Below are 57,499 nucleotides of genomic sequence, written 5' to 3' on the forward strand. Positions count from 1 at the left end.
ATTACAAGAAGTTAAAAAAAACCTATAAGACAAATGTAGTGAAAACAAAACTTAAAGAAGGACTATTTATTGGGAGTAGTGTGAAGGGAACAATGATATGCAGTTGTCAGAGCCTGGAATCCCAGCAACTTACTTCCAGGAGTGTACAATGCTTTGTACAAGCCAGTACTACCAATGAGAGAAGAACGAAGAACTGAAACCGCTTCTTACACCAATTGCAATAAAATTAAAGTATTTCTATTTTATTCATTGCATGATACGGTGCACAAAATGTCTACAACGAGGTTGGCATGGAGTTCAAGAATTGGTATAGATACCACAGCCATTTTTATAATAGTTAAGATCCAGCAGTGGCATTCGTGAGTTTGGATTTCATTTTTTAATCAAAACTAATCTATTCAGACCAAGTGAATACTTAAAAACAGGAAATAATATTAAAGAATGAATTAGTTCTGACTTGAGTCTATAGCCCCTCCCCCACCATGGCACTACAGCCCTGAAGGGCTTTGGCCTACAAAGCGACCGCTGCTCAGCCCGAAACCCTGCAGATTACGAGGTGTCGTGTGGTCACCACGACGAATTTTCTCGGCCTTTATTCTTGGCTTTCTAGACCGGGGCCGCTATCTCACCGTCAGGTAGCTCCTCAATTCTAATCACGTAGGTAGAGTGGACCACGAGCCACCAACTCAGATCCAGGTAAAAATCCATAACCTGGCCGGGAAACGAACCCGGGGCCTCCGGGTAATAAGCAGGCACGTTACCCCTATACCACGGGGCCGGCTGGAGTCTATAAGGGTATAAAATTGAATACACTTTTAACGAGCTATGAAATATTTGTTAAATGTCCTTCACATTCCTTAACATACTTCCAAAGCCCTCGCGGGCCGCATGCGACCTGAACAGTTTCAGTTTTATGGGTAAAGGTTGATGCCACCCCTGGCCGACTTAACTAAACAAGCTTCTTTATAAATCGACCAGGAAGTGATTGATCATTCAAACTCTAACTGATATAAACTACCAATTCATTGTAATCATTATGGTTGTCATAACTCTTGTAACGTTGTTTTACTACCTTCGATTAACATTCCTTGCATTCCTTTTCTCCTGGAAACCAATGATATAGATTATTCCAGTAAAGAAAACATTCTTCGAGTTATCATCTTGCATAATATGCCAACCAATTGCCTCAGTACGGACACTAAGGTGAGTATAGTGGCCGACTCTGTTCTCAGGATTTTATTTCACCACCCGAATGCTCATTCACAACAACTTGCCATTGACCTATTTCTTATATACAGAATGTTCCAAAAGTTCCATCACAATTTCCTCCCCCCACCCCCACCCCGGCCGCACTTTAGAGACATTTGTGCGAAATATTATTTCAACAGCATGTATGTGTTGAGAGGAGTGTGTACAGGTAAATATCTGTGTGCACATCATCATTTTCATCCAGGAGCGATGTGAAATTCTCCGGAGGATTGCTGGCGAGATGGAAGCAAATTTATTCCGAACAGCATCTTTGAGGTTCTCGGTTGTCCGCTAAATATTGTGGGGGATCTTCTGTTTGATGTGTCCCCATAACGCATTATCATAGGATGTCAGTCAGATCGGGACCTCGGGGAGGCCATTTCAGAGGTGCCGGTAACGTTCCAATTGCGATACAAACCAGTCACGTAGCATGGCGATGTAAGTTACCTGATTCACTGGCACGGTGTCATGAGTCTCGGGGTCTTCAAAAAGGAACTTGGGACTTCTTGGTCGAATCTGGTTCTATCAAGATGGGGGTGCCAGAGCATTTCGTAACACAGGTAATGGAATACCTTGCCGATGTGTTCAGAGACTATCGCCAAAGTTACCGGCCATACAAATATTGTTATATTTTGCCAGTGTTAACTTGCTGTTACTTACTAATGGGTTAAATGTGACAGAATGTTGGGTTTATCCATCAAGGATTTCGTTTACAGGCCTACAATATAAAAGACCTTAAATATCCGCAGAGTGAGCCGATACCGAAATCTCATCTAGAAATCTTAGGGGTAGTCCTGGTGATGGTCCCACACACTGGAGCCATACTCTAACTGCGGTCTTACCAGAGACTTATACGCCCTCTTCTTTACATCCTTATTACAACCCATAAATAAACTCATAACCATGTGAAGAGATCTGTAACCACCGAACTCGATAGCTGCAGTCGCTTAAGTGCGGCCAGTATCCAGTAATCGGGAGATAGTGGGTTCGAGCCCCACTGTCGGCAGCCCTGAAAATGGTTTTCCGTGGTTTCCCATTTTCACACCAGACAAATGCAGTGGATGTACCTTAATTAAGGCCACGGCCGCTTCCTTCCAATTCCTAGGCCTTTCCTATCCCATCGTCGCCCTAAGACCTATCTGTGTCGGTGCGACGTAAAGCAAATAGAAAAAAAAAGTCTGTAACCTTTCTTAACGATATCGTTAATATGAGTACCTACCCCAATGAAAATAATTCCTTATATTAAGACACCATTGTTCCCCATGAGCTACTATCACCCCATCAACATAATAATTAAAACCGAGAGGACTTTTCCTCTTGGTAAAACTTACAACTTGACTTGTCTGCTGTTCATCTCACTACATTATTTAAGCCCCCCTGCAGTTCACGATACAAACTATGTCACTTTATCCAAAAATATCTACTTTGTGAAACTAAACTTCCTTGGTCTAGTTTTAATGATGTAATATTTCACAGTCCTTTTGTTTTATGTTCTTTTGAATGTCCGTTAAGGAACATGTTTACAGGTCGGAATATTGTTATGACTTTAACGAGTGACATTTTTATTGTCATTTGATGATACTCTTTTGAACAATTAGATAGCTACTTGTTTAGTAGCCCTTGACCCATTTGCATTAACACACACCTGACCTCACGCCCACGCAGACTTTATCGGTATATGCTGCAGTGACAAACTTCGTCCAACATTAGTCGTGTTCAAGACATACGACAATGAGGCTGGTCATCGCGCTACTAGGTTAGTCCACAGAGCCTTATCCTATTATTTCTAAGAATATTACATTTCGTAAGGAAAGTGATATATTAAGAAGTTTTAAGGGATATTTCATAATTATATTCAAGATTAATGTTATACCATAGGACATTCGTTATAAATAGGTCAGGTAACTCGTCTTGATATGCCTGTTGTAATCATATTGTTTTGCCTGCTATTTTCAATGGTTTTATGAACCTTTAATAAGAGGCGACTTATCGTATGCCGCAGCTCGCAGTCAAAATTCACCCATTCTGACATCATTATGCCGTCTGTTTGGTTAAAAAAATATATACATATGTTCGCTTTTTTATCCTGCAGTTCTAAGAGTAAAGCTTGATACTGTGTCGTAGAAGGCAACGGTACTTTTAATCGCAATTCTTCTATATAGAATGATTGTATTGTGAGTTCATAGGTTACTTTCAAAGGAGCGTTTTTGATAGGCAGAGAACTTTTTTTTAAGATACATGGCTTTGGTCTTTCTAGTGTATCTAGTTTATCCTTCGATAGATCTTCCCAGGTAATGATGGGGTCTGTTTGTACGTAGACTTTTAACTTATTAGGATCGCTCTGCCATCTGTTGAATATATTAGGAAGCTGGGGAAGATTAGAAAATCGAAGAGGATCTTGCAGGGAATAGTGTTCTTCCGTGATCAGAGGAAGTGTATGCTCTCTATCTTGACAGGTAGTAATGAAACATGGCTGTGTGCAATGGCATTACTAAATATGAAAATAATGCAGTATATATCAGAATATTAAGGAAAATCTTAATTACTTAGCAAAATGATAAGTACAGAATGTATTGCGGGTTAGGGTAAATCTTCGCCTGCAATTATTGGAATGATTATGTCTGTTTTTAGGATTAGTATTAAAAATCAAACCCCATGGCACTACAGCCCTTGAAGGGCCTTGGCCTACCAAGCGACCGCTGCTCAGCCCGAAGGCCTGCAGATTACGCGGTGCCGTATGGTCAGCACGACGAATCCTCTCGGCCGTTATTCTTGGCTTTCGAGACCGGGTAGGATTTGTATTACTTCTTAATTATGTGTCAAGGGAATTTATGTAGTATTTTTATTGTGACGTTGATTGATATTTTAAGAACTATTTTGCAGTTTAGAATAATTGCTGTGTGTTTTAATTATACGATTTAGATTATTTTGTTTTGCGTGGAGATTTGTCCTTGTACAGACCATATTATCTAGAAAGTAATTGATCCCATCATATAAATAATATAAATTATTGATAATTGTAAGTATTTACGCGTCGCCCTATAGATATGATGTACACGAATCCAACTGTCATTGTAACAGTTACCAATCAGCCTAGCGAAGCCGAAAACTGTACATTCATCAATAATATAGGTCTTTTTCGATTATTTTTACATTTCAATTCCACCCAGGGTTGTCAGATACCTGAAATCAAACTACGAGGCAGATGTGCGGTCGAGGAAATCAATGGGCTCGCATTCTACAAGTTATAAACTTAATTTCAAAATGATACGCTTGTTATTATGTTGACATCATAGTGCAGTTTCTTAATGCATGATTTAATGTTTATACACAGACTGAAACTTACCAGTACCGAGCAAGTTCGCCGCGCGGTTTGGGTCACGTAGCTATGAGCTTGTATTTGGGAGACGATGGATTCGAACACCACTGTTGGCAGCCCCAAAGTTGGTTTTCCGTGATTTCCCACTTTACACCAGTAAAATGCTGGGACTGCCTTAAGGCTACGGTCGATTCCAATCCTAGCCGTTTTCCATCCCATCGTTACCGTAAAACTTGCCTTCGTCGGTGCGACGTAAAACAAGTAGTAAACAGCTTACTTTATTTAATTATTCACACTAGTTCTTTCAGTTTCAGTATATTTTTTATTTCTCTGAAGTGCTGTTAACAGCTTTTTGTCATTCTTAGCAATTTCATAAAAATCTCTGCATGACATTGAAGAAAAATTTACAGAAATGAACAGCTCAGACCTAACCAAGTCAACAGGAAACCACATTTCTCAATTTCACACGAACATGCGGTGGGTTCTGACTACCACAGATAGTTGTCCACTATCACGCGTCTTATTCGCCACGATGGACAACCCGAGGACTGTTAACAATAAAATAAAAATATAAATATCTGCGAAACACCCAAAAACAAAGAAGTGAAGAAATCTATCCTCTTTGAAAGAAAGAGGATACGAGGTTCAAAATACGGGACAATTGCCGTCCCTGAGAGGAACTGCCCGGGACGCGGGACATTTAACACAAATACGGCACTGTCCCGTAAAATCTCTAGGGGTGCTAGATGTGTCTTAACCGGGCGAGTTGGCCGTGCGCGTAGAGGCGCGCGGCTGTGAGCTTGCATCCGGGAGATAGTAGGTTCGAATCCCACTATCAGCAGCCCTGAAAATGGTTTTCCGTGGTTTCCGATTTTCACACCAGGCAAATGCTGGGGCTGTACCTTAATTAAGGCCACGGCCGCTTCCTTCCAACTCCTAGGCCTTTCCTATCCCATCGTCGCCATAAGACCTATCTGTGTCGGTGCGACGTAAAGCCCCTAGCAAAAAAAAAAAAGATGTGTCTTACTCCCGCAGTATTTCTCTTCAGTTTGGTTGAACTGCAGGTTTACTTACAGTCGTCGTCATTTTTTAATCGTTCAGTTTTGCCGAAATTCCTTACGTAACGATATTGTTCCTTAACTGTTTGCAACCCGCTAAGTGCAGAATGTGTTGCGGGCTAGTGTGAGCCTTCACCTTCTATTATTACAGTGGGCATTTAGTTACTTGATTTTAGGATTACTCAATGTTGACTGGACTTAGAGACCTTTCAATGTCTGATGATTCACCGGCAGGTAATTCCGGAGGGAATAAAATAAAAACGAAACAAATTGGTCCATTAGAACGAACGGAAGGAGCGGACAAAGCTGTTTTAGTAAACTTTCTTAATACTCGTATATATGCCGGCCCCGCGGTGTAGGGATAGCGTGCCTGCCTCTCACCCGGAGGGCCGGGGTTCGATTCCCGGCCAGATCAGGGATTATTACCTGCATCTGAGATTTGGTTCGAGGTTCACTCAGCCTACGTGATTACAATTGAGGAGCTGTCAGACGGTGAGATGGCGGCCCCGGTCTAGAAAGCCAAGAATAACGGCCGAGAGGATCCGCGTGCTGACCACACGACACCTCGTAATCTCAAGGCCTTCGGGCTGAGCAGCGGTCGCTTGGTAGGCCATGACTCTTCAGGGCTGTTGCACCATGGTTTTTTTTTAAATATGTATAGATAGGTAGTGCTTTCGACCCATTTGAGAATGTTCAAATTTTACAACTCCCTATCATTGCTTCCGATCCATTAAATAACTCCTGGCTGACGTAAGACGAATAAGTCTGAGTGGTGTTTTTAAAAGTAAGAAAGACCACAATATGAAGTTAAAAGCTGAAATTCAAGAGGTCAAATTGGGGCAAATATTCCTTTATCGGAAGAGGAGTTTGGGATAGGCATAATTTACCAAGGGAGATGTTCGATAAATTCCCATACATACATACATACATACATACATACATACATACATACATACATACATACATACATACATACATACATCTTCATTATAGACGGTTATGCCTTTCGCGTTTCTGCAAACCTCTGTGAATTTATTAACACCGCCACAATCCTCTATTAATTATGTGGCTTCGTTTATTTCTATACCTCTTATCATTAAATCGGTAGAAACTGAGTCTAACCGTCGTCGCCTTGGTCTCGCTCTACTCCTCTTACCCTCCATAACAGAATCCATTATTCTCCTAGGTAACCTATCCTACTCCATTTGCCTAACGTGACGCCAGCGCCAAAGCCAGTTTATGCGTACAGCTTCATGCATTGAGTTCATTCCTAGCTTAGCTCTTTATTTCTTCATTCCCAGTACCCTCCTGCCATTGTTCCCCTCTGTTTGTACCAGCAATTATTCTCGCTACTTTCATGTATGTTACCTCTAACTTATGAATGAGATATCCTGAGTCCATCCAGCTTTCGCTTCCGTAAAGCAAAGTTGATCTGAAAACTGACCGATAATAATAATAATAATAATAATAATAATAATAATAATAATAATAATAATAATAATAATAATAATAATAATAATAGTAATAATAATAATAATAATAATAATAATAATAATCGTATGGCCTCAGCTACCGTGTGCAGACATTTCAATTTGACGCCATCTGGCTGTCTGCTCGTCAATTTCGACGTTCCGTTTTACTCTAGGCCCACTAGATGGCAGACCGAGTAAACCGGAACTCTCTTGGGCGTCTATGGCTGAGATTTAATTAATTTTGTCGGGTAAACACCAAATGTGTCACCAGAGATCTTTTACATGCCGACATCGTACGACATGGAGTGTCGAATAGACTTTTTTCCTCCCTTCAAAAATCTGACTACCTCTGCCGGGTTTGAACCCGCTATTTTGGGATCCGGAGGCCGACACTCTACCACTGATCCACAGAGCCAGCTAACTGACCGATGTAAAGATAGTTTCGTCCGGGAGCTGACTTTCTTCTTACCGAATCCTGTTGATCGCAATTGCGAGCTCACCGCATTAGCTTTACTGCACTCCCAAACTCCTTGAAATTGTTTAAGGAAAGACAAAGTAAAGAACTGATAGTGAATCTGCCATCTGGGCTACTGCCCTGCCCTAAATGTAGATCCGTCCTGAATGATACTGATCTATTCAAGCAATTCAAGGTGCTAAAATAAACTTTTTTATTCCTTACTGTCTGGGTGGTTTTAAGATAGAGATAGCTTACTAGAATATAGATTTTGAGACTGGTTGTGGGGTCTGTAAATGATTTACATTAACTGTGTGCCGATTGTGCACGGTTAGAGCCGTGTAGCTGGCGGCTTGCAAACGGGAGATGATGGGTTTGAACTCCACTGTCCGTGCTTTTCCATTCTCACCCTGTACCTTAATTAACGTCACAGGTACTGGCTCTTCAATCCAAGCCCTGTCCTATTCCATGGTCGCCATAAGACTTATCTGAGTCGGTGCTATGACAACTCAATAGCAAAAGAAAGGAGAATGTCACTTACAACGGAACACTAGGAAGTTTTATACTCCGATTAGATTTGTATGTTCGCCCCCTTAGTCCTGTTTCCTGATACAGAGTCAGGGATGAGGTGAGATGAAATTGTATGGCTTTTTTTATGCCCGGATGTCCGGCTCAATGACTAAATGGTTAGCGTGCTGACCTTCCGCCATAGGGGTCCCAGGTTCGATTCCTGGCAGGATCGGGAATTTTAACCATCATTGCTTAATTTCGCTGGCACCGGGATTGGTTGTATGTGTCGTCTTCATCATCTTTAATCCTAATCACGTCGCGCAGGTCGCGTACGGGTGTCAAATCAAAAGACCTGCACTTGGCGAGCCAAACATGTCCTCGGACTAGGGTTACCAACTGAAAATTTCCAAATGCAGGACATTGCTTAGCAAAAAGCAGGACATTTAAGAAAAATGACTGACAATTTCAATCGATAACAAAATGATACATATATTACACACAACTTTTTACAAAAGGAAATACCTTACTTAATGATCAATCCTTGCTGCAGTTCATTTCCTTAAAGCTGTATTTTTCAACAGAACCTAATTTTGGAAGAAGACGCGAGTTATTTTCTTGAAGTACATATTTGTAAAATTCTTCACACGACACATCTTTGAAATTGAACTTCACAAGTAACATTCCTTTCACTGATTCTACCAACAAACGGTTCCTTTCCTTTGTCCATTGAGCATTTATGAATGAAAACATACGTTCAGGCATTGCTGCCTGGTATGGCAAAGAAAAACTGGCAAATGTTCAAAAGTTCATAAAATACCTCAATGCTCTGGCACTTATTAAAAAAAACAGACCATTGTTGGTCTGTGTTGTATCTTTATCCATAGTTGAAGTTTTAGAATAAGCCCTTACAATGCAGAACTGGTCGAATAATTTTGAATCATCTATTTCTACACCTTTTGACTGTAGGTACTAAATACATAGTACAATATCGTCAAAGCTGAGGTCTTTAAAGCTTTGAAGTTTCAACCATTTGAAACACTTGAATTCCTCTATAGGATGCATCCATTTATCCAAGTACTCAGTGCAGGTTTCATAGAAACAAGATACATTCTCCATAAACACTTTGCATTCTTTATCCAAACCATCATCTGAAAATGTATTTAACATCTGTCTGACTTTAAGGGAAATGAATTGACCTTCAAGACTGCCTTTCAATGAAGATTGGGCAGATTCTAATAGTTCAAGCACTTCTACAACTGAATTATGTTCTTCCTCAAGTGACAACATTTTATAGTGAAAAATGTGCACGGTTGAGGAAAGAAGCAAAAGATAGAGCTCTGAAAAGTCATTTTCAAGGAAGTTTCTAATTGATGAAGGCACTGACTTCCTACCCTGAGAAAGAAAGTAGGATTTCAGAGCTGGGAACAATTGCGGGATTCTTTCAACTGCTGGATACAATGTTAACCACCTAGTCTTAGAATGATTTAAAAGCTGCAGATAATTTACATCAACAAATTCACAAAAGTCTTTCAGTTCCTGAGTGCGCACTGCATATATATGAAACAAATTGAAAATTTTCATCACCACAGACTCAATATCAACAGGAAGAGCATCAGCTCTATGTTGCAAACAGTCATGTAGAATGTGAGCAGGACATCCAACACCTACTATGTTTTCATACAAGTCTTTTTTGAGAGCAGAGAATACATTCTTCCCTTCCCTGCGTGCAAGGCCTCCAAAATTAACATTGGCATTGTCTCCAGAAAATGCAATGCATTCTCACCGCTCACCACCCTCTAGGACCCCGGTACCACCTAGGGGTGATGAGGTGAAAAACCTTATCCACCAGGGAGAGAGAAAAAGAGAGAGAGAAAAAAAGGACGGAGAGAGAGAGAGAGAGAGAGAGAGAGAGAGAGAGAGAGGGAGAGAGATAGAGACCCTGGTGAGAAGGTTGTTAGCGTGTCCGCCCCAAAGTGGGAGAAATAGCGAACACGAGGAAGAAGATGGGCACAAGAAGAAAAACACCGAAGTTCAAGCACAATTTAAAAACAAGAAATCATAGAAATAACTTACCGGGAGCAGCGAGGAAGACAACTAAAGGCCGTGGAAATTAATGCACAAGAAAATCAATGGCAGTGCTCCACCGAACGTGGCGAATGAAAACCAGCATTTACATGAAGTAAAAAAAAATTTAATGGAAGGGCAAATAGTAAGTAACAAACCAAGTTATTAAGATGATAAAGCCTAAGTTTATTTTTAAAACATAATGGCAAAATGTAAATAAAATCAACATAAGGTTGAAAAATGGAAAAGGAAATTAACAATAAGTAAAATAAATTAGAATATACCCAGGTGGGGTTTTAAAGAAAATTAATTCATTACTAAATAACAATTAATGAAAAATAAATACTCTTTAACAGATAATAAATGGGGAGCTTTATGAAAACAACAAAGAAGGAAAGGGGTGACCTCCGTACCAAATAAAATGTAATCAGAAAACAACGGAAAACCAATAGACTCTCTTACATAAGTACAACTTGAAATAAAATGTGATCGATCACGGATAGTTATTTAATAAAAAAAACTAAGTTAACAATTATTCAATAAACTGGATCTTCAACGCGGTCGCTTCTAATAATTACCAGATTTGAAAACGTTCAGTTTACACCAAGGACAGTTTCCAAGGCAAACAGAATTTTACGTAAAAATACCTCCTCACGCGGGGCAAGGAAATGGTAACACAACATTTAAGGAGGAGAAAATAAATAAATTAATTTAAACAGTAAACGATACACTCAACCCCGAAATATATATAATTCAAGATCCACACAGGCTCAACACGCCAGACAACTCTTAACCCGACAACAATCCACACACGAACCGTCGCCAAGGTAACCACCAAAAAACAAGCAAGGCCTCCTAATACACGGAGGAAAAACAGGCCAGAGAAAATAATTAAATTCACCCAAACCCCAGAAGGGGGGGGGGGAGAAGAAAACCTACCAAACGAATTAGAAAACAAAACACAGGAAAGCAAACAGAAAGCCGAAAGAGGTAAGGTTCGGTACCTTGGAGACTGTACCTTGGTTTACAAAGAAAGTTACAATTTAAAATGCCAAAGTAGATCAGTAAAATTTTAAATTAATAATTCCAATTTAGTTCATGGTGAACCTTCCACATTACTGTGATTAGTTGCCGAAACAGTTTTCCAGATTTTCGATACCACACACGCAAATAGGAATAAATTTAACGGCGAAGTCCAAATATTTATTATTATTATTATTATTATTATTATTATTATTTTTCCAGAAATCTTCGAAAATATCAAAATCCTCTTCAGGACGACGTTTAAAGTGTGTCAAACACTGGTACGTACCTTAGGTGATGAAGAAATGAGAAGAATTTTTAACCTGACATTGTTGACGAAGAAATACAGTCAAGCCACCGGGATCCAGACCTCGTTGTGAAGTATCCAGACGAAAAATAAATCCAAAAAACGCTCAGAAGAAAAGGCAGGAGGTCTTCAACTAGTTTACCTGGGGAAAATCCCCGTTAACATACAATTTACGGTGGTTTCTTGGTACTCCAACACTCCATGACGCCGGACACAAATACACACCAGCTCAACATGGCTGCCTCAAGCGAACTGAGTGTCGCGTCGGCCAGCTGGAAGCAGGCCAGTTTTGCCTGGTAGTCGACCGGCGGGCGCATGCGCAGTAATGCGCAACCAATCACAAGACCAGACAATGGCCCGCTGACTACAGTAACATTAAAAAAAGGTATACTGGCGTAAGCCGTTTGACACAAATTATTCTAGGCCGCAGGGCCAGTTCAAAATGGTTATAATGGGGAGGCTCACATTATTTAATATTGTCTCAGCCCTCCCGCCCCGAATCGACGACAAAATCACATGCATATGCCATCAATGATGTGGTGGTCACACATATACTAAATTTGGGCGAAGTTGTCCAACAGAAAACGACCACCAAGATTAACTAATTTTAGTTAGGAGTTCACATGACCAGGTTAATAGTCCAAGACACAGTTCCATATCACATAGTTTTTAGAAATAATTGGCGGGTACGATCAACATCAGTGTCCAGAAATGTTAACCGAGCACTCGGAAAATCACCAGAGTAATGTTTGTCATCAAATAGAGAGCACAATGACCAGAGTTCACCAAAGTTTCAGGTTCACCTAATACACATGTTTTCTATGCATCACACAATGATATAGTTTATGACACATGACGCAGTTCACCTTGAGGTTTGGCAACTCTCACACTAATCACAGATATACTGACCAAAATTAATCCAAAACCACATGTTTATAAGTCCACGCATTCAGGTTATTTTCTCAAGCACGGTGGTAAATTAATTTTTAATGCATGAATACCTTTACAAGTCTCCTTTGAAATTAAGGAAACGCATGATCTTGTGTTGCAAAGGGAGACTACAGGGGAAATGAAACGCACTGGAAGACCCGAATGGGGGCAAAACCACAAGAAGAGGGAGGAACAAAAAGCAAATCAGGAAATTAAAGTAGGTGAGTTTTCAGTTACAGGATCCACAGATCCGCCAATTAACTTTACATAGGCTAGTTACCAACAAACTAGCTGAAGCCCAGAGCTTTCCACTTGGTCCAATATAGTACCGAAGGAAGAGGAGGGCCCAGTCAACAACAATTAAGAAATCAAAGGGAAACTACATAAAATATACCATGTTACACTGCCACGAAGGACACTTAGCCATGACACGTAGAGAAACAATGAACAAGAACACATAGAAACATAGGGTACAATCCAACACATAATACCAACTAGGACAAAGACAGATATCCCTAAGGATCAAGAACATAACGGAAGGGAAATCAGTAATATTACTCAAGCACAAATCACCCACAAGAAAAATATATAAGTAAAGGTACAGGACCACTCCAAAGAATAGACGTCCTTGGAACATATGGTTTAGAATACCAGACGTTAAACTAAGAGGACACATGAATGACCTATCAAATTACACTTTTAGATATTGGAGTGACACACACACAACCACAGAGTGGCGAACTCGTCAATCGGTCCAAGGGTCAAGAACGAGGGGTAGAGCCAGAATACAAACCACACTGGGATCGGCAACTTATCCTAGTTCACCCACAAACACAGGTAAGGACTCAAGCATAGAAACCTAATTTTGAACAAACCAACGGAAAACCATCAAGGAGAAGGGACGCAGAACCTACACGAGTTACAGATAGGTAAGACAGGCAACAGTAGCCTCGATGGGCAATCAGGAGACTCCTATAGGTTACCAGATGGAAAAATCGCGATCAGTCAGTCATCCACAACGGCCACATCAAGGTACAACCACCGAAACTAAATGCACGAGGCAACGTGGCACAGAATAGTAACCACAAACCTAATTCAGCGTGAGGAAGAACAAGTCGAAAATCCCAGAGCCAAGAGATAACTAAGAATTGCCCACCCGAAGGTGTGCTTCTTCGGAGTAGTGGATACCAAACCAACAGCCAAATCTACCGTGACACAGAGGTAAATTAAAGGACAAATCACATCCCAACCAAGGTGTCTTGACAGCCAAACAACGTAATCCAAAACACAATTACCTAAATAATGACAAGCTAGCAGCACGGGTTATTAATAGAGAGGTAAAGGATAACTATCCTCAACGCGTGCTCACAGACTACAACCCAACAGCACAATACCAAGCAGAAATTACAACAGCAAACCAGGTACAGATTAAGGACTAGGTCCATCCCACAGAAGCACAAAAGGAGAAATATCCTCAGGAAGGAAGTCCGACAGTACCACCGAAAACTCCACACGCCAACCGGTAGATAAGGAAAATTACACAACGTTACTAACGGTCCACATTTCAAAAGGATCCAAACAACTCACAACAACATTACCAAGTTACAACACAGGAGATACAACCATAATGCTGGCAGGAGCGCACCAACCGAACGCCCACAGGAAAAATCGGAGACAGATTTTCTACATAACCCCAAAACCAAAAGGTTAGGAAGATAAATTCAGCCCAAAAACCCATTACAGGAAAAATAATATAGAGGGTTCACGCATAGAAAACCACCTTTAGAACAGCCGCGAAGAGTGCCCAAAGGTAGGAGTGTCAGATCTCTCAATCATGGATGAATACAAACATCAGTATCCGGAACAGAAACACCTTTAAGACACGCGGTCCATGCAGAAGGCAAGCAGGGAACCTTTCCGACACCAATAGATCGAAACACACCACAATCAGAAATCGTACAATACTAAAATGGCACAAATAGTAACCCAATCATGACTAAGCACCACACATCTTCAAACACCCGCACACAATGAAAGGATGACAAAATGGTAAACGCTCAGGCACCAGACACACTCCCTTACATTCCATCCCAAGCACACCATAGCTCAGCAATGATTAAGTCACAAGATGATCGAAGGGTTCGGCGGAAGGAATCCTATGCGGAGCTACAGAAGAAACAAGTCTTTGAAATTACATAAGCCTAGAGAAAACAGAGGGACAACAAAGCACAATTTAAGTTAGATGTCATCAGATTTCCCCAATGGAACTTCGGTAGCGCACCACATAAGCATAAGGTTAGATAACGAGGATATCAATTCCAATGGTATTAATTAATACCACCATCACAAGACAATTAAGGAAAGACAATTTCTAACTACAAGAATCCACACCTAGAAACAGTAATATACGAGAAGTACTAAATTAGAGTCACCAACACGAGGCACAGAAGGACCAGATTGACTCGCTCGCCATCCCACAGTATGTGTGCTAAATTCACTAACAATACAGGTCAGTTACCAAAGGTGCATCCATCCAGCGGAAGATGCGGTACAATTTACCAGATCAACCGGGTTTAATTTGAGAAACATGAACGCGCCTAATACGCTTTGCTACAGGGTCGCTTACTAAAATAGAAACGGGAGACAAGAACTCCAACACAGTGCACGGGCCTTGGTACCTAGGGGCAAGTTTTGCCGAAAACTTATTCACGGCCTTACTCATTGGGTAGCACTTAACATACACGAGATCACCAACATTGAATTTTGACGGTTTCCTACCTTTATCGTACTGCTTTTTGACCTTTTCGTATGACACAGCTAGATTCCTTTTTGCTTCGTTCCAGATCTTTTGAACATCATTAGGCCTAGATAGGTCTGGGAGAAGATCCTCAATACATAGCAGGTTAGACATAGGGGAGTACGGAGTATAGCCAAACATTAAAGACATAGGCGTCTTACCATGGGACTCATGAGTAGCGGAATTGAAAGCATGGGCCAACCAATGCAGACAGGAGTCCCATTTGGACTGGTTGTCATGATGATACGCTATCAACGCAGATTTTAAGTTCCGATTCAACCTCTCTGCATAAGAAGGATTTGGATAGTATGGAATAGTGGTGACATGTGAAATGCCCAACTCAAACAGATACCTTTTGAAGGAGTTACTGGTGAAAGAACTAGCGTTGTCAGACACTAAGAACTTAGGTGGGCCAAATGATGCAAAGATGGAATTTAGACAGGAGATAGAGGTACGTGAATTAGTGGACCTGGTGGGAAAGATCCAACAGAACCGGGAGAAGGCATCTATACAGACAAAAATGTGGGTGTTTCCCAAGGAAGATCGGGGGAGGGGTCCTACGAAATCTATGAACAGTCGTTCCATGGGGCGCGAAGCTTGTGATGAAGACAATAATCCCACTCGGTTATTCAAATTAGGTTTGCTGATGGCGCAAGATTTACAAGATTTGACCATGTTCCTGATATCACTATCCATTTTCTTCCAAACAAAGAATTGCCTGATTTTCAAACGAGTTTTGAAATTTCCTAGATGACCGCCAAGGGGTGAACAGTGGTAATACTTGAAAATGACCGGTACCAGAACCTTAGGAACGACAATTTTGGAATTATGGTCCTTGCGACCCTTACAACAGAGAACACCCTTAGATAAGGAGTAAGGTTTCACTTCGATCCCGCTACTGATTGTATCAATGATCCTTTTCAGATCCGGATCAGTTTTTTGATGATCTCCAATTTCTTGATATAGCAATGGGGAATCGGTGAGGATGGCACTAACTCCCACCGTATTGACAGCAAGCTCATCGACACATGGGTTGGCTTCCGCACAAGGGTGACCTTCAAACATCCTGCTCAAGCCATCGGCGATGACGTTCTCAGACCCACGAATGTGGCGAACATTGAAATTAAAGGATGAGATCCGTAATGCCCATCTAGTTATCCTACCGGTCCTTTTGGGTCGGTTCAACACCCAAGAAAGAGCCTGATTGTCGGTTTCCAGATCAAAGTTGACGTGTTCAATGAATGATCGAAATTTTTCCAGAGCAAACAGCACAGCTAGACACTCTAGTTCATAAATGGAGTACTTAGACTCCAGATCATTGAGGACCCTAGATACGTAGGCCACGGGCCTACGCCCATCTTCATGTTCTTGTAACAGAACGCCAGCAATAGCACGCCCAGAGGCATCAGTTTGGACAATGAAACGTTTCTCGAAATCGGGAATAGCTAACAAAGGTGCATTAATCAGTGCGACCTTCAATGAATTAAAAGCTTCCTCCTGGGCTTTACCCCAAGTAAATTTTACATTCTTTTTCCTAAGGTCGTTCAACGGGGCAGCCACTTCAGCAAAGTTAGGGATGAATTTTCTAAAGAAATTGACCATACCAATGAATCGAGCAACGCCCTTGACATCTTTGGGAGGTGGAAAATCCCTAATGGCTTGAGTTCTGGAATGATCTATGGAAACGCCTTCAGAAGAAACTACATGTCCCAAGAAAGACATGTTGGGTCTGGCGAAAGCTACCTTTGATAACTTCACTGTAAGGCCGGCTTTCCTTAACCGTAGCAATACTTCCCTAACGTGCACCATATGTTCCTCGAAGGTATTCGAATAAATTAATAAATCGTCCAGGTAATTAAAGACATAGCTGAACTTAATGTCAGAGAGAATGGAATTTAACAACCTTGACAACACAGCTGCTCCACAGCTGAGCCCGAACGGGAGTCTGAGGAACTCATACAAGTTCCAGTCGGTGATGAAGGCCGTGAGGGGAATTGATCTCTTCGATAAGGGCACTTGGTAATAAGCCTGGTTCAAATCCAGGACAGTGAAAAATTTTGCACCTGAGAACCATCCAAAACAAGTATGAAGGTCGGGTAGGGGAATAGATTGGAGTACAATCTTACTATTTAGAGACCTATAGTCAATCACAGCACGATAACCACCAGAAGGTTTGGGTACCAAGAACACAGGGGACGCATACGGGGAAGTCGAAGGTCTGATCACTCCGTCTCTTTCCATTTGCTCAATGATTTTCTTTAATTCCAACATACGAGGTGGGGAAAGGCGATAAGGAGGGGATCGAACAGGCTGCAGGTCCGACAACTCAATGTCATACTCGAGTACGTTGGTCAAGCCTAACTTGCTAGTGAACACATCGGGAAATTCCCTGCAAAGATCACGAACTTGCTGTGCTTCGGCATCTCCTAAATGATTCAGGTCAAGCCGATCGATGTCACTAGACTCATCTGACTCAGGGTAACCCACACACAAAACTTTAGGCAATTTCAAGGGAACGTTAATCAATTCAAATTTCAGGTCAGGAGAAAATTTAAAAAAGAAATTTCGACACTGAGGATCCAAAACGACACCAGCCCAAGATAGAAAATTGGTACCCAGAATAATGTTACATGATAAATTGGATGTCACCAAACACTTGATCTTCCAAGTGAAATTCCCAATCCTCAACTTGACCTTCACAGTCCCCAAAATATTTAAGAACTGACAATTAGCCGAAACGCATCTTAAGTTAGTGGGTTTTATTTCCGGAAGTTTACACGAGGATTTCTTTTGACAATACTAGGCATAATTCATCAAGCATACTGCGCTTCCAGTATCAAGAAGGGCATCTACGGGTTCATTGTTGACTTCGACAAATGTGCACGTGCCAGAGGAGGGGGCATGAGCAGAAATACTATTGCACCTAGGGGGACACACCGGTTTCTTACGAGATTCAGGGTTTACAAACTTAGAATTGGCAGACTTTGCCCTTTCCCTTTCTAGTCATTGAGTACCATTTCTGTCTACCAAGGGGCAATTTCTTTTAACATGCTGTCTAGAGCCACAGGAATAGCAAGCGCCTGGACCACGTCTAACGTCAGGGCAGGAATTTCTTAGATGATTTCGGGACCCACAGTTGTAACATTTACGGGCATTCACTACCTTAGGTGTTGACGGAAGGACGGGACAATTGGTAGTAGTAGGGGGAGGGAAATTCACAGGTCTGGAGGCATCCCCATGTTTGACATCTTCAGCAAAGGAACAGGCCTCTTCCAATTCTTGAAAGGTAGTAGGGCAACGGGTTAAGGAAAGATAGGAGCGGTACGCAGGAGATATTCCTTTTAAAATTCTAGAGACCATTTCACATTCTGGCACAGAAATTCTAAAAACCTTGCAAAAGAATCGCAGATCCAGCACATAAGTTAGCAAGTTCTCATGCAGGAACTGGGTCCGAAAACAGTGTTGGGGCACAAGACTTTGGAGAGCAAGAGAGGGAATAAATTTGGAAAGGACAAGTTCATGAAAGGTACTAATCGATAAATTTTTAGAGATAGCTTCAGAAATTTCTCTCTTTAGAATCCCTTCACAATGAGGGAAGAGGGCGCGGAAAATCCCCAAATCGTCAACTGAGTACACATTACCAGTCTCGGTTAACTCCACCAGAAACCGAAGGAATCGAATACACTCATCGATAGAATTTACAGAAAAGGACTTCACTCCCCGAAAGACTTCCTTTAAACAGTTAGGCGATGACGCCGAATTTAGCTTAGAGACTAAGGTTTCCAGTAAAGGAGCAGTCACACAGCACTGACCTTGGGCATGGGTCGAGGACGCAATTTGGTGGGAAGAGACACTCTGGGTAGGTACAGAAGGGTTAAGTGCAGTAGAAATAGAACAATTCTCCATATCTCTGTTAATCAACAGCAAGTCTAAATCAGAGGTGATGCCAGAAACAACCGTTAACAATCTAGCACATTCTGACACAAAAACAGAATCAGGCTTAATAGATAATAAATCCAGAATTCGGCCCGAGTAGTGGTCAGCTCTGGCCCTCAGCCGGTTTACGTGGGCTTTAGACGGAGGCAATTCAATAAACTCTTCGCGAATAATATTAATTTCGTTAAGATTGTCACAGATCAGGTTAAGGTACTCACCCACTCGACTCCTGTCAATAGAAAATACATTAATGGGGACCTGGGAGTTGGCTGATAGCAAGGCAGCGCACTCAGCAACAGTACGGGCAGGTTCAAGGCCACGAATGGATAACTCGTACTCCAATTCGGCACGACGCAGGAAGGAGGGGTTCGTAACGGCACGCGCCATGGTAGCAAACATGGAACAAAATAATCAAAAAATTACACAAGATCCTTGCACTCCCTTTTACAATAGTTATTGACAATAACACTTTTAGTTTTTCAATTTTTGGTTTCCATCCACCAACATTCGCCACAGCACTGCACCAAGCAAGGGTAGGAGGGGAGGAAAGTTAGGCTGCACAAGGCAGAAACAACAGAGATTAGGCAGCAGAGCAACAACAGTGGAACAACAAACAACCACGCTCTGCTACCACTCTCACCGCTCACCACCCTCTAGGACCCCGGTACCACCTAGGGGTGATGAGGTGAAAAACCTTATCCACCAGGGAGAGAGAAAAAGAGAGAGAGAAAAAAAGGACGGAGAGAGAGAGAGAGAGAGAGAGAGAGAGAGAGAGAGAGAGAGAGGGAGAGAGATAGAGACCCTGGTGAGAAGGTTGTTAGCGTGTCCGCCCCAAAGTGGGAGAAATAGCGAACACGAGGAAGAAGATGGGCACAAGAAGAAAAACACCGAAGTTCAAGCACAATTTAAAAACAAGAAATCATAGAAATAACTTACCGGGAGCAGCGAGGAAGACAACTAAAGGCCGTGGAAATTAATGCACAAGAAAATCAATGGCAGTGCTCCACCGAACGTGGCGAATGAAAACCAGCATTTACATGAAGTAAAAAAAATTTAATGGAAGGGCAAATAGTAAGTAACAAACCAAGTTATTAAGATGATAAAGCCTAAGTTTATTTTTAAAACATAATGGCAAAATGTAAATAAAATCAACATAAGGTTGAAAAATGGAAAAGGAAATTAACAATAAGTAAAATAAATTAGAATATACCCAGGTGGGGTTTTAAAGAAAATTAATTCATTACTAAATAACAATTAATGAAAAATAAATACTCTTTAACAGATAATAAATGGGGAGCTTTATGAAAACAACAAAGAAGGAAAGGGGTGACCTCCGTACCAAATAAAATGTAATCAGAAAACAACGGAAAACCAATAGACTCTCTTACATAAGTACAACTTGAAATAAAATGTGATCGATCACGGATAGTTATTTAATAAAAAAAACTAAGTTAACAATTATTCAATAAACTGGATCTTCAACGCGGTCGCTTCTAATAATTACCAGATTTGAAAACGTTCAGTTTACACCAAGGACAGTTTCCAAGGCAAACAGAATTTTACGTAAAAATACCTCCTCACGCGGGGCAAGGAAATGGTAACACAACATTTAAGGAGGAGAAAATAAATAAATTAATTTAAACAGTAAACGATACACTCAACCCCGAAATATATATAATTCAAGATCCACACAGGCTCAACACGCCAGACAACTCTTAACCCGACAACAATCCACACACGAACCGTCGCCAAGGTAACCACCAAAAAACAAGCAAGGCCTCCTAATACACGGAGGAAAAACAGGCCAGAGAAAATAATTAAATTCACCCAAACCCCAGAAGGGGGGGGGAGAAGAAAACCTACCAAACGAATTAGAAAACAAAACACAGGAAAGCAAACAGAAAGCCGAAAGAGGTAAGGTTCGGTACCTTGGAGACTGTACCTTGGTTTACAAAGAAAGTTACAATTTAAAATGCCAAAGTAGATCAGTAAAATTTTAAATTAATAATTCCAATTTAGTTCATGGTGAACCTTCCACATTACTGTGATTAGTTGCCGAAACAGTTTTCCAGATTTTCGATACCACACACGCAGATAGGAATAAATTTAACGGCGAAGTCCAAATATTTATTATTATTATTATTATTATTATTATTATTCCAGAAATCTTCGAAAATATCAAAATCCTCTTCAGGACGACTTTTAAAGTGTGTCAAACACTGGTACGTACCTTAGGTGATGAAGAAATGAGAAGAATTTTTAACCTGACATTGTTGACGAAGAAATACAGTCAAGCCACCGGGATCCAGACCTCGTTGTGAAGTATCCAGACGAAAAATAAATCCAAAAAACGCTCAGAAGAAAAGGCAGGAGGTCTTCAACTAGTTTACCTGGGGAAAATCCCCGTTAACATACAATTTACGGTGGTTTCTTGGTACTCCAACACTCCATGACGCCGGACACAAATACACACCAGCTCAACATGGCTGCCTCAAGCGAACTGAGTGTCGCGTCGGCCAGCTGGAAGCAGGCCAGTTTTGCCTGGTAGTCGACCGGCGGGCGCATGCGCAGTAATGCGCAACCAATCACAAGACCAGACAATGGCCCGCTGACTACAGTAACATTAAAAAAAGGTATACTGGCGTAAGCCGTTTGACACAAATTATTCTAGGCCGCAGGGCCAGTTCAAAATGGTTATAATGGGGAGGCTCACATTATTTAATATTGTCTCAGCATCTAGAAGTAATTTTATGCTTTTTGAGAGTATCTGAAATATAGGAGGAAATACATTCAGAACTTTCATTTGGACATGCTTATAAATCAAGAACTTTTATCTGAATGCCATTATTGTAATCAAAGAATTGGATGACAATTGGAAACAACTTTAGTGCACCATGATTGCTTGCATCTGTTCCTAGGCCAAAAAATGGAACTTTATTGTTAAGAGTTTCATTGTAAAACCTGTCGAGTGAGGAGCAATAACATTATTTATTGTGGCTTCTGTTTTAGTTCTTGCATAGGTCAGTTTCTGTGCTACTTCAGAACCTAAGAACATACTCTTATTCAATTTAGCTGTGCAGTCCATTGATTTGTACGACTGGTGATGGAAAACTGCATGAAATGATATTGTAGCTTCTGCGGCTTGAACTTTTTTATCATCTGGTGAATATTTGGGAGTGACAAATGATAACGTTGAACATGATATTGACCTAGTTCTCACCGTCTTTTTGTGTTTTTTACTGTTAACGTGTCTTTCCAAGTCACCAACACCTTTGTATCCGACATTAACATAACTATCACACACTGCACATTTCGCTTCACTTTCACTGCGTCCGTGGGCAGTGGGGTACTTAACTTCACTAGAGAAGAGTGCAGATGGTTCTGCTGTTGGGAGTACAGAACTTCTTACAGGGCAGTATGATGTGGTTCAAGCCGGCTATTTCTCCAGAGTATTCTGAGCAGTGAGGGTTGTCCAGTACCTTGACCCTGTGGAGATGACTCGGATAGAATCCACGACCTAGACTTGCGTTGATATGGTGCGCTGAATTCTAGCATAGTGCTTTCCTCTTACAAGCTGTGACATTTTCCACCACTCAGACCATTCCCTGTAACACTGTTGCTTGATTGTACCCTACTGATCACTCTGTAGATTTTTCATTGAATGTAACTGTGATGTATTCAAGACATTACTTTCATAATTGATGTAGCAGAGAGCGCGGAATCGTGCCAATGCATCTCGTTTCCAATAGTTTTTCTTTTGTTGACAGAACCTCCTTTAACATTTGCTGTTCATAACAGATCCGTGACCAGCCAATCTCGTATTAGTTTGAAGTAAATTTCGGCACAAAAACACTAATCTATGAACAAAGGTGTGTTTTTCGCATTATTATTATTATTATTATTATTATTATTATTATTATTATTATTATTATTATTATTATTATTATGTGCGTATGGACCCAATGGATCACGCAAAGCTCTAACAATTCTGTTTTCTGAGTTGTCAAACAGCTCTCATCCTTTCACCGTGGATCCTTTTTCGTTCTTCTGTCCATTTTGCTCCAGTCTTCTTTTTCACTTCGTTCTCTGGTTGCACTTTCCATCCATTATTTTTTTTTCCTATAGAGGTTTCTGTCCGCGGTGTCTTTTGAGTTCATCTGGGCTTCTTCCAGATCTTTCTTCACTTCCAGTACCCATGGAATATTTTTAGATGTTCTATGTAGCTGAGAACCTTGTGTGTCAGTCTACTTGCCGGCAGTTTGCGGACGTGCCCATAAAATTTCAGACGTCTTTTGCATATGTCTGCTGCAGTATTGGAAAGGTCTTCTGTCACTTTGCGTGACCTCAGTCTATAACCATCTTCTGTTTTTCGGGGGCCGAGTATTTTCCTCAGGATTCTTCTTTCTTTTCTTAAATGTTTTCTAGGTCACCTTTCCCGTTTAGCGTAAGGGTCTCGCTGGCATATAAGACTTCGGACTTGTTTACTGTATTATAGTGTCTGATCTCAGCATGGCGGGACAAGCACATTTTATTCTATGTGTTGTGAACCCTACCGGAGGCTTTCCGAAATTTTTTTAGGCGAATTTTCTGGGCAGTCTTCTCGCCTCCCATTGGTTCAAGTATTTCTGTCAAGTACTTGAAGTGTGGTACTCGTTTGATTTGCCCATACTGTATGTCGTGTTCAAATTTTGTATGTCAAGTTTTGAGCAGAAGAACTTGGTCTTTCCAAATGAAATTTGTAGGCCAACCTTTCCAGGATTATTATTATTATTATTATTATTATTATTATTATTATTATTATTATTATTATTATTATTATTATTATTATTATTATTATTACTGGCCTTAGGGCTCTTAAAATTAGTGTGTGAGTTGGTGACTACGAACCGTCAGCTGAGTCCTAGCATTGCTTCCACTTACATGTGCCCAGTATCTCTCTTTCATCTATCCTATGCAACCTCCCTTGGTCAACTCTTGTTCTTTTCCGACCCCGACGGTATTAGGTTGCGACGCCTAGGGAGTCTTTCATTTTCACACTCTTCGTGGTCCTTGTCTTTCTTTGGCCTATTTTTTCATTTTTCGAAGTGTCGGATCCCTTCCACTTTCTTTCTCTGATTAGTGTTAATAGAGGATTGTTGCCCCGTTGTATTTCCACTTAAAACAATAATCATCACTATTATTCTTCTTTACGATGAGGCATGATAGAGGCCACATGTCAATTAAAATTCAATCTTCCTTCTTGTTTTCTCTTCCGCTCTTTCCAGTACTCCTTGATCATTGCACTATGCTTTTCTCTTCTCACCTGAGACCACCTTGGACCGGGTTTTCTCTTCATTCTTAAAGACTTACTTTTATATTCTGTATCTCCCATAGCTTGTTATGTAATTTCCTTCTGAATTCTTCTTGACCTCTTGAATCCAGCATGCTGTTGACATTTTTCTCCCAAAGGGACTTGCATACTTGTTTTCAATCTGTTATCATTAATTCTAGAAATATATCAAAAAGAGCTCCACTTCCTCATTTTTCTTGTTATATCTTCTATGTTCTGGTATACTTCCTTATTACTTCTTAATTTCCATTCTTCATTGTTTCCATTGGACCTAGAATTTTCTCTTGATTCTTTTTTTCTAGTATTTCCAGTTGACTGAAACTATAGTTCAAAACTAGACATTCGCTTGCGTAGAAATTCCGGTCTCATTACTGTATTGTAGTGCCTTATTTTAAGATTTTTCGATAACTATTTCTTGTGGTAAAAGTTCTTAGTGTTTCCGTCTTACTTAACGCTTCTTCTACAACAGATTTTTCTAAACCATTTTCTTGAAATATTCTTTTTACTTTCTCTATTTGACCAATGTCAGTCGTCAAAAGTTTTAGAGAGCTTTTTATGTTTATTATTATTATTATTATTATTATTATTATTATTATTATTATTATTATTATTAAGGCCGGCCCCGTGGTGTAGCGCTTAGCGTGCCTGCCTCTTACCCGGTGGTCTCGGGTTCGATTCCCGGCCAGGTCAGGGACTTTTACCTGGACCCGAGGGCAGTTTCGAGGTCCAATCAGCCTACGTGATTAGAATTCAGGAGCTATCTGACGGTGAGATAGCGGCCGAGAGGATTCGTCGTGCTGATCACACCACACCTCGTAAACTGCAGGCCTTCGGGCTGAGCAGCGGTCGCTTGGTAGACCAAGGCCCTTCAAGGGCTGTAGTGCCATGGGGTTTGTTTATTATTATTAAGACGACATATAACTCGTTTCTCACCAAAGCGTCTGCAGATCTATGAAACGAAAAGTCAGATCCCTGTGATTCAGATTCATCTTTGAATGAAGTAACTCCAACCACAATTCCCTATTTGCAACTAAAACTGTGGTCTCGTCTGATTCTAAATCTCTAACCTCTAGCCATCGCCGTCTTGGTTTCCCTTTATTTCTATTGCTAAATGCTATACATCAAACAGACACAGATATGTCTTTTGGCGATGGAGGGATAGGACGGGACTAGGAGCGGGAAGTAAGCGACCATGGTCTTCATTTAGGTACAGAAACCACGGAAAACCATCTTCAAGGCTGCCGCCAGGAGGGTTCGAAACTAATATCTCCCAAACGCATGCTCTCAGCCACGTGACCAAAATCGCGTGGCCAGCTCACTCGGTCCTCTGTTTCTCTTACCGTCCATGATTGTTCAGTATTTTCCTTAGTAACCTATCCTACTCCATCCGCTCCCACCGACGTTGATTTATATGTAGAGTGTCGTCCATAGAGTCCATTGCTAACTTCGCGTTTATCCAAGGCCAACTAGATATACAGGCCATAAGGCTCCCCCTCCACTTCGGGCGCTACGTCACACTAGTCGCCAGCCGCTTCACTTCTCGCCAGAGACTTATAAGCTGATCTGAACTTCGCAGCAGTGAGGCTATCGATGGTGTTGAATGATTTAAACGTGTGTGAACATTGTGAATAATGGCCACGTCGTGTTGTATACCTGGTTGTAGAATAAAGTACAGTTCAAAACAGCCTAATATTTCAGTGTTTAAATTTCCTACTGGCGTGTTTCGGAAACAAAAGTGGATCATAGCTATCCATCGAACCGAATTCATCCCTTCAGCAAGCTCAGTTGTGTGCATAAAACACTTCGACGAAGTTTCGTAATTAGGGACGATTCCGTTAAAAGACCTGATGAGTCTCTTTTAACTGTAAAACCTAACCATTTAAAACTCTCAAACGATGCTATTCCTAAGTTTTAAAATGTGCCTGCCTATCTGTATAAAACATCTTCCAACAACGAGCAAAAATCCTATTCAAAGACAAGAAGAAATTGAAAAACGGGAAGAGGAAGGAAAGAAAGAAAGCTGAGGAAGAATATGACAGGATCAAGGACTTCGACGAAGTTCAGGGTAATTTCAGTATTAAACGCAAATTAGATTTGGACAAAGTTTCCGTCAACTTTAACAGCCAAAGTCTGTATTTTCAAAATGTATGTGACTGAGGAAAATATTCCGAAAATTGGTACTTCCTTAACATTAAACGAGGCTCTTGATTTTAAATCCATTAAACATGATATTTTCATGAGTTATAACCCTGATATACGTGCATTAGGTGATGGGGGCAAGATATTAAAATGGTCAAATTAGAAAAGTATTTATAACTTCCTGTTTAGACCTGCTCGTAACTCAAAAGTGACTGTCCACGATAAAATAGAATCTGTACACAAAATAATCGATGAAATTGAAAGTGAAGTTAATGAGTGTATCATTACTGATAAATTATATTTTTTTTAAGGAACAGTTAAATATAGCCTTTGCAAAGAAAGTATCTTACTCCTGTATTCTAATAACATGGTTCACTTCAATATTTTTCGCATTTCCTGGGGCGTAAAAGAAGATAAGACAGTCAACGTTTCTTACAATGCCCCACTTGGTTATTCACAGTCTTTTACTGATTCACATTGGAATTACTTGAAAAAAGAAACTAAAATTGTTAAAGGAGCATGACATATTTTGTAACTTGTTGAATGGAGTCTACATAAAACGTGAGCTGAACTATAAAGGAGGAAAGGTTTTATTTTTGTTTTTGCTAGTGGCTTTACGTCGCACCGACACAGATAGGTCTTATGGCGACGATGGGATAGGAGAGGCATAACAGCTGGAGGGAAGCGGCCGTGGCCTTAATTAAGGTACAGCCCCAGCATTTGCCTGGTGTGAAAATGGGGAAACTACGGAAAACCTTCTTCAGGGCTGCCGACAGTGGGATTCAAACCCACTATCTCCCGATGCACGTTCACAGCCGCACGGCCAGATCGCCCACTAGGAGGAAAGGTAGAGGGAGTTGCTTTTAGTAGTAAAAGCGGAGAAAATAACACTACATTAGCTACAACTGCACAAACTTTTATGTTGTCATCCAGTCTTTAAAAAAATAAAGACGTTGTTGATTTGTTTCCATGTAAGAACCTAATATGACATTTCTTAGAAGAACTAACTTTGCAAGTCTTTAAAGTATTAACAGATAGTCCTATAGCTTATAAGGTAGCATGCATAATTTCTAATAATAACAGGAAAATGTTTGAAAAGCTGTGCAAAAGCAGTTTACAAACCACTTTTCAAAATCCATTTGACGAAACACACACACACACACACACAAAATTGTTTGATACTGGTCATTTATTTAAAATCTTAATAAATAACTGGCTTAATCAAGCTGACAACTTATCCTGACTTTGACAACTCTGAGTCAGACAAAAAAAGTCTGAGTCTATCTAGTGCGGCCTTGGCTTGCTCCTGCCCTGTATAAAAAGGTGTCGTACCAGACTCTTTTAGAGCTACAAAATGTAAACCTGTATACTAATGTTTTTACATGAGGATTCTCAGAGAAAAATTCTGACTTCGCTTGTCAACAATGTTCTGGAAAACGAAAATGTTTAAACATGCTGTGATTAAATAAATAGTTTTAAACATTTCGTTGACAGATGTATATACATCTTTTGTAATATATTATTGAATAACAATAGAAAAGTTACCGTAGATAAACTCATCGCTGAGAAGAAGAAATCCTCAGGAAAATAAAAATGTACAAACTGAAACCTTAGGAATTCTTAGGTAAGTTTTAAGTTGCAGCTTAATTTCTAAGAAAGGTTTCAGACTTTTGTTGTGAATTGCCATCATGCATTTTCCTAGTAACATTAAAACTTTTTGTATACGTATTATGCGTTCTAATCTTTTAAAGATACCGTGTTGAGTTACAAGTGACAGATGTCATCATAATTTTACGTAAAGAAATGTACATGTACTGCCCTTCCAGTTTTCTCCCCGCATAAAACTCGTGTAGTATACAAGCCTAAGTAAAGCCACAATTGAAGGAGTGTTCAATTTTATCGTTAAGGTAAAATAAATGAACAGTATCATGGTGAAAGTGAGAGCGGGCCCTACATTGCCATGATGAACGCCAGCCACTAGCGTGACGTCACGGTCCGAGCCTTGTGGCCTGTCTATCTAGTGCGGCCTTGGTTTATCCCTTCCTGGCATTGTTCCCACCTGGTTGTACCTATAATAAATCTGGTTACCTTCTTACGTGTTACTTCTAATTTATCAATACAGTAAACAGAGAGCTCTCACTTTTTACTTCCCTACCTCAAAATACATTTTAAAATTTTTTTGTGCTAATGGTTTAACACCACAGTAACACATCGAAGATTTTCGGAGACTCAAGGATGGGAAAGGGTTAGGTTTGGGAAGGTAGCAGCCGTGGCATTCAATCAATCAATCAATCAATCAATCAATCAATCAATCAATCAATCAATCAATCAATCATCAATCAATCAATCAATCAATCAATCAATCAATCAATCAATCAATCAATCAATCAATCAATCAATCAATCAATCAATCAATCAATCAATCAATCAATCAATCAATCAATACTGATCTGCATTTAGGGCAGTCGCCCAAGTGGCAGATTCCCTATCTGTTGCTTTCCTAGCCTTTTCCTAAATGATTTCAAAGAAATTGGAAATTTATTGAACGTCTCCCTTGGTAAGTTATTCCAATCCCTAAGTCCCCTTCCTATAAATGAATATTTGCCCCAGTTTGTCCTCTTGAATTCCAACTTTATCTTCATATTGTGATCTTTCCTACTTTTATAAACGCCATTCAAACTTATTCGTCTACTAATGTCATTCCACGCCAACTCTCCGCTGACAGCTCGGAACATACCACTTAGTCGAGCAGCTCTTCTTTCTCTCAATTCTTCCCAACCCAAACACTGCAACATTTTTGTAACGCTACTCTTTTGTCGGAAATCACCCAGAACAAATCGAGCTGCTTTTCTTTGCAGTTTTTCCAGTTCTTGAATCAGGTAATCCTGGTGAGGGTCCCATACACTGGAACCATACTCTAGTTGGGGTCTTACCAGAGACTTATACGCCCTCTCCTTTACATCCTTACTACAACCCCTAAACACCCTCATAACCATGTGCAGAGATCTGTACCCTTTATTTACAATCCCATTTATGTGATTACCCCAATGAAGATCTTTCCTTACATTCACACCTAGATACTTACAATGATCCCCAAAAGGAACTTTCACCCCATCAACGCAGTAATTAAAACTGAGAGGACTTTTCCTATTTGTGAAACTCACAACCTGACTTTTAACCCCGTTTATCATCATACCATTGCCTGCTGTCCATCTCACAACATTTTCGAGGTCACGCTGCAGTTGCTCACAATCTTGTAACTTATTTATCACTCTATAGAGAATAACATCATCCGCAAAAAGCCTTACCTCCGATTCCACTCCTTTACTCATATCATTTATATATATAAGAAAACATAAAGGTCCGATAATACTGCCTTGAGGAATTCCCCTCTTAATTATTACAGGGTCAGATAAAGCTTCACCTACCCTAATTCTCTGAGATCTATTTTCTAGAAATATAGCAACCCATTCAGTCACTCTTTTGTCTAGTCCAATTGCACTCATTTTTGCCAGTAGTCTCCCATGATCCACCCTATCAAATGCTTTAGATAGGTCAATCGCGATACAGTCCATTTGATCTCCATAATCCAAGATATCTGCTATATCTTGCTGGAATCCTACAAGTTGAGCTACAGTGGAATAACCTTTCCTAAAACCGAATTGCCTTCTATCGAACCAGTTATTAATTTCGCAAACATGTCTAATATAATCAGAAAGAATGCCTTCCCAAAGCTTACATACAATGCACGTCAAACTTACTGGCCTGTAATTTTCAGCTTTATGCCTATCATCCTTTCCTTTATACACAGGGGCTACAATAGCAACTCTCCATTCATCTGGTATAGCTCCTCCGAACAAATAATAATCAAATAAGTACTTCAGATATGGTACTATATCCCAACCCATTGTCTTTAGTATATCCCCAGAAATCTGATCAATTCCAGCCGCTTTTCTAATTTTCAACTTTTGTATCTTATTGTAAATGTCATTGTTATCATACGTAAATTTTATTACTTCTTTGGCCTTAGTCTCCTCCTCTATCTCGACATTTTCCTTGTAACCAACAATCTTTACATACTGCTGACTGAATACTTCTGCCTTTTGAAGATCCTCACATACACACTCCCCTTGTTCATTAATTATTCCTGGAATGTCCTTCTTGGAACCTGTTTCTGCCTTAAAATACCTATACATACCCTTCCATTTTTCACTAAAATTCGTATGACTGCCAATTATGCTTACCATCATGTTATCCTTAGCTGCCTTCTTTGCTAGATTCAATTTTCTAGTAAGTTCCTTCAATTTCTCCTTACTTCCACAGCCATTTCTAACTCTATTTCTTTCCAGTCTGCACCTCCTCCTTAGTCTCTTTATTTCTCTATTATAATAAGGTTGGTCTTTACCATTCCCTACCACCCTTAATGGTACAAACCTGTTTTCGCATTCCTCAACAATTTCTTTAAACCCATCCCAGAGTCTGTTTACATTTTTATTTACCGTTTTCCACTGATCATAATTACATTTTAGGAACTGCCTCATACCTGCTTTATCAGCCATATGGTACTGCCTAACAGTCCTACTTTTAAGACCTTCCTTTCTATCACAATTATTTTTAACTACCACAAAAGCAGCTTCATGATCACTAATACCATCTATTACTTCAGTTTCCCTATAGAGCTCATCTGGTTTTATCAGCACCACATCCAGGATATTTTTCCCTCTGGTTGGTTCCATCACTTTCTGAATCAGCTGTCCTTCCCATATTAACTTATTTGCCATTTGTTGGTCATGCTTCCTGTCGTTCGCATGTCCTTCCCAATTGACATCTGGCAAATTCAGATATCCCGCTACAATCACATTTCTTTCCATGTCGTTTCCCACATAGCTGACTATCCTATCAAATAATTCCGAATCCGCGTTAGTGCTACCCTTTCCCGATCTGTACACTCCATATATATCAAGTTGCCTATTATCTTTACAAATGAGTCTTACACCTAGGATTTCATGTGTCTCATCTTTAACTTTTTCGTAGCTTACAAATTCTTCTTTCACCAGAATGAACACTCCCCCTCCCGCCCTTCCTATCCTGTCTCTACAATACACACTCCAGTGCCGTGAGAAAATTTCTGCATCCATTATATCATTTCTCAGCCATGATTCAACTCCTATTACAATATCTGGTAAATATATATCTATTAAATTACTTAATTCCATTCCTTTCCTTACAATACTTCTACAGTTCAACACTAACAATTTTATGTCATCCCTACTTGATTTCCAGTTCCCTGTTCCCTTATCACCGCTCCCTAGGCCATCCCATTTCCCTGAATGTACCTCCGTATTACCCTACCAAACAAATTTCCTAACTTATATGTACCACTGCGGTTTAAATGAAGGCCATCTGAGCGCAGATCTCTATCTCCTACCCACCCATTAGGATCTAGAAATTTCACTCCCAGTTTCCCACATAGCCACTCCATAGTCTCATTTAAATCCCCAATCACCCTCCAGTCAGTATCCCTTCTACACAGTATTCCACTAATAACAATCTCCGCTGTCTTAAACTTCACCCGTGCTGCATTTACCAGATCCCACACATCTCCAACTATGTTGGTACTTATATCAGCTTGCCTTACGTTGTTGGTACCAACGTGAAACACTACCACCTTCTCCTTCCCCTCCTCCCTCTCTTCTACTTTCCTCAACATCTGCCTGGACCTAATTCCTGGATAACACTCTACCCTGGTACCCTTTCCTCCACACACTTTCCCCACGTGTCTAACGATGGAATCCCCCATGACCAGAGCCTCAACCCTACCCAACTCATTTGATCCCCTCCCCTCCTGGTCAGCCCTATCTTTCCTGATAGCTGCAGAAGTTACTTCCTCCTCCCTTTTCTCCTTCCCATGACCCCGTTCCACCTGTCTTTTCCTATCCTCTACTCTACGTTTTCCTTTCCTACCTTTTCCCTTCCTCCTACTTCCACACATCTCACCAACAGTTCCCTGTCCCTCATCTTCCCTCTGTTGTTCTACCTGGAGTGACTCGTACCGATTTCGCACAGACACCTGTCCTGAATTCTGATCCTGAATAGAGCCCTTAGCCTGCAATCTCCTTCTCCTTAGAACATTAGACCACCTGTCTTCTACAACTCCTCCCTTTCCTTCCCCTCCCGCTTGTACACCTACTGTAACCTGTACATTGTTTGAGAGAGTCCTATCTTCCTTCCTGTCTTCTGTGAGAATCCTAATTATCTCCCTCAAACTTTCCAACTCCTCCCTCATACCCCTCAATGCCTCGCTACACCTACAGTAAGTACACTCGCGCTCCTTAGCCATTCTTTACGGGGAAAAAATGAAATTAAAAATAAAATAACTTATTTGCAAAAAATAAATGAACGGAGGGATATATTGTCTGGGATAGTACACAACAATAAGGTAATTAATATACGACTACACTACAATATTACTTAGTCGTGCTCTATTTTTTTTATCCTACAACCCCTGACAGGGTAAAAACTGCTGTTAATTACTGAATATCGAAAGTATTAGCCTACACAAGAACTACACAATTCCAAACTGCAATTAAGCCTATTCTAATTACAACAGTATTTTAGTAAGAGTTTCTACGGATACCTCTACTACACCAGTACTACACAAATATTTTACAATAATAAAATAATCACACTAAATTCTAATAGGATATTACTCGTATACTACTGTACAGTACACTACAGTAATTTTAAACTACTTTCAGACGTATCCTAATTACGATACCGGTACCGAACCGTATGTCACCAAACTAAGCACAACAGAAATGAAATGTGCAAGAACTACTGTACTCAAAGATTACCAACGAAGCTAAATGCTTAAACAAATTATTATTATTAGTATTGCGGTCTAATAGATACACACGAAAGATAACACATGAATATAGCAGGCAAGATACGGCACTATCTAAATGTACTGTATCTATACTACAATGTATCTACACTACACTACACTGCGTTTGGTTAAATGCTTAAGTATCGAAAGGATTTCCGTACACGAAGAAAAACACGAATATAACTGGAAAGATACTATCTAATATATTATACCATATCTTCACTACAATTCTACTGAAATGCCGTTATGTGATTATTACAGCTGATGGATTTCTATTATTTTCCCTACTCCACGGGACGGAGAATAAAAGTGTCCTTAATTAGGCCTACTGAAAAATACGAGGTTGTCTACAGTAATTTCTCAAATATTTTTATCAAAACTACTACTACTCCAGGGACTTGAACTGCAATTTACTGGGATATATGAACTTTATTTATTTTTAGCTAACCGCTCATAAATACTGAAAGATCGAGGGAGCGAAATATAAATTACGGATACTTTAACTATCTACTCAGAAGTACAAATGAATGGAATACAAGGTCAGCTGATTTTTATTTTGGGCCGATGACCTTCGATGTTAGGCCCCTTAAAACAACAAGCAACAAGCAGCGATTTTTATTTATATTTACTTGACTACACTACACCCTTTGTTCACGACTGTAGCCAACAATACAATATTTCAATATGAGGAGCGACAATAATCAATAACAATACAACGACTGTTAACTATACCGTTTTAATTGGAAGTTTACAGGCGTATCGTGTTTTTTAATGTAGTAAATTATTACCTTCGCGATAGTTTGAACGGATATCTATACGAAATACCGGAGAAGTTGCTGCAGAAGTTACGGTACTATTCCTTATGATAATCTGCCTTTGTAAGTATAACCAACGAACCTACAGATATTTACACATATTTTTAAAGTTAATATTATTACCTAAAGTATTTCCTAAACCTAAATTCGAAGCAAGGTACACCTAGCTAGCCTACTTAACCTAGAAAACGTAATTTACTGAAGACCAACTGAATTACTTGTTACAAAATTTAAATAAATATCACTACTCCCAATTTCTACCAACAAGCACTAAACACCACTATATTAACAGCACTAAATGAATCAGATATGCACAAAATTTAGCTATTTCAATCGGTTTTCACTACGTTATCACTACAATAATGCAAGAGCTCTCTCAACAGCCAACCGTTCTCAAGCGCATCCAACAATGCAATTAATTAAGGTATAGCCCCAGCATTTGCTTGGTGTGGAAATAGGAAACCATGAAACATTTTCAGGGCTACCGAGGGTGGAATTCGAACCCACTGTCCCCCAAATGCAAGCTCACTGCTATGCAACCCTAACCACACAGCCAAATCACTCTGTTTACTATTATTATTATTATTGTTGTTGTAAGGTGTAATTTTCCCTTATATCAGCCCCCGCCTCTTATTTTCAGTTCTTCGGAGGCCCTACTCGATCTTTACATACTAACTTCATTCATCAAGAGCTGATACGTAAGCTACCCAAACTAAAACAAACGCCACGACACAACAGCCTCAAAGGGCCATGGCCTGCCAAACGACCGCTGCTCAGCCCAAAGGCCTGCATATTACGAGGTGTCGTGTGGTTGAGACGACGAAACCTCTAGGCGCTTATTCATGGCTTTCTAGACCGGGACCGCTGTCTCGCCGTCAGATAGCTCCTCAATTGTAATCACTTAGACTGAGTGAACCTTGAACTCATATTTGGCCAGGAATCGAAACCGGGGCCTCCAGGTTAGAGCCAACTGACATGTGAGCTACAGTTACTACAAATTAAATGAGTAAATAAATAAAAAGTAATATTGCAGGCGTCAGCGGAGCCCGTTTGAGCGTGAACCCATCATTCACAGTCGTCCAGTAGGGTACCTAAATTTACTAGCCAACTTAGCCGCGAGAATGTTGTTGTGAAAGGAGCATTCATTTCTGCATCATTACTTGATGAGCACCCTATGACTTCTTCATGTTTCGTACCCACGAGACAAGAGCGTCGAAGTTAAATTGCAATCTCTTTGGGCAGGAAAGGAATCCAGATTTATAAGATACTACGGGAGAGTTTCAGATAGATTCGAGCATACTCGTGGCTAATTGCTAAAATACGATAATTATCCAGAGGTAAACTGAAACTTGGATTGGTACAGTGAAACGCCTAGTAAATTGTCATGTAATCAAATCTCTTTTAAGCAAAAATGGGAAGATTGTGTTAGACCTTGGGAAGATTCGAAGCTACACGTGTATGACTTCACGGAAGGGGACAAGTATTTAATCAACCCACGCTTCAGTATTTTAGAACACTTAAAGAAAAAATAAATTATAAAATCATGATATTCATATTCCTCGATTTTTTCTGAACAATATGGATACTAACACCAGAGATGAAACCCGTGGGATAATGAAATTGTCTAATGAAATGCAAACTTCCGCCCACTTTTCGCGCGCCAAAAGCCCGGATATACTGACAAGGGAGGCAAGAATCATTTCTTCTTCGGTGCTATGAGATGGACGGTATACAATGGTATGATGATAAACAGGGTTAAAAGTCAGGTTGCGAGTCTCACAAATAGGAAAATTCCTCTCAGTTTTAATTACTGCGTTGATGGGGGTGAAAGTTCCGTTTGGGGATCATTGTAAGTACCTAGGTGTTAATATAAGGAAAGATCTTCTTTAGGGTAATCACATAAATGTGACTGTAAATAAAGGGCACAGATCTCTGCACATGGTTATGAGGGTATTTAGGGGCTGTAAAAGAAGAGGGCATATAAGTCTCTGGTAAGACCCCAACTAGAGTATGGTTCCAGGGTATGGGACCCTCAAGAACTGGAAAAATCCAAAGAAAAGCAGCTCGATTTGTTCTGGGTGATTTCCGACAAAAGAGTAGTGTTACGAAAATGTTGCAAAGTTTGGGCTGGGAAGAATTTGGAGGAAGGAGACGAGCTGCTCGACTAAGTGGTATGTTCCGAGCTGTCAGTGGAGAGATGGCGTGGGAGGACATCAGTAGACGATTAAGTTTGAGTGGTGTCTTTAAAAGTAGGAAATATCACAATATGAAGATAAAGCTGAAATTCAAGAGGACAAATTGGGGCAAATATTCGTTTATAGGAAGGGGAGTTATAGGGATTGGAATAATTTGCCAAGGGAGATCTTCAATAAATTTCTAATTTCTTTGCAATCATTTAAGAAACGTCTAGGAAAACAACGGATATGGAATCTGTCACCTGGGCGACTGCCCTAAATGCAGGTCAGTAGTGATTGATTGACGTTACGCGAGTACAGGTCTCTGTCGCTGTGGGCCAGTTATTAATGTGCGGTTGATAAATTGAACACTCAAGGTTGGTCATTGGTAAGAGTGAAAAACCAGTTTACCGGTATGGTAAGATTGAAATAAAATAAATACTCATATTCGTGTGAATATTAAATTACACGTGTTTGGTGATGAAACTAAATTAACGGCATATCTCGGCACGGTGTTATTAATACTGTATTTTTTCTGTTAAATGTGTCAGATGGTGTAAATAATGAATTATGAATAAGAAGTGAATTGATAATAATTTCTATGTGTGATAAATGTACAGTGGTTCATATAAATATTATTTAATGGTAAATTAATTCAAGAAGAATCGTGTGTGATAAACTTGAAAATTCACATATATATTTGTTAAGTGTGTAGTATGTAAGAAAATATATTAAATAACGTTGTTAATTAAGTATCTCTGAGAAGAAATGTGTGAAGTGTGTATGGATTGTATGAACATGGTGTGTTAAGCCTTAATTGGGCGTCGGCGAATGGCGATATCTGAGAATATGCCATTGTTCAGCAGAAATCCAGGTGGGCGACATGATTTGTATTCTTTGAAATGTATTCTGCATCGTTATGTTCTGCGTAAATAAGGGGCCAAGTTTCAGGCCGATAATTATTTGTTTTTCTTTGCTTTGCTTTACATATTAAGTGTTGTGTGGCACAGAGATGTTACGAGAATTTTACGTACATTTTATGTTGAAATCCCAAAATTTCAGACGATTATGTTAAATGGGATTAAAGAAGGTATCGGGTAAAGACAAGTTTTACGTCAGTCTGTCGTTAAAGAATTTGTGTGTCAAGATTCCGTGTCAAAGCATAATGTAAAACTTAGTTGAGTGTTGGAAAATATTAGTTTGTGAGTATCGAGTGAAGATATCATAATTTCTAAGTTAAGTCAAGATCGGCGTGGTTTTCCTATCATTCAATGTTTGATATTTGCTAGAACTTTGTTTCAATAGTTACGTAATGTCAGTACGATGATGGATCCATGAAATTAAGCCACGATGTTTAGTTGGATGGAAATGTCCCGAGGGAGAATCGAACTCAGGATGTGTTGATGCCGGGGAAGATGTAATGCCCCGAGGGAATAGTTTGTTATAATTCCGGGATGGAAATACTCCGAAGAAGTAATGTGTGTTAGAATGTCGCGGGAGGCATGTGCAATGTCCAGAGTTCGAGAATTGTTATTTTTAGGAATTATGTAATCTCAGAAGGCCTGGTATTATGAGAAATAAATTCAATTGAAATGAGTACGGAATCCAAATTTCTCTTCGTTTAGGAGATTCTTATTTGTTATTATGACAATGAGTCTAGAAAAAAGGAGGGACTCAAAGAGCTTAGATATGATGGGAAGAAGTGATATCGGCCTAGAGTTTTGGGGGGAAAGTGGGGTCCGACAGAGGTTTGAGTACCTTGATTACTTTTGCCGTTTTCCATAAAGTGGGGAAGTAGGAGTAGCGAAAAATAGCATTGAATAATTTGGTAATGAAGGTTAGAGCTTTGCTAGGAGGTTTTTTGGAAGGAGGCCGAAACGTTTCGTAAACCAGGGGTTTCTCTAGGTTCCAGCTTCTTGATAGCGGCGAAGAATAGGGGAAATTAATTTGAAGTCAGGTGGAAGATTGACTTCAGGTAAGTTGTCTACTTCATCTTCAACTCTGTCGGTGAAATCGTCGTCGGACGATCTACATAAGGTGTGCAAGTTGACTCGAGTGTATCTGCTACGGCGTTTGCTTCATCATATCAATGTAGACCAATCCTCGCTGTCCATGAAGGGATGGTATGCCAGTCATTTTCCTAGCGATTTTGAAGTCACCCTTTGGGGTCAGTCTGGATTTCCATGCTCTAATCCTGTGATGCCGAATGAGTATTGCCAAATTACGACGTTGCTTGTTCCATTAAGCTTTGAGATAATGATCTCTAGTGTGCTGTCATAACTTGCGGGTGCGTTTCTTAATTTTAATTTGGGTTAGTATTTCAGAGGGCAGTGTGTCCTTCCTGGACTGTTCAACTGCTGTTCCCACGGCGGCAGATTGAGCGTCCGAGATGATTGCGTTGGAAATTTCGGCCGCAAGGGCATCTACATCTTCTGGTTCCTTAACGCTGGGATTGCCATTGATGTGAGAGGAGATGCAATCACGGTAGAATTGCCAGTTAATTTTGCATTGGTGAATAGGTATGGACTTCCGAACACGGAAAGGGTTGGAGGATAGGGCGAGAAGAACAGGTTGATGGCCGTCTAGAGTGAGATTAATGTAATGGTGGATGTTCTGGGAAATGGCAATATCCAGCGTGTCCGCCACATGCTACACTCTTCCTTTATACCACATACTAGCTGACGTTTCCCTGCTTCGCTATGGAATGAACAGGCGGCAAATGAAATGGCGTATGTCTTTTAGTGGCGGGAGTGTCCGAGGACAAGTTCGGCTCGCCAGATGCAGGTCTTTTGATTTGATTTCCGTAGGTGACCTGCCCCCGTGCCACCGAAATTAACACATTATGGTTAAAATTCCCGACCCTGCCGGAAATCGAACCCGGGACCCCTGTGACCAAAGGCCAGCACGCTAACCGTTTAGACATGGAGAGAGCCGTGAACACTCTTCTGCCGTATTCCGTTAAGGTTGCACACTGCTCACTTCAATCAGCACCTCAGAATGGATATTCAATAGCTCGAATTCTTTGATGAGCCAGTGTGTTACGTGTCTATAGTTATCAGAAAATTTATGAACCAGAGGAAAGGCATACTTTCAAAAAAAAAAAAAAAAACGCTATTTATTCGGGGCGTCGACCTAGAAAGATCTTTTCCCCCTACTTTGCACGATACGTTATGTGCCTGCGTGTATTTGGAAATTACGGAAGTGTAAAGTGTTGAATGTGAGGAAAGGAACCTTACGGATGACACAAACACCCAATCCCCAGGCCAGGTATATTAATCATTTTAAATGAAAAGCCCACCCGGCCAGGAATCGAACCCGGGGCCGCCGGTTGACAGGTGGGCGCGTTGCCCCCTACACCGCGGGGCCGGACAATGGCATTCTGGAAAAATAAATGTTATCCAACTCCCCAGATATATCCCGCCACCATTCACGAAGGTTATTTTACTCGGCACGTAGCAGTAATCCCTCTATCGGAGATGAATGGCAGCGGAAGAGACAAACAACATCACAACAAACAATGGTCAATGTTATTGTTGATCAATTTTATGAGTTTTTGGTATTGTACACCTTCACATTCAATTTTATTATTAGGGTATCTAATGTAAAGATATTACTTCCTTCCCTCATAGGTCCCTCCTGTCTTATTCGAGCGATCATTATTCTTAAACGGATCCTTCCTTTATGTTTTTTCTCATTTTTATAATTATCTCTACAAATTTCCTTGTCGATATGGAGCAACGACCACGCGGTTTTACACCTTAAGACAATCATAACAAAAAACATCGCCAGCTAACACAATTGAACAACATTTCCATGTTAGCAATGCTCGGCGTTGATATGGACTAAACAACAAAAATTTAAATTCATGAATTCTGTTATCGGTCCGCCTCTGTGGTGTAGTGGTTAGTGTGATTAGCTGCCACCGCCGGAGGCCCGTGTTCGATTCCCGGCTCTGCCACGAAATCTGAAAAGTGGTACGAGGTCTGGAACTAAGCCTCGAGAGGTCAACTGAGTAGAGGTGGGTTCGATTCCCACCTCAGCCATCCTAGAAGTGGTTTTCCGTGGTTTGCCACTTCTCCTCCAGGCAAATGCCGGGATGGTACCTAACTTAAGGCCACGGCCGCTTCCTTCCCTCTTACTTGTCTATCCCTTCCAATCTTCCCATCCCCCACCAAGGCCCCTGTTCAGCATAGCAGGTGAGGCCGCCTGGTCGGGGTACTGGTCATCCCACCCAGTTGTATCCGCTGACTCAATGTCTCACGCTCCAGGACACTGCCGTTGAGGCGGTAGAGGTAGTATCCCTCTCTGAGTCCGTGGGAAAAGCCAAACCTGGAGGGTAAGCAGATTAAGAAAGAAAAAGAAAGAAAGAAAGAAAGAAAAAAATAATTCTGTTATCATAGTCCGTACGGTAAAACTGTATTAAGACATAAATGATAGGAAATTGTATTCTCTAAAATTTTCTTATGTAATACTTTTCGATAGGATTAATAACACAGGTATTTAAAACATAAATTTTAGTCTTCTTCCCCTAAACTACCACTTCATTCAGTTTGTATAAAATCATGTATTACCTGGAATGTAGCGTCTTATTCCATGACTTAACGTACCGATTTTCACTCAATTCTGTTCAACCATGTTCTCGTGGGTCGGTGGTTATATGGACTTAGCAACGGAAATCAGAGCCGGTGCATTAAATATGTATAAGGCATAAATGATCGGATTTTTAATTCTATATAACGTTTGTTATGTACCATTTTTCGATAGGACCACTAATAACATGGGTATTTGAGAATTACATTTTAAGCCTTCCCCTAAACTACCATTTCACTCAGTGTGAATAATATTTATATCCTAGATTGTAGTGGCCCATTCCCCAACTTTATCCACCGATTTTCATTAAATTCTCTTCAGCCATTTTCTCGTGATTCCCGTACAGACAGACAGCCAGAGAAGAAGGAAAATTGAAAAGTACATTTCCTTGTTACTACCGACACGATCGATACAGAAATACCGTCTCTTATTTGATATATAGAGATTCTCGATATCACACACTATCTTATTCCGTAACTAACATCCACTTTGCTAATAATAATAATAATAATAATAATAATAATAATAATAATAATAATAATAATAATAATAAAAATAGTGGCGTGTATCCCCCGAGAAGGCCTGGTGCAGGGAAGTCTTTCGAATTGATGCTATTTGGGCGGCCCGCACGTCTATGAGACGCTAGTTACAAATTCTAATGCTGAAGACGGCACACACACCCAGCCCCCGAGCTACTGGAATTAACAATGAAGGTTTAAATCCCCGACCCGGCTGGCAATCGAACGTTGGGCCCACTGGACCAAAGGTTAGAACGCTAACCATTTACCCATAGAGCTGGACTTTGCTGGTGCAACGTACTCTCAGCCACTATTAAATAAATATGTCTTGCTTCAATCCAATAACATTCTCCACCCGTTTTATCAACAATGTACTTTGCGTGTTGCTACTCATCTGCGTTTAGAGTGGTCGCCCAGGTGGCAGATTCCCTATCTGTTGTTTTCCTAGCCTTTCCTTAAATGATTGCAAAGAAATTGGAAATTTATTGAACATCTCTCTTGGTAAGTTATTCCAATCCCTAACTCCTCTTCCTATAAACGAATATTTGCCCCATTGCAACATTTTTGTAACGCTACTCTTTTGTCGGAAATCGCCCAGAACAAATCGAGCTGATTTTCTTTGGATTTTTTCCAGTTCCTGAATCAAGTAATACTGGTAAGGGTTCCATTCACTGGAACCATACTATAGTTGGGGTCTCACCAGAGACAAATATGCTCTCTCCTTTACATCCTTACTACAACCCCTAAATACCCTCATAACCATGTGCAGAGATCTGTACCCTTTATTTACAATTCCATTTATGTGTTTACCCCAATGAAGATCTTTCCTTATATTAATACCTGGGTATTTACAATGATCCCCAAAGGGAACTTTCACCCCATCAACGCAGTAATTAAAACTGAGAGGACTTCTCCTATTTTGAAATTCACAACCTGAATTTTATCCCCGTTTATCGTCATACCATTGCCTACTGTCCATCTCACAACATTATCGAGGTCATTTTGCAGTTGCTCACAATCTTGTAACTTATTTATAACTCTGTACAGAATAACATCATCTGCGAAAAACCTTATCTCTGATTCAACTTCTTTACACATACACTGACTGACAGAGCAAATGCAACACCAAGAAGGAGTGGTCAGAACTTTATGCCAATTGCAGGGTAGACTGACGTCACTGAGGTATGCTCATGATGTGAAATGCGCCGCTGTGCTGCGCACGTAGCGAACGATAAATGGGACACGGCGTTGGCGAATGGCCCACTTCGTACCGTGATTTCTCAGCCGACAGTCATTGTAGAACGTGTTGTCGTGTGCCACAGGACACGTGTATAGCTGAGAATGCCAGACCGCCGTCAACGGAGGCATTTCCAGCAGACAGACGACTTTACGAGGGGTATGGTGATCGGGCTGAGAAGGGCAGGTTGGTCGCTTCGTCAAATCGCAGCCGATACCCATAGGGATGTGTCCACGGTGCAGCGCCTGTGGCGAAGATGGTTGGCGCAAGGACATGTGGCACGTGCGAGGGGTCCAGGCGCAGCCCAAGTGACGTCAGCACGCGAGGATCGGCGCATCCGCCGCCAAGCGGTGGCAGCCCCGCACGCCACGTCAACCGCCATTCTTCAGCATGTGCAAGACACCCTGGCTGTTCCAATATCGACCAGAACAATTTCCCGTCGATTGGTTGAAGGAGGCCTGCACTCCCGGCGTCCGCTCAGAAGACTACCATTGACTCCACAGCATAGACGTGCACGCCTGGCATGGTGCCGAGCTAGAGCGACTTGGATGAGGGAATGGCGGAACGTCGTGTTCTCCGATGAGTCACGCTTCTGTTCTGTCAGTGATAGTCACCGCAGACGAGTGTGGCGTCGGCGTGGAGAAAGGTCAAATCCAGCAGTAACTGTGGAGCGCCCTACCGCTAGACAACGCGGCATCATGGTTTGGGGCGCTATTGCGTATGATTCCACGTCACCTCTAGTGCGTATTCAAGGCACGTTAAATGCCCACCGCTACGTGCAGCATGTGCTGCGGCCGGTGGTACTCCCGTACCTTCAGGGGCTGCCCAATGCTCTGTTTCAGCAGGATAATGCCCGCCCACACACTGCTCGCATCTCCCAACAGGCTCTACGAGGTGTACTGATGCTTCCGTGGCCAGCGTACTCTCCGGATCTCTCACCAATCGAACACGTGTGGGATCTCATTGGACGCCGTTTGCAAATTCTGCCCCAGCCTCGTACGGACGACCAACTGTGGCAAATGGTTGACAGAGAATGGAGAACCATCCCTCAGGACACCATCCGCACTCTTATTGACTCTGTACCTCGACGTGTTTCTGCGTGCATCGCCGCTCGCGGTGGTCCTACATCCTACTGAGTCGATGCCGTGCGCATTGTGTAACCTGCATATCGGTTTGAAATAAACATCAATCATTCGTCCGTGCCGTCTCTGTTTTTCCCCCAACTTTCATCCCTTTCGAACCACTCCTTCTTTGTGTTGCATTTGCTCTGTCAGTCAGTGTATCATTGATAAGAAAATATAAATGTCCAATAATACTGCCTTGAGGAATTCCCCTATTAATTTGTACAGGGACAGATAAATCTTTACCTACTCTAATTCTCTGAGTTCTATTTTCTAGAAACAGAGCCACCCATTCAGCCACTTTTTTGTCAAGTCCAATTGCACTCATTTTTGCCAGTAGTCTCCCATGATCCACCCTATCAAATGCCTTAGACAGGTCAATCGCGATACATTCCAATTGACCTCCTGAATCCAGGATATCTGCTATATCTTGTTGAAATCCTGCAAGTTGGGCTTCAGTGGAATAACCTTTCCTAAACCCAAACTGCCTTCTATCAAACCAGTTATTAATTTCGCAAACATGTCGTATATAATCAGAAAGAATGCTTTCCCAAAGCTTACATACAATGCATGTCAAACTGACTGGCCTTTTGTAACGCTACTCTTTTGTCTGAAATCGCCCAGAACAAATCGAGCTGCTTTTCTTTCGATTTTTTCCAGTTGCTGAATCAAGTAATCCTGGTAAGGGTTCCCTACACTGGAACCATACTATATTTGGGGTCTCACCAGAGACAAATATGCTCTCTCCTTTTTGTCTATCACCCTTTCCTTTATATACAGGGGCTACTATAGCAACTCTCCATTCATTTGGTAAAGTTCCTTCATGCAAACAATAATCGAACAAGTACTTCAGATATGGTACTATATCCCAACCCATTGTCTTGAGTATATCCCCCGAAACCTTATCGATTCCAGCTGCTTTTCTAGTTTTCAACTTTTGTATCTTACTGTAAATGTCATTGCTTTCATAGGTAAATGTTAATACTTCTTTAGTATTAGCCACCTCCTCTATCTGGACATTATCCTTGTAACCAACAATCTGCTGGCTGAATACTTCTGCCTTTTGAAGATCCTCGCATACACACTCCCCTTGTTCATTAATGATTCCTGGAATGTTCTTCTTGGAACCTGTTTCTGCCTTCAAGTAGAGAGAGAACATGTATATAGAAAGAAAATGATGCATTTACATTATCAAAACCAGGCTATAGTGACAGTAATGAGTGTGTCAAAATAAGAGGACAATGGTGCAATGAAACAATGAGAAGACGCGGTAGTAACGACAAGACTGAAAGAGAAGACAGAGACGTTCCGATCCGGTCCTTTAGACCACCAGTTGGCGCTTAGAAAATGCCACCATCTTACTCGCATTTTACGTGTTCCACAGATGTACTACATCGTAGATTATTGCTGCTGATGATGATGCTTGTTGTTTAAAGGGGCCTAACATCTAAGGTCATCGACCCCGTACATTATTTCCGTACAATTTTCCTTTGACATGAAGTCTTAATGAAGACTTTAATAACGTCCGTCTCTGTGGTGTACTGCTTAGCGTGATTAGCTGCCATCCCAAGAAGCCCGGGATCGATTCCCGGCTCTGCAAGGAAATTTGGTAAGTGGTGCGAGGGCTGGAACGGGGTCCAATTAACCTCGGGACATCAACTGAGTAGAGGGGTTTCGATTTCCACTTCAGCCATCCATGAAGTGGTTTCCCGTTTCTCCTCCAGGCAAATGTGTGGTCAGTAAAACGAATCTTCTCCAAGGTTACTCTAGGCCTCCTAGACGGGAGCCACTACCTCACCATCATTGATCCTCAATTGTTCTCACGTAAGCTACGTGGACCTCGAACCACCCCTTTGATTCATACATTAAAAAATACCTGACCTGGCCGGGAATCGAAAATGCGACCTACGTATGTGAAGCAGGTCCTTGATTGCGGGGTCGACAACAAACGATTTAAGTACATTTTAATCGATATAAGTAGAGTGACTACTAATTACAACCGTTATCACAGGAGGTATAGACTCCGTGGCTCAGACGGCAGCGCGCCAGCCTCTCACCGCTGGGTTCCGTGGTTGAAATTCCGGTCATTCTATGTGAGATTTGTGCTGGACAAAGCGGAGACGGGACAGGATTTTCTCCGATCACTCCGCATCTCCCTGTCATTTTTCATTCCAGCAAAACTCTCCAATTCCATTTCGTTTCATCTGTCAGTCATTTCATTAATCATTGTCCCTGAGGAGTGCGTCAGACTTCGACAGCCGGCACAATTTTTATACTCGCCGCTACATGGGGGCTTCATTCATTCCATTCCTAACCCGGTTGAATGACCGTAAAAAAGCTGTGGAATTTTCCACTATAGGAGGTAACAAACTCAGAACGTCTAGGAACAGTAACAGATTCTAGTGTGAATTGATTCTCCCTCTCACCCGCCACCCACCTCATTCAACAAAATTAAAAACTTTTCACTGTGCTGGATGTATTAGTTTATGTTTGGGTAAGATAGGAGATATGTATGAAATATGAATTGTTATAGGAGCAGTACTGCTGGTGTTCGTAGACGCCAACGACCAGACAAGTGCTGAATGCGTTCGTAAATGCCCTGGAGTACAGGGGGAGATTCTCTGTGCGTCTGAAGGAAATATCACCAAAAGCTTCTTCAGCCAGTGTATAATGGAACGTCATAACTGCATCCATAAAAGCAGTAAGTATACTAGAGATAGCTGGATCTAACTTTCACTAGGTATGATGAAAAAGCTTCAAATGGCTATTACTTTATTCAACGAACGAATTGGCTATGCGGTGAGTGTCTTGTAATTACGTACCTTACACTTCATAATGTATCCGTACTATCACTGTAAAGCTTACAAAGTAAACATCAATTTAATTAAAACCAACTAGTTTTTATATCGTGGACATAATCTTATTCTATTATTCAAATAGTTATTTCATTCCTGCCCGGTAAGGGGCAGGCGGGCCACCAGCTAAACATGTAACTCTTTGGCCGGTGAGTGAGTACATAAAAGTAGAATTTTGGAACCTATACATAGAAGCATGTCTCGTACATACTGAAAACAAAACAAAGTCAAAACAGATTCCTCTTTATAATATTAGTATAGATAAATCACAAAAACCTAACATGTTATAGACATGAAAATTGATATTTGGAATCCCCTTTAAAAATGAACACACTCTTTTTGGAAAATCCACTTACGGGGGTGAAAAACATAAAAAGCGGGTAAATTTTTAAAATGAGTATCTTCTTCTATCGCTTTACTCACACCTGTGGGGTTGCGGGTGCGAACTGTGTCGCACATGTGGATTTGACCCTGTTTTACGGCTGGCAATACTAATATTACAAAGAGGAAAAATATGTATATTTGTAACGGGTAGACTCAAAAACTACTGAACCAATTTTAAAAATTACTTCACCTATAGGAAGCTACATTGCCAGTGAGTAATGTGGGCTGTATTTTATTTTCAAAGCAATTCGAGGGGGGCGACGGGGAGATATAAAATATTAAAATAATAGGCTAATATAGGCGAAATCGAATTTGTCGTACTAAGGCGAAACAAAGCTCCTATTAAGCACCTTGACGCAAAGAACAAAACTCGGTAAACCCTTCGGGCCCGAAAACCATGTTTAAAGGCACTAAAACCAACCGTTATGGAGATATTGGAACCACACTACCCCTGCTCTAGGAATCGGATAAAGAAACGAACGGCCGTAACCATGGCAACTTCAGCTCCAGGATTCTACAGCAGCTAGATTATGCATGTACGTTTGGGCATAGCTGCCAACCAAAATTGATACACATATGACTTACAATCTGGAAAAAATAAACTGTTGTGTAAGACGCTCATAGCACTCCGTTGGGCGGGGATGGAAAGGGAGTGAAGTATAAAAATAATAGCCCCGGAGGTCTCCGTAGTACAGCGACCAGCGGTTGCCGACGGGCCTCCGTTTTTACGTACTGGCTTAGGTTTCAGCATTTTGCGGAGTCTGTTACCTATAGTTTAAACTATTTTCTATCAAATCATGGAGTAGTAGGATCACTGATGTTATTAGTGCCGATATTTTATTCCAATTTTACGATCATTCTAACCATGAAAACAACCTACATACTGTACACAATTGTCAAGATGGTGCGCCCATGACTTGAAAAAATTTCTCAATATTTATACTCAGATTCATTATATGATGTGCGACATGAGTGACAAGCCCTGTGAATTATAATTCTCGATAATTATAGCGGTTTCTTTTATGCATCGCGTATTTCCTTGATCATTTGTAATAGTTACGAAATGTCGGATCAAACAAATACATTCAATAATATTTATATTTGTGGTCCTATCTAGCGGAAGTACACTTAAACTAAACCTGCAGCTTTGTGAAGGAAGCAGGTATACCTAGGTGGGAATGAAGGACCATGCAGCATCATATTTGATACACTGAGTTTCTACGGGGACATTCTTACAACAGGAACTAGTACATACTTTCTACTTATCGTTACAACTATGCAGTTGTATAATAGCAGATATCTTGTTAATCAGGGCTAATCCACAGTAAGCGTCGTTGTCTGGTTATCAATGCACTCCAGAATACAGGGTCTCCCTTATAAACCCAGACTGAGCTCATGATGTTTGTACTCTGCGCTACGGCAGCTGCCTCAGCCCAATTTACGTCGTGCGTGACCGCCCTGCTTCAAGCGTGTATACAATCTTATACGAAATCTTACCTTATAAAAGATGCTGGAAGTGTCATCCTTCATAATGAGGGATTTCATGAACACCTTTAGGAATTTCTGCACACTAATAGCGAGATTAATGACTGTTCACATGACCATTAAGATAAAACCAGGCCTCATCCGAAAAGAACACGTGCTGTGGGACGAATAAACTATCATTAATTGACGCAAGACACCACTCATAATACTTCACTCGTATGGCTGGATCAGCAGGTTTAATGGGCCTGTGTAAACATGTATGGTTTGATGTGTAACAGTTTTGTGGCTCTGTGTGCAGAAGAAACCGAAACCCCTACTTTTTCGCTACTCTGAAGAGTGATTTATTCGGTGACCGTTCAAGATTCGCACCAATGCCATATAGCTTTTCCTCTGTTAAAACTGTTCGTGTGGGCGCATGTTTTTATTGAGCATTGAGCCAGTAGTTTCAGATTTATGTACAATTATGTGAATCTGTGCTCGTGAAGGTGGCACTTCACCAGGAAATTTCTGAACAAATGCATCGCATACCCGTCGAGCCGACTTGTACTTAAAATAGCATTTGCATTCGAAAATACGGTGTTGCAATGATATCAGTCTCACCATGTTAACAGCTGAGATTCAGACTGGCTACTTATGCTACGTCGAACACGTGAGCGTTCGTTGCAAGGTCAAGAACTATGTGCGCGCCTCCCGTACAGCTACGTAAGTCTCGGAGAGTAAAATCGCCGCTGGAAGGTCTGGGTTTTTTAAGACAGAACCTGTATATGCACATGACATTGAGACGTGCCGTCCCGATGCGGTTGTGAAGGTACAAAAAAAATATATAAAAAATAAAACGGGGGATCTAGGCCAGGGATGGCAAACCTTTTACGACTAGCGTGCCAATTAAGGTCTTGTTTATTACTTTTTTTACTCTCTAGTGTGCCATCGGTTATTTTCCTTTAAAATCATCATGAAACCACCTCATTTGGTATAAGAATGCAGTACATATAAATCCATTCTCCTCGATGTTCATGATTTATTTTGAAAACATCACCGAAAATTATATTTTTTAAATAGGTAAATTTTAAGAATAATATATATTTTTGCTTTAACCTAATAAACTTCGTAAAGCATATGACCATAGAATTAATCGTGACATGCTTCTTTATTAGAACGTAATGTTAAAAGATTTTCGACCTCTTTATTGCATGTTAAAATCATAAAAAGGATATTAGTATGTTATGTGGCGTGCCACAAAAGTCGTGTTCGCGTGTCACCTAGTGGCACGCGTGTCATAGGTTCACTATACCTACTCTAGGCCTTTCCACTCAAAACTGAACATTTATTGTTCTTATGTAACGTTCAGAATCTTTTTTGTTTTTAATGTTTTGTTTTCGACTCGTTTAGGTACGGCTAGGCTTACTAGTGTGACCTATTTTCGTGAACGTTTACTCTGGAATCTCTCTTTTCGTAATTCATATTCTAAAATGTTAATTATATTCGCAATAATGTATTTACTTATGATCATACTTGCCTGCAGTCCGTACGGGTAATGTAACCTTTATACAGGTTGTGTCCGAACTATACCGACAAAAAAAATCAGGGATGCTCTTCCTGTAATGTTAAGAACGATGGTGCAATGGGATTGGTGGAGAAAAGTTTCCTTTTTTAAAAAATGACTTTACTTGTTACTACCGAGCGCGCCATTCAAATTGATGAATTCGCTGTATTTGCTATGCCAGAGCACAAGCCACTGTCGTGATGTAGTTTTCCGTTGCCTTCCTTACCGCGCCAGAATGCGCTGTTACGTATTGGTCTGTCAAGTTCACTGAAATGCACTCACCAACCGACCGTATGAGCGAAGCGTTTATACCTTACATCATAGGGACTGGCTGCACTAAAACTAGCATTGCTCATACCTTAGTCACGTTCATGTTGACAAAGCCAATTATAAAATTGAGAATAGTCCATGACAATAAAATACTGTTCTAGCACATATGCGCCCGTATAGACAAGTCGGAGAACAAGAGACACTTCAGGGGTGCTCAGTTCGAACATGATATTACTGACTGAATAAATACAAATGGCAGGATTAAACAGTAGGTTCGAAAATAAGAAATAATCGATATTCAGTTAGTATTGTAACATTGTTTATTCAAAATAAAAAATACTTTTGCTATCCTGATTATCTCTGATTATGGGAAATGATCGCTACGTTAAATTAAATTACTGATGATTCTTGACGTGACAAAAAAATTATTCAAACAAATGGGATGTTCATTCGATTTATTTGCCCTACAATTCTAACAGAGTTGATTTATGAACATGTTTCTTTTTTGTCGTTATAATTTAACAATACTAAATTTTGAATCCTGAAAAAAATGAGTTGATGAATTTAACTCCTCGAACAATCTGAAAAAATGCATTGAATTTTAATGGAGTGTTTGGAATATAAAATATTTAAAATTTACAAAATCTATTTCTCCTCATAATAAAATTTTTCTAGTGAAGTTACGTACTTTAAATATTAATTACCATTACATGTATCCTGAAAGTGCTTTAGAAATAAAGTAAAAATTAAATCGAGACGTCGAGAGTATCTGCTCTAAATTATTCTCACTTATTTCCTCATGAGAACTAATATCTGACGTTATCGTTAAGTGGTCATTTATAGGGACTCAAAATTAATACTCTTCAAAAACCACCAAATCGAAAATTTATCGTCGTTGAAATGCTGTCAAAAATCGTGAATTATATGTAACCAAAATATCACGGATTATACCATCTGTCAACACAACACATATATCTGAAATTTACAAGATATAACTTATACCTATAAAATCTGATTAATTCTACCAACGATCTACAGGAAAAATTCTAAGGAAGAAATATTTACATTATTTACATCAGGTCAACGTACGAATTAACATTATTACTCTCCATTGGATTCCATTCTAAGGAATCACTGAAAATATGAAGTCTACAGGTGGTTAAGAATTCGTGCGATTAACGTGAGTTCGCCTGGTATCGAACTACAGTCTGATCTGGATATTTATCTGAGAATCTACGTCCAAATTCAGTCATTTTCCAATAAGATTCACACAAACATTCGTGGCTTCGAATCAATGATTTCCATAAGTTACAACAGGATAAACTTATTCCTAAAGATTAAGACAGAATTTTGGAGTACGCCTATTGACATATACTTATTATCATCATCAAAAGACTTTATCAAAGCGACTAAAATATTGCATTCTCGAAGAATTATCATCTATTTCCTTCTACCATCAATATCACGTTTTAAAATATCGTCGCACAAAACACGTCGTAATTCACTGTCAGACGACTATTACCACATATATTAATTCACCATAAGTTCATAGTACAATTACAACTTTACAATGACGACTAATATTCTCCATAAAATGTATATCACAAAACGTGTAGTCAGAAAATCACGAAAGAACATGTTATCGTCCAAGAAACAAGTCTTACTTCAATTAAATTCGTCTCGATGATTAAATATACCATTCAGAATTATATATCTGTACTCACATACTCCTAATAAATCCATGATCTTATTCCAGAATTAACATCCTGATGGCAAACTACAATTACCACGAGGTACGAATGTAAGTTCAAATATTACTGAAATATCGAAAAATATAGGGAAAATATTATCTCAATAAATTCCTACCGCCACAGATTAACTCACTAATGCAGTAAAATTCATTAAATAAGAAAGGATGGTTATGATAACACATGGATAAACTTCCGATGATCCATCATTTCAGAACTATGTAACACGTGGTTAGGAATATGACTCGTATACACGAACAAAACTTCATGTCTTAACTCGAACATTTGGGAACAATTAATGAAAGAACATGAGAAATAAATCTACTACTAGGCTACAAGACCACACCAAAAGAATAGAAAAAGAAATAAATTGCTACAAAGAACAGACATAAATAAAGACGTTGTCGACTTAACTTATACTGTAGGCTTTATGTTCAGCTCCGGACGACCTCAATTGAACAGTCTAGGGTTGAAATCCCTGCATTTCTCCTCCGTCTGCAGATTTAGCGGTTCATGATGAAATATGGGTAGACTCCAGTATGAAATCTCATCTCCTTGCGATGTAAACTTTTGAGGTCCTCTTCAACGCCACACTTCCAGATGATTTTGCTGAAACTTGTACAGAATAAATTAGAGAAATTTCTAGGCACAATCCTGCAAATTGTCATAGAAAAACACGTACTTATCATTATTTATCTGCATCCATTCGACGTCTGTTGGTTGAGTACATCTAATCGTAGTAGTAGAGACTAGCACAATTTTCCAAGTATAGGATTAACGCTGGATATGCGTCCTCACTGTCCCTGGTGACGACTGGATCTCGACTGACGTTCTCCCTCGGGTATAGCGACGTTCTCGTTGACCAGTGTACTGAGCGTAGCCGGAGAATAAATGAAATGAAGTGAGAATATGGACGCGTATGACTTCCCTTAAAAGTAGTACCATGCCCCACTGATCGTAGGAAGTACAAGTACTGAATACTTGTCAGCTCCTTTAATTAATTCTTATTACTTTCCACCAGTACACCATTTAGAATCAAACGTAAATTCAATTACTAATTATTGTAGTTTACACATGATATCATTATCACTGTTCAGTCTAATTTCGCCTTTATACACATTCGTAAGTATAAATATCACGCCGTCGATGTTACTAAAATATTTTCTTTGTATTTAATCAAGTACAACTGTGCGTGAACATATTCCAGCTATTTCTTTCTCTCCGCTTCTCATTTTTCATTTTTTAATTTTCGGATCCGGCTAGTTCGCTCCCCTTCACGTTTGAAACCTGTCGCCGCTTCGCTCAGGGAACTAGCACGTGCGATGCCGACAAAAGAACCAGACCCTTGTCACACTACCCTACATTCATCCACTTCACAAGAAGCATACGGTCACACATAACAAGTTCGGCTCAATGGCTAAATGGGTAGCGTTCTAGCCTTTGGTCCAGAGGGTCCCGGGTTCGAGTCGCGACTGGGATGGAGATTTTAACCTTATTTAGTTAACTCGACTGGCTCGGGGCTTGGTGTGTATGTACCGTCTTCATAATTAGAAATCATCTTAGGTAGGGCCCTTCCTCAGATATGTAGGTCGCCTATAGGCTATCTACTAGAAGAAGACCTGCATCAGGCCTCTCCAGAACCGTACGCAGTTATTATTGGCACATACCAAAAACATAGACCACTGTAAACACTACTTCTCACCAGAAACTGATTGTAAGAAATTGCGCAACTTATGTAGGAAGGAGTCACACTGAACTAAATGAGGAGTTTCTTAGAGATATAAAGCATGTTCTGCTATACTAAGCCAAATATTCATATGTATATCATTTTTACAGTTTACAGTTCATTCTAAATTGTATTTGTATTATTCCATTACAGATTTCACGAAGATTGGCGATGACTGCTGTCCGAATGACTTGGGGTGCCGCTACAGATTTCCACTCTGATTGCTCTAACAACATAATTAAGCTGGAATTACGACAAACTCTTTCGAATATATCGTCAAATTTATTTATTCTAACGGTTCCCGACCTTTTTCGTCTCCCATACAACGTACCACCCATTTTACTAAAGTAGTATCCCCAAACCACGCCCTCCATTTTTACCACATTGCTACATCCCTACATAGGCCTAAGTTACAACTAATGGTTGTAATAAGTTGCAGTTTCAGGAGCCTGATATATACTTAACATAGGTTTGCAAGTTTTGTTTGAAGATGGACAGCTATTGTCCATTATTTTATTAGGTAGTATCTTCAACGTGCAAAAATTAAAACATCATTATATTTCGCCTCTTGTCTACTCAAAAATAATGGAATTTTAGTAGTTCCTACACCTAAATAAATTTTGGAAATGGTGGTTAATAAAATATAGCCATTATATAGCTCGCGAGATTACATCACAACCGTGAGAAATGGCTGTGCGACTGAACTTCTTTTATTTACTAATGCTAATATTTGATTAGCTGTTTTTGTTATAGGAACATATTCTTTATAATGCAGATACAAAAGAAGTCTCACAGATGCTTCTCAGAGTTTTGAACCAGTCTCACGAGCTATGTTCATGGGTGGCTTTTGGAGAGTTTGGGAAAATATTAATAAAATGGTCAACGAGGCATCCTTATCTTTCATTTTATTGAAAACTGTTATATTGAAAACTATGCAATTGTAATATGGTTGTATTCTACAGTGAGTTATGTTGTGTTATCAAGTATAAATAAAAACAACTATGTGCGAAGAAAAGTAAGACATTTAAAATATTTAAGATTTAATTTCTTGTAACTTGTAGAGTACAGTGTTGTTAATGTGAACCTTGGGCTTATTTTGACTTAGTTATCATTTTGAAATCATGTTCAAATGTTGATAAGTACACTCTTAAGTGAGGGCTTTCATTGAGGTTGTTCCGATATTTGTTTTTAAACTTATGATGACAAATCCTAGCATGACTGCTAACATCGGTCTGTGAGTTAATAGTTATAAACATGCATATTGTTTATGTTTTAAAGCGAGTAAATATATATGTATAAAATAAGAGATTTGTCTCTACACTGCTCAGATTTTAAAAAGGAGGGTACGGTATTTCTGTATCGGTCTGGTCCACAGTAACAAAGAAATGCACTTTTTAATTTTCCGTCAAAGAGAATTTAGTGAAAATCGGTATCTATAGTCGGGGAATGAGGCACTATAATGCACGCCATAAATAATTTTATTGACCTATCTGTGTCCGTGTGACGTAAAACAAACAGCAAAAAAAATAATGTATTCACGCTGAGTGAAATCTTAGTTTAAGGGATTGCCTGAAATTTAATTCTCAAATGGGTATGTTAATAGCGGTCCTATCAATAAACACTACGTCATTTATTTATTATTTATAATTTATTATTTATTATTTATTATTTATTATTATTATTTATATCTTATACATTTGTACCGTACCGGCTATTATAATACAGACATTCATGAATTTCGATTTTTGTAGATAAATCCATATCCAAGCCGAACCACGAGAAAATGGATGAACACTTAGTTTCACGACAGTGGTAAAAAGGACTGGCTACGCAAATGTTCTGTCTACTTTAACAGGCTGTATGTAAAGTCAGGGAATAAGGCACTACAGTTTATGCTATAAATGGATGAAATGATAGTTTAGGGGAGAGGCTCCTAAAATTTAATTTTTAAATATCTATGTTATTGGTCCCATCGAAAAGTACTATATAACACATATAGAATACAACTTCCGATAATTTACATCTTACAGAGTTTTACCGTATGGGATTATGATAACAGAATACGTGAATTTAGACTTTTGTTGTTTTGTCCATATCAATGCCGAGCATTGCTAACATAGAAATATTGTTCAGTCGTGTTAACTGGCGATGATATTTATCATGATTGTTAAGGTGCAAAACCACGCGTGGCCATCGGTCCACACCGACAAAGAAAATCTTGAAAATGATTGTAGAAAATGAGAAGAAAGTCATAAAGGAACGATCGCTTGAAGAATGAGACAAGAGAGAGTTGTGAAAAAAGGAAGAACTCCCTTTACATTAGAAGCTCTAATATCACAGAGTCAGAAGGAAACTAACTGTGAAGGCCTATAATATGGAAAGCTCATAAAAATGTCAACAATAATATTACATCGATCATTGTTGTGATCGCTACTGTGTATCACTATTGACCTATCCAAGGATTTTTATCGGGTAGATGATGGGAGATTTCTGACAAAAATGAGGGCAACTGGACTAGACAAAAGAGTGTTTGAATGGGTGGCTACATTCCTAGAAAATAGAACTCAGAAAATTAGAGTACGTGAAGCGTTACCTGATCCCGTGTCCGGCTCCATGGCTAAATGGTTAGCGTGCTGGCCTTTGGTCACAGTTGTCCCGGGTACGATTCCCGGCAGGTCGCCTACGGGAGTCAAATTGAAAGACCTGCACCTGGGGAGCCGAACATGTCCTCGGACACTCCCGGCACTAAAAGCCATACGCCATTTCATTTTCACCTGATCCCGTAATGATTAAGAGGGGGTCCTGCAGGGCAGTATTATTGGACCTTTATGTTTTTTTATATGTAAATAGTATGGTTAAAGATCTGGAATCACAGATAAGGCTATGTGTGGATGACCTTCTACTGTATAGAGCAGTAAATGAGTTGCAGGATTGTGAGGGACTGCAGTGGGACTTAAACAATGTAGTGAGATGGACAGTAGACAATGGTATGATTGTATATGTGATGAGAAGTCAAGTTGTAAGTTTCACCAAGAGGAAAAGTTATCTCAATTATAATTATTGTGTTGGTTAGGTGATAGTACCTCATGAGGAACAATGTAAGTACCTAGGTGTTAATATAAGGAATGATCTTCACAGGGGTAAACATATTAACAATATACTTAGGGGTTGTAGTAAGGATGTAAAGGAGAGGGCGTATAAGTCTCTGGTCAGACCGCACTTAGAGTATGGCTCCAGTGTATGGGATCCTCACCAGGACTACTTGATACGAGAACTGGAAAAAATTCAAAGGAAATCAGCACGATTTCTTCTGGTTGATTTCCGACAAAGGAGTAGTGTTACTAAAATTCTGCAAACTTTGGGCAAGGAAGACTTGGGATTAAGGAGAGGAGATGTTCGACTATGCGGTATGCTTTGAACTGTCAGTGGTGAGTTCGCGTAGAATGGCATAAGTAGAAGAATAAGCGTGAGTGGAACTTTTAACAGTAGAAAGGATCATAATATGAAGATGAAGTTGGAATTCAAGAGAACAGACTAGGGAAAATATTCATTTATAGGACG

General features: G+C 40.1%; 1 long non-coding RNA gene across 1 annotated transcript; it reads left to right on the forward strand.

Annotated features, from left to right (window-relative positions):
- The first annotated feature begins 2,965 nt into the window (after positions 1-2,965).
- LOC137499001 (uncharacterized) lies at positions 2,966-54,943 on the forward strand. Its single transcript, XR_011017965.1, has 3 exons — positions 2,966-3,004; positions 46,461-46,628; positions 54,092-54,943. It is a non-coding gene; the product is annotated as an uncharacterized lncRNA (long non-coding RNA).
- The last annotated feature ends 2,556 nt before the right edge of the window (positions 54,944-57,499 follow it).

This window comes from Anabrus simplex, chromosome 3 (assembly GCF_040414725.1).
Source record: "Anabrus simplex isolate iqAnaSimp1 chromosome 3, ASM4041472v1, whole genome shotgun sequence".
Lineage (NCBI taxonomy): Eukaryota > Metazoa > Arthropoda > Insecta > Orthoptera > Tettigoniidae > Anabrus > Anabrus simplex.